At 37.3% G+C, this 72,089-nt stretch overlaps 1 protein-coding gene across 5 annotated transcripts; it reads right to left on the bottom strand.

The window, feature by feature from the left end:
* Positions 1 to 15,476: 15,476 nt before the first annotated feature.
* On the bottom strand, positions 15,477 to 66,957 carry LOC136754999 (casein kinase I). 5 transcript variants are annotated; one of them, XM_066711335.1, is made up of 14 exons: positions 66,757 to 66,957; positions 52,021 to 52,522; positions 44,073 to 44,113; positions 43,909 to 43,978; positions 29,655 to 29,803; positions 28,640 to 28,874; positions 27,915 to 28,000; positions 27,721 to 27,805; positions 27,129 to 27,277; positions 25,615 to 25,713; positions 22,792 to 22,887; positions 21,046 to 21,152; positions 20,581 to 20,604; positions 15,477 to 18,269 (listed from the first exon to the last, which is right to left on the bottom strand). In XM_066711335.1, exons 2-14 carry the CDS (start codon positions 52,193 to 52,195, stop codon positions 18,215 to 18,217), a joined length of 1,371 nt encoding a protein of 456 aa, XP_066567432.1. In that variant the 5' UTR covers positions 52,196 to 52,522; positions 66,757 to 66,957; the 3' UTR covers positions 15,477 to 18,214. The 5 variants fall into 5 exon arrangements, with proteins under 5 accessions (XP_066567432.1, XP_066567431.1, XP_066567433.1 ...); XM_066711334.1 differs by lacking the exon at positions 66,757 to 66,957 and adding an exon at positions 55,498 to 55,661; XM_066711336.1 differs by lacking the exons at positions 20,581 to 20,604; positions 66,757 to 66,957 and adding an exon at positions 55,498 to 55,662.
* Between the last annotated feature and the right edge of the window lie 5,132 nt (positions 66,958 to 72,089).

The raw sequence follows: 72,089 nt of genomic DNA, 5'->3' as shown, positions 1-72,089 counted from the left end.
AACATTTGAATTTCAATATGGTTTCCAGAAAGTCATGTTTTTTTATTATAGCAACTGGGCAAAGTTGATGTCCAAAACATCAAGTATATTCCATCATGTAACGTGTATGTATATGACTGTAGAATAGGGAAAAAATACGTTTATGTCTAGGTTTTTTTGTAATCGTTGCCAGTGAGAACTTATTAGCCACAAAATATCCAAGTGTTTTGCTTAAACCTAAAGCAAAAGATAAGACTAAACAAATAGCAATAATTAATTTTGAAGAGTGCTTCCAATCCGTCTGTCAACATATGCATAAATCTGTCTATTAGTGATAGTTTTTCATTTCGAAATGGCTGCACTCAGATAGTACCAGTGCTGCATAAAAACATCTCTTTCTGAGAGAGAGGAGCCGTAGAAAAGTTACCTTTTCACTCATCTCAAATGAATTAGAAAAATCTCACTGCCAGCTGCTCTTTTTCACAGCAAGCCGTGTCTGCTGGACTGCAATAAAAAATATGAATATGAACTGAATATGAGGCCTTGTATAATATTCAATACTCCTTACATATCAACCTATATTAACACAGCAAGAAAACAAAATGGGTAATAAAAAATGAAACAAAAAAAACCCCACTAATGTTCACAAAGGCAATGCATATTGCAAAGTTAAAGCTGTAAAAAGGATTAAACCGCTCACTCTCCTTAATTTTATGCATCTTATATGTAATACATTTTAAGCTTTAAATCACTTAAGCTCATCTCATAAAAGCAGAAGTATGAAAACTAAATATAAATCACTTTTTAAAAGAATGCTCAAGTTATTCTGCGGAACACGACACCACACACAGAGAGAGAAAAATACTAACCACATGCATTAATTATTTATAAGTATGTATTTTAGTGGGAATAAAAGTAAATTATATGTTTTTTCAGACTGAAGTTGTAAAATAATTGCCTCCGGGTACATTAGGAAACTTGGCTATGTCTTCAACCACCAGTAATTTCAGTCTTCATACTCATTTCACAAAAGTTGTAATAATGATTGACATGAAATGCATATTCTCGTACTGTGCCATAAACCACAAACCCATTTCTATTCCAAATTCAGCTGCAGAATTTGTGACTCAAGCAACGCAATGAATAAGTGCTAAAGTTCGTTAAAATCCCAACTGGCAGCATTATTGACTGTCTCCAGGGTTTCGATTCTGTTATATTGTTCCTAACATTACGTTAACGTGGGGATGAAGTCCCAACTGATTATGCCTAGATGAAAACCTAAACCATCTGATCAGTTACAAAAGACAGCATAATGGTAAAGGAATTAAAACATCATAGAAGACGACATTCAGATACAAATTCCCATCTAAAATTAAACTCTCCAGTTACTTTTTTTTATTTCTTTTTCCCCATTCTTATAACAATGAAAACAAGCAACAGTCCATGTCCTGCCAAGACACTAACTTCCCAGTGGATTACATTCCTGTATTCAGTGCCCAGGCTGTGTCACAATAAACTCCAGTATATGAGCTGGACAGTTGCTTGGTAGCTTACAACAAATGCACTTCTACAATTACAGTTTACAGAAATAAAATCAAAATTAATTTCACATTTGTTTGTGTCTTTTTGAAAGCAGATGAAATTTCCCATTCTGTTGGCCTAATTTCCCCAAGTGGGAGAGCTGGGAATACAGCCAGGCTTGGGGTGGTTTTACTCCCGTGGCACAGCTGGCTAATAAATTACCAGACAGCTTGTTACCATGTTTCCTACTTGGAGCTGAAATCTGAAAATGTCTCTTTTCTTCTGACCTTGGAACACACGTAACTTTTTGCTTTTAATTGAAATTGCCTGTAAACCATTAATTACAAATTAAATGTTTAACCCACAGTTTCACTTGGTAATGGACTTCAATTAGTTAGAGGGGGTGTACAAAACAACAGATTTCCAAAACTGTGTTAATCCGTTGTGCGTTATACATGTGTGCGTGGGTGGGTGGGAGTTTGAAAGTTAATTGACAATAATTGTCATACGGGTCGCTCTTGACATTGACTTTGAAGAGTATTTTAGTCACCTGTGCTGAATGTTTATTGAAGTCCCTTACTTCTATAGAAGGGGGAATAAATGCTTGTAACTTCATACATCCTGCAGTCACATGATAATTCATCAACATATTTGGGTCAAAAGCTATTATCTCTCTCTCATTGCAGGGAAAGTGGTTTGATACTGCCACCCTCACTGATACAGTGTCAACACTGGTATAGGCAATTCACACAGCACACAAACTGACTCTTCATGTGTGTTGTATGTGAAAGGGGAATTAGTTCACATAAATGCTCACACACATTTACATGAGTGTGGTAAGTCATTGGGTAGAGTAAAACACTGTAATGCTTACTTTTACTAAAGTAAAGTCATGCTTATTCATAAACTATGCTCTTAACATGAGCTGAACAATGGCAGCAGTGGCCTGGTTGACTATGTGATGGGTGAAAAAGGAAACTATCCTCAAAAACTCACAACGTTTACAGCCTCAGAAGAAGCTAATACTTATTACTGTGCTGGAAATGAAGCAATGACATTTATTTTTTTGTTAAACACATCTATAAAAAGTTGATTTATGTTTAATACAGCTCAAAATGGGATATAGGCAGTTGCTTATCTGCTCTGAACTTGCCTCAACTGAACGTATGTGAAAATAATAACGTATTGTTTTTGTAATTGTCCAGCCATTGGGTGTAAATCTGAGCTTGGAGGTGTGACTGAGAGATGGGGATTTGAATCCAAGCGGGGGCTCTGACCACTCATGCTAGACATATTATTGCATAGTTTTTCTATGTGAAGTTGCTAATATATCTACACAATAGGAATCAAAACAAACTTGCATAGATTTGGATATGACATGAGCGAGTCTCCAGTTCAGAGGAGAATTAAAAAGGTTACACAGCAAGAGAAGAAGAAAATATTCACAGACTCAAGATATAAAGATATCAGCATAGACCACATAAGACCATGTAATATTTTTACATAAAACAAATCCTAACTAAGGTTTCATAAGAACTTCCCTATTTCCCTCTTTCAAAAGCTATTATCAATTCCACAGACTGGTTCTCAGAGCCGCAATGAAACGCCACCCAAGCTACATTTGTGATTATCTAAAAATAAAAAAGACCACAAAAACACAAAAAAAGACACCTCTCTCTGCTGTACTGCAGGTGTACAATTGAACTGACAAGTGAAAATAGAATAAAACTTCAGAGCAAGCAATAGTGTCATTTGCATTCAGGATGCCTCCACAAAGAATCCTAATTATGTTAAGAATTGATGCAGAAGGAAATGCAGTCTACAGCAGCAGCAGAGAATATGAGGGAAGAAAGCATAACATCTTTAATTCTCTTGCTTGCCAAATGCTGACAGGTGTGTGGTTCCTCATTGTTCTGAAAGTCAGCCAAATAAAATGGTTTAATATTCATAGTCTTTATTGGGGGGAAAAACAGCTGTCTTTTTGGCTGAAGATGGAAGCGAACATTAATATCTATACTTCTTCTTTCATATGTTGCATTTGCAGGATGTTGTTTGATTTAACACCAGCACATGTGGCTTGGGAAATCCCATGTGTCAAATCTCAAATGGGTCTTTTTCTTACTGTGGTTCTCCAGCCTTAATATAAGCAGTTAAATGTAACTTTAAGGCACAAGCATGATAACACGAAACAATGATCATGTTATTTGAGATACACAAGCAGTAGGCATAGTGAATGCATAGTTTTCTCTAAGGGGTCAGAGATGTTAGTGATTAATGCATTCTTTGAACAAATTACTTCCTCGCTTGGAATAGCTAAGCATGTCTGTACAAATACTGACAACATATAAATGTGTATCAGATGTTGTCATTCGCTGTCAGCATTGCATCCATAGCTTTCCTGATTGCTTGTTCATTAATTCTCTAAGGAAACTTGGTATTTTTCTTATTTTGTTAACAGATATAGTACCTTTTGTTGCCTTATAGCCATGTATTACACATCCTACTCCACAACTTGTGAAAAACAATGTTCTACATATTTCTAGAATATACTGAATAACTGAAATAGCTTGGATGGATAAGTGTCCATCCCCCTTGTTATAGCAAATCCTAAATTAGCTCAAGTGTAACCAATCGCCTTCGCCTGTGTTAAATATCAGGATAAAACCAGTGGTTCCTGTAGGTTCTCTCTGCTGGGTAGTGCATTTCAAGAAAAGCCACCTTGTAGCCCGTTTGAATTATTACTACAAAATACACTCACCTAAAGGATTATTAGGAACACCATACTAATACTGTGTTTGACCCCCTTTTGCCTTCAGAACTGCCTTAATTCTACGTGGCATTGATTCAACAAGGTGCTGAAAGCATTCTTTAGAAATGTTGGCCCATATTGATAGGATAGCATCGTGCAGTTGATGTAGATTTGTGGGATGCACATCCAGGGCACGAAGCTCCCGTTCCACCACATCCCAAAGATGCTCTATTGGGTTGAGATCTGGTGACTGTGGGGGCCAGTTTAGTACAGTGAACTCATTGTCATGTTCAAGAAACCAATTTGAAATGATTTGAACTTTGTGACATGGTGCATTATCCTGCTGGAAGTAGCCATCAGAGGATGGGTACATGGTGGTCATAAAGGGATGGACATGGTCAGAAACAATGCTCAGATAGGCCGTGGCATTTAAACGATGCCCAATTGGCACTAAGGGGCCTAAAGTGTGCCAAGAAAACATCCCCCACACCATTACACCACCACCACCAGCCTGCACAGTGGTAACAAGGCATGATGGATCCATGTTCTCATTCTGTTTACGCCAAATTCTGACTCTACCATCTGAATGTCTCAACAGAAATCGAGACTCATCAGACCAGGCAACATTTTTCCAGTCTTCAACTGTCCAATTGTGGTGAGCTTGTGCAAATTGTAGCCTCTTTTTCCTATTTGTAGTGGAGATGAATGGTACCCGGTGGGGTCTTCTGCTGTTGTAGCCCATCCGCCTCAAGGTTGTACGTGTTGTATCTTCACAAATGCTTTGCTGCATACCTCGGTTGTAACGAGTGGTTATTTCAGTCAAAGTTGCTCTTCTATCAGCTTGAATCAGTGGGCCCATTCTCCTCTGACCTCTAGCATCAACAAGGCATTTTCGCCCACAGGACTGCCGCATACTGGATGTTTTTCCCTTTTCACACCAATCTTTGTAAACCCTCGAAATGGTTGTGCATGAAAATCCCAGTAACTGAGCAGATTGTGAAATACTCAGACCGGCCCGTCTGGCACCAACAACCATGCCACGCTCAAAATTGCTTAAATCACCTTTCTTTCCCATTCAGACATTCAGTTTGGAGGTCAGGAGATTGTCTTGACCAGGACCACACCCCTAAATGCATTGAAGCAACTGCCATGTGATTGGTTGGTTAGATAATTGCATTAATGAGAAATTGAACAGGTGTTCCTAATAATCCTTTAGGTGAGTGTAATTTCAGTATGGTTTGGACCCATAATTCAATATTCATTATGTTCAACATGGACCCATAAAATAAGGGAAAAGTACGTAAATTGCAGCTTGTATAAAAGGAGTTTCTATGATATGCCAATATTCTGGGTCCTGGTCTCAGTCATCAGGGGAATGTGACCTCAGTACTAAACAAACCTGGTTTAAAGACTTAGTTTTCAATAGACAATCTGATATTCTTTAGTAATGATTATCCTTGTGACGTATTATGCATTTGATTGAAAGGAAATTTCGTCACAGAAGGATATACATTGGATTTAACTTGGGTTACAGACTTAAATTCAGTTATTGCATTGGGTTCCATCTGCATGATTTATTTTCTGTCTGCTCATTAACAGGGAAACTATACTGGCAATACACCCAAGAGAGCATGGGATTTATTCAGATAATTCACCTAAAGGCTTTGCAATAAAAACAAACTAAAACTGACTTGTTTACAAAGAAATTCAGGGGAGTTCTGTTTCCCATTTATTATCCACTTATTTGCTCTGCACTGCACAATGATACTGACCATTTTAAGCCCTGATAGTAGGGATGCCAAGAAGTCCAGCTCAACATTTTAATAACAATAAAGTAAACGAAGCGTTACAGCAGTTTTCCCTTGATTTTCAACCCCCGTGCACTGCATTTAATTTGTCCACCACACTGACATTTAAATTTTGAATCTCTGATAAGTCTTCACGGCCTGAGACTAGTGTTGTGTCCTTTTATAGTAAATGTCATCTAATTTGTTCACGGAAATACTTACTCAATCAAATTAACCTTCAGCGCAGGATTGGTAAACACGTTATTACTAAATCAAGCCACAGCGGAGAGCCCAATTACTTCAATCAATATCACGAAAGAACACAAAGGTCAGCTTTGAAAATGTATCACACAAAATACTGCATTTAGAGATGTATTTAATGCCATCTTCAATCCACGCATTGATTTTTGAAAGATAACCCAGTATTACAATCTGTTATAGGTTTTAGTTGTTTTTGTTTGGAGACTGTTTCCCCTTAATAACAATGACCTGGTCACCATTTTGATTAAACGCAGTGTCTTTACCAACGAAATAATACTGTGTAATATCATGCTGATGTGGTGCAAATCCACATTTCAGTCATCAGAGCTGTCTAGAATGATGTTAAGGGTATTTCTGAAGTAGTGTAGCAGTACAGTGTGATTAGAAAATGTAACTGATCCCTGAGACACTACTTTGTTATTTTATACATGACTTCAAACTACATTTCCAAGGATATCCCTCTGTAGCACGTTCTGCCACCTTTGATGCTATATTCAAAGCACTTCAGTTTGCTATCGAGATCATCCTAGTTTGCTGACTGCAGTGCAACAAAAGATCCCAAGAGAACTTAAGAGATACAAATCGGTAATACATAAGTTCCTGCTAGCACAGTCATACCCTACAGACTGCCATATGTAGGCACAAAAGTAGTAACAGAAGAGGACGGAAATTAAAATACTGATGCATTGAGATTTCATTGAGCTGGGGTGTAAGCATATTGCAGATAGTACAGTCTCAGGTATATCATACATTATTATGTTGTTGACCTTTATTTTGTTCTTTAAGTTGTAACTTCCTTAAATTAAATGGACTTATTGTCACTGACTGTGATTTATAATTTTATTTATTTTATCATAGACATTGCAAAATACATTGTTACAGGTTTAAAACACGTTACAACCACAGAACAGATGCAGATGGGATTTAGTTATACAAAGAGATGTGAAATTTGGAAACAAAACAGCCACAGGCGTTCAACGATACTAATAACAAAAAGGCCAACATGTCTATACCAGTCTATTCTTGACAGCTTAAGCAATATAATAAATTTAATTGTGTAGAAACTTCATTTGACTATGACAGCTCTGGCTACAATATGATGATGTAAATCCCACAGACAAAAATCCAGAAATGACAGAAGCAATTGCAACAGCACAGAGGACAGGCCCATACAATGCAGTTGTTTGCGTGATGTGTGATACTGCATATGTCAACAGCCAGATTGAATGTAGTTTTCGGAAACTAGGTGGTCTTTGATTTTAATTCTTCAGTTTTTTCTATAAAATACACTAGAATATTTTTTTTCATATTTCTAATTATGTATATGTGCTTACTAGTTATATCACACCTATACTTTTATTCTCAAACTTTTAAAATATTCTGCTCCTTGCATACTGGTGGGGATTTTTATTTATTTACACACACACACATACATCTTATTTGCAAAATAAGAGCAGGAAGGAGGAACTGTAAGCGCCTTCCTGGCTGACTGAACGATATGCTGAACTTTGCAATGACACAGAATGAACAGATACAGAGCTCTGTTCCTGATGGTTGATTTTATTATGAGTTTTTTTTTTTTCTCTCCCCTTCAGTTCTTCAGTTTCCAAAACAGTTCTGTTTATTAAGTGTGCAAATTGATTGCCAAGGTACTGTGGTTTTTTTTAATGCACCATCTGCAGGACGATCAGATGACATTGAAAATACGAATAAAGGGCGGTTACATAAAAAAGAAATGAAACATAGTAAGTTCCACATGCCTCAGTGAAGAAACACAGCAAGCTTTAGCACTATGAAACCAGAATACATATAAGTTCCTTGCTTGCGGGAGGAGGCTTCTAATACTCATCAGCCAGAAGGTTACATTTTTTCTTGTCTGCCCTGCAGTTAGCTCTTTCACGCTACACTGAAGAAAGGTCGGCCACAGTCCTGAGCTCAAAGAAGAAGGTCATGAATGACTACACCACATGAAGACTAATATTTAAAGGTTGCTCCCCTTTGAAATCAGAGGTGGAACCATGCATTTGGCAAAGCCCTACAGTATTTTCCAGCCATGCCAAGAATTTTCAATGTGTTTGTCTTCTTGGAGCGTATAGAGAAAAGTGAAAAAGAAGCCTTGTAAAAGATTCATGCTTCAAATGAGTTTTCAGTCAAAGGCATACCACAGCTGTCTTCCACTTCGACAATTACAAATAATTTTTCTTTGTTTGTTTTTCAAGATATTGTTCAGGCATGAAGGACATTACCCTTCTAAGAAACATTCTCCTCAGCTCCTTTGAATAATGTTAAAAAAAAAAAAAAAGCTGCAAACTGCATGTGTGTTTGAATTCAATTCTTCAAAGAGCTACTCTGTTACACAATAACATGAGCTGTTGTCCAACAACTGGTAAGTGACTTATTTTCATTATGAAATGTCAAGGTCTGTTTTAATCAGGTTGACAAGTAAATCCAAAAAACGAAAGTCAACACACACTGGTATATAGTTTTTTTAGAATCTAATGGTTTAACAAGAGTAATATATATAATTATATCGATCGATCTTTACTGTCGCAACCATAGGAATAGAAGCAGGAACAAGAAACGGTTCCTGATTTTCCACTTACAGCTTTTGATGACACAGCTGCATGATAGTTAATGCACACGGATCTTTATATTCCCTCAAGGCTTTTTTGTAATTAAAATTAAATTTGTCTTAGATGGATGGCTTATGCTTTTTTTATGCTACATTTTTTTTTCTTTCTCGGGCATATCAACTAAGAAGATGCTGATAGTATTATTATTAATTGGTTTATTAAGGATAAAAATACAATCAATCTTTTACAATCACCACCAGCAAGGAGAAAGGAAGAAAATCCAGACATAAGCAAAATGGATTCTGCGATTAAAAATACGGTGGACAATGGTTCCCTCTGGTGTCGATCAGAAGCATTGATGAGTTCAGTCCTCATACTGTGTACAGCAGTCATGAAAAGGTAATATAAATAATGTACTTCTATAGGAACAATACTATCAATGGTTAAAAAAAAAAAAAAAAAAACGTTTCTATTACAAGCTTTTCAGATACAGGTGAGAGCAGTAGGGTCTAAACTGATGTTCGAACAAAAGAAATGACAAAATGACAACTCTTGAAATGACATTTTATCAATTTTGTTTACATACATTAATGTTGAACAATTCCAAAACATAGATCAACTTTTTTTTCCCCCTCTCATTGAAATTCGTCACTACATTGACGTGAAGGAAGAAATAAACAAGCACTAAATCTTGGCTCGATACAGTCAGAAAGACGTCCTTGACGCAACATGGCGGAGGTCCGACTCCAATAACGCGGGCTTCTCCATAACAAAACCTTTAAGTGTGTGTATAATTTATTATAAAGGTACTCAGTGTGTGTTCCAGTGCCCATGTCTAAAAGCCACTTGACTGATGCTTTAAAATCGCTTGAAGGCCCATTTCCATTTTTAGTTGTGAGGAGGCTATTGCATTTTAAGTGGTCTCATGGTGGGGGGTGGAAGTGCTTTAGAAGTGATTTAAAATAAAAAAAAATCTTGCACTGTGCTTTAATCCATTATAAAATAACTGTCCATATGGCTTTACATATTAAAGTCAGATCTTAAGTAACCGACTCAACAAAAAACAAGGGCCTTGCTGAGCCCTAATGTAATTAAAATGGAACAGTGTTCTTTGTGATCTTAATCCTGTGGGTATTTGTAAAGCAGTCTAGCCGAGCTGTATAATTGGAGCTTTTTCATAACACATTGTTATTGTCCATTACATAAGAGGGAGAGAGAGACTGACTGACAGACAGACACCTACAGTAAGGATATTTTGCGCCGTGTATCTATAAGGTTCAGAGAAGACTTCACCTTATGTCACTTCCACAGAATCAATTTTATAAAGACGAAGGGAAACTGAGCCACAGACCAATATAAAATGTATAAACAAATACATAAAACGTAGTTTTTTTAGAGAATCGTAAAGCATTAACCCTTTTAAATTGCAGTATGCAAAAAAAAAAAAAACCTACCAATGAAGTTTTCAGTCCCTGACTTCCACTCATGGGGTGGTAGCACTTGGATGGTAGGTTTGGATCCTTCTTCCTGACAGATGTCTGAGAACAACTGAGAAATAATACAGAAAGTGAGTCACCAACTTTCCCTTTGCACATGTAGATAGTGCAAACAAATGAAAATATATGTTTGCGTGTTTTAATTTAACATCAGATTAAAAAAAAAAAAAAACCTCAGCAGTTTACTTTTCAATCACTTTGTACTTTGACTGCTTGGTATTATAAATAGAAGACGGAAGCATTTCAAAGAGGGTGATGAAATAAAAGGAAAGTGAGCACACAGCACCACCTGCTGCCAGAACAACACAGATTTAGCAAGGGATTTTTTAAGTTTTTAAATGAAGTGTCAAAATCTTAAACTATAATATTGCAAGGGGGGTTGTATTATATATAACACAGGACTGATAACACCATTCTCCCTGTCCATTACACTACCACATTCGGCAACACATCTGGCCAGTGGGCTGAAATCAAGGCCACCTTCTTAGGTCATGAGCAAAGGTGACTCAAAACTGAATCCTTACACAGGAGAAAATACGTGTGATTGAAATAGCATGTGATTGTCATTCTCTAGTCTATTGTGTGTCTTATTTTCTTTTATGTTGCTTCTGGAAAAATAATTGTTAACCCGTTACATCACACAAAAAGGAATACATGAAAAATTGATTTAAGGACAGTTTAATGGCAATGACTTACCACTTCCATTTCAGTGTGAGTTGTCCTCGTTTTCTCGAACAATACACCAATAGCACGGTTAACGAATGCTGCCACCTAGAAGAATATATAAAATTAATTAATGGAAGATGAATATGAATCACATTTCCATTTTCAACATGAACAATAACCACATTATTTTTCTATCGGTTCTTACTATACTGGTGTGCATTCCAGTCAAACAAAGTTTGGGATCAACTTTCTTTACGTATGAAACAAAGCACCAGGGTAATGTTGTGTCACATTCAAATTCCCACTTAATTTAAAACCTACAAATTGAGTGTAAATGGATTTTATTTTTTGTGACCAATGTGAAATTGTCTAAACCCACCACAGCTTTATGCAATATTATAACAGCTGCTAATATATAATAAAGTGTGTTTGGTACCTAACAGCAATGTGATTTCGAAGTGTGAAAGTGTCTGCTTCTTATTAAAGCCTGATAAGCCAGGTCCCTTTGGGTGGAAGTGACATATTTTAATATCCCAAAAATAAATGTGTGCTAAAACGGTTACACCAGAGTGAGGTATAGCACACAACCAAGGAGAATAAAGATCCTACAGTTGCCAGCATTTCATAAATAGAAATGTAATATACTGTACATCACAAACTACAACTTCTGCTACCAATACTAATAACAACAACAACAATTTGTTAGTTAGAATACATCTTTAATTCTAAGTTTCAAGAAGATAACACCTTGCAAAAGCAAAATATATACTAGTTCACTCAGGAATATAAACACGTAATGTTTGATTTGAGCATGGTTACAGCAGGATATTGGATACTTACTTTTGCTCCTGGCCTCATTGTGCATGATAAAATATGGACAATAAAAACAATACCCTCTTCATCTCCTTCTGCTCAATAGGTGCACTATGATTTTATGCATTCATTGCAGCATTAATTCAATAGCCAGCTGAGATTGCTGCAGACTGTTCACACAGGTGCAGTTTGTCCCAACAGCTGCTTTGTGAATTCTGTGCGCTCCTCCCCAGTCCTGTTTTGGCTGAATGGGACAGTTTGTCTGGGTGTGATTGTTATAAATTTGAATATGATTCACTCATACAAAAAGCCCTTTGTCGCAGCACCATTCTTTTAAATGAAAGCCATCACGAAACAAAACCGCGTCTGTCCATGTTTAATGTTAACATTAGACTTACAGAATGGTATGACACATGCCCTTCATACTGTGTTGAGAATATTTTAAATCCTGCAGGACATGGCAAGCAAAATAAAACATCAATCCTATTCCAAACCTAGGTGGGATTGTGGTTACCCATTGACTTTTAAAGATCACATATGTGAAAACAGATGCTGGAAAATACTGTTCATGTCCCAGAATGCATCTTGAACAAACCTAGTGGAACAAAGAGAACAATGAGACATGTATGCATGCAAAATTGCAAGATATTTTTTTCTCCTCTCTAGGAACATAATTCTCAATTCTTTATTTAATTATCTTCCTAAACAACTATTGTACTTGTTTCCTATTTGACACAGCGTAACAATTTACAGTTTTAATTCACAGCAACCAGATACAATAATAAAAAAAAAAAAGTGAATTGCAGGCTGAGATGTACAGTGTCATATCACAGAAAAATTCACTTAGTTTCCTTTTGGTAAACATTAACCATTTCAAATGCAATTTACTGTAAAGTCATGATAATACACCTTCATCTCACACAGACCTTATTAAATCAGACTATTTGCACTTTACTTTTTTTGGACAATTTTAAAAGTACAAGTAAATTAATAAATAAAATGTATTCTGTCTTCAGTTTGTCTCAACAAGCAGAAAAAATGGACTTTTCATATTCCGAAGAAACACACACACAGTGTTCTTGTATACACGCTAACCAGTGCAACAATACAAACATAATGGAGCATGATTCAAAGCCCCTCAAGAAAACAAGACTGCAATTATTCCCATTAGTGAACAGAATTGTGTGCTGTATCTCTTATGCCACTTAAACCCTTTCAACCTCAGTGCAGAAAAAAATCTGCTCAAGAATTGTATCCAATTATGTTTGTGAGTGACTGTGCTATATTTACAAGTGTGGCAGATCAACAAATACTGAATGCAAATAAAACGAAAGAATCTGGAACCAACTAAATTATGTTAAAGAGGCAGAAAATGTCTACATAAATAAAGTCACAGCTAAATTAGTTTGTAGAATACAAGTACTGTTTACAACATAAACCAAGGTATAGACAATGCCTTTTTAAACAGTAACAGATCCATTAATTGCAGGCAACATTTTATAATAAAAAGCAGGTTAAAACATTAAAAATAAGTGCCTTTTTGCTAATTAACCTTAATAACACATGACAGTTTGTTAAAAGCGGGGGAGAAGAATATCTGATCCACTGTACCAAACAAGCCTCAAGTGTATATTGTTGAGCCAATGTCATGAATCATGTAACATACAAGATAACTTGTGACTGTAAAAGTCTTTGAGGCATTTACATATAAATCTAAATATAAAACACCCTTCAGAAGGTAAGCTTTCAATATAAATATTTGTTTAGTTCATGGTTGGCTGGGCATGCTTATTGCTCATTTACTTTAAAAAATAATTTTAGGGATTTGTAATCTAAAGATGCTGGACAGAGATCAATGCTGCGTGGGACACTTAATCCGCCTGATCGGTTATTATTGAAAGGGCTGTAATTGAATGCAGCGCACGGTGGATTTATAGTTTCAGACAGGTTTAACATGACTGGTAGTAAAAATAAAATGAATTAATTATTAATTTAACATGCCTCTGTTTCCTTGTTGTTTGAAATTTTGTACATTTAAGGTCCACCACACTTTTTCAATATGGCAACTGACATGGAGCAGGAGTTTGATGAAGTTTGACAACCTTAGTTTTGCCCAGATGCCAAGACTCTTGACACAGAGGCTGACAAATCCAGGACCTTTTCTGCAGTAGTGTGATTTCCTTTAACCAACTACTACTACAGACAGGTTCAGGTTTGGGGGGGGGGAATAAAACAAAGGTTGTGACAAGTAGCTGCAGCAACACAGAAGGATACATAACATTTGATCTTTAACCTCTGTGTTCACTTCAGAGACGTCATACTAATTTTCCATTTATATGGATACCTGATAGATGACGCACAAGCCGGGCTTGGAATCCTCCTACTGTGTCATAGATGTCTACAAATATCAAAGGCTTTTCTTCACCCCTGTGACACATAATACATCTAACCACTATTCCATATCCAATGATGCAAAACAATCGCAATGTGAAAACCACAGGAATAGTCTGAAAATGATTAAAACATCTAATTCACAAAATGAAAGTGCCTTCTGCAACAGACTTGCAACTCTGAAGAACTTCTGAAATATAAAAAAAAGGAAAACTGTACAATATCTCACTACAGCTATACTGCTATAGTTTAGCAGAAAACAGCAGGTAAAGAAACTGAAGATTACATTCAATGTCTTTGTTACGCATTCTCTGTAAATGTGCAGCCAGCAAGCATGATGTTGTTGATTTTCAATAAAATAACCCTACCACTCTGCATCCATAAACTGCGAGTTGTTAATGAAAACAAACAGCTTGTGCAAAGGAACATTTTAGTCATTTAAGTGACGTTAATAATTAAAGAATGCAGTTTCAAGTTAAACAAATCCATTTAAATCTCTGGCAAACAAATGTATGTACCATTATTGCATTTCAAGCAGCATACATAAACCTAGATTTATTCATCTTCCTGAAACCTGCTGTATGAATAAATGAAGATACACTTTTAAAAGGCTTCTATAACACACACTTCCTTTAAAAGAAAGAAAATACTGTTTAATTTTGGATTATCTTCATGAAGTATCTTCATTTTAGAAAAACTATTTTTTCATTTTTGACAGGCTTCTAGAATCTTTGTCTTTTTAACAGGTGGAGGTCTTTAGTCTTTGTGAAGTTAATGCACTACTATCAGATCATCCATTATTAATTGTTCTCATAGTTGAGTAGGCAGCTTCCTGCCCTTTCTGGCTTCCCCGAGGACATATTCGCTGCCAACAATGCAAAGTGCATTTTTCCAAGACCACCACCAACTCCATCATCTCTCCATGAGACAAGAAAATATTGGTCACTGTCATACATAGTTGATTGATCAGCTATACTGACTGTCATCTTTCCAAGACTTCAATACTAAATAACAACTTGGTCAGATACATTTTTAGATTTGTTTGAAAATAATCTTTGGCATTATGCGTTGTGATACTTGTGCAATAATCTTAGCAACTTTTGATGCAGTTAATTTCTAGCCCCAAGTCTGTTACCTGCTGTGCAGTCATGTATATTCTTAAAATAATTACAGCTAAGAGTACCCCCCCACAACCCCATTTACCATGTTTTACATTTCCTCATTAAATAGGCACAACAAGTTTAAAAAAACTACTTTTATTAATTTTTCCTCAGTTACATATTCTTAAACAGGGATGTATTACATTACTCAGACAGTCAGGCAAAGTTGACTTCATTAGTATGAACAGGAAAGCAATGAATGCACAATATTCTTGGCCTAAACCAAACATGGCTGCAATACCCCATCAGGACCAGTATGAAATGCCAGAAAAAAAAAAAAAAGAAAAAGAAAAAGAAAAAGAAAAGAAAATCCAGGGCATGAATGCATTACTTAAATATTGGTAACAAGCAAGTGTATATGCACTGGCCTGCACTGCAGCAAAATGAAAAGATTGACTTCCTTAAGGTTACAGTCTGTAAGTGGATTAATTATACAAACGCACACACCTCGGTACCTGTGACGGGTCCAGACTGTATAAACACTGTACAGGCAAAAAGGAGGACCTACTAAAAAGTGAATTGAAATCTATGTATGGTTTTAGGAATACAGAAATTATACTCCACATATTTACACACAAATAGAGGTTAAAATAAAGATTTGGTCAAATACTACAGAGACTGAGGTGGTTTAAGTGCAGTCTGACACGCTCCCCTGACCTCTTCGGTTTTGTTTCATGTTTTTTTTGTGTAAGCCCATATACTGGAATTCTCTAGAATAACTGCTCTCTCGTTTAAGACATTTGTCAACATTGAATGAGCTGGCTGTGACGATTTGGATCGAAGTATACAAGAGAGCACTCCGGACAGGACAGAAAACAAAGCAACGTAAGCTTGAGTAAATGGTACAGAGAATGCAAAGTACTAGATTACAGGTTAATACACAAAAGTGGATGTGGACTATTAAGCCATGAAATTACACGGCCCAGTTAAAAACAAAAACAAACAAAACAAAAAAATAAATAAATAAAACAAACTGCCATCGAAACACAATAATGAATTCAAAAGGTGTGCGTGCGTGAAGTTGTATCCATCTTCTTCGCTTTCATTTAATGGCCCAGTGCAGCAACACTGACTGAAGAGAATCCACTGTTGCGTCAGTGCTGTACTAAAAATATTGTACAGGTATTCTTTTCCAGTAGATTTTCATACTCCCTGTGGTATCCTCTATTCCCTATCAGCTGTCCTTTGTTTTTCGTTTAATCAAGCAAATTAAGACCTTCCTTGCACACCTTTTCCATTATTGTCGGAGCCAAAGCACAAAATTAACAGTGGAATGAATGGCCTTTTATGGTACAAGAGCTGGTTTGTTCGTAATGCAGGCACTTCTAGGGACTGTGGGGGGGGACAGGGGGAGGGGACGTAACCAGGCTGTCTCTTACGTAACACCTCTGACAGTCATGGGAAATCTCTACCTGGCAGCATCAAAGGGTAAAGAGTAGAGCACTGGCACCACACCTACTGTATGCAGAAGGCAGTATTGTCTGACCTATTTCCAATACTCTTCTTGATATACCATAAACCAAAGCGCAAATAATTGTACAGGCAGATTCAAACACCATTTCATGGCACATCCAGGCTGTCATCTATAATGGAGGGTAATCATTGTTGTCCAGCAACAGGTATAAACTCCAGTTTTAAAAGAAATTTTGGTCTATACACTACCCCAATATTGTCCAGATATACATTCATCAATGAATCCAAATGTCCCTTTTTTACTCCGTATCTGAACTTCCCTAAAACACACACATGTATTTAGTATATATTTAAATTGTTTCAGATTTAGTTTTCTCTTTTCTATTCCTTCCACTCTCAAGCACACTGCTTTCCAATAACATACTGTATCTGTCCCGACAAATTCTCCTCAGGAAGCACAAGTTACATAATACAAACACTTTGTAATATTGTACAAGCACATGCTGCTGTTTCTACTACGCTGTATCCCCAGGTGAGGTACTTCAGAAGCAGGAGTTGAGTCCATGGCCATTGGATGTTGTATGTACTCCAGAAAACGCATCCCGATCCGCCGTCTGCTAAACAAAAAATACGCTAAATCATAGTATCTGTTCACTCCTTCATAGGTACCTCTGGACAGTGACTGTACCAACTGTATGTTGAAAATAATGGATGTACTGCCGCACTAAAACACATGTACAGTACCATTAATACTGCGTAAAGAAATCAAAAATATGAATTAAAAAAAGAAAAATCTCAGTGCATTTTTCGAGGACAATATAGATTACCTTTAAAGTAGGAGGGAGAGGGGTAACTTTTAAACTGGACTACATTACAGAGCCTTTTTTTATTATTTATTTTTTAATCTTTTCATGGGGAGGTCCTCTGACGTAAAACATCCAATCTTGTAGCTAATGCAAAATCCACGTCCATTGCAATACGAATTGTGAAATGCACTATTCCAACTCAGGACTTCCTGTATCATTCCACATACGACTGGGGAAAAGAAAAACATCCGCTTAAACTTAAAGAAAAACAAAACTATAATAATAATGATTTGGCAAATGCCAGGGACACAGGATGACCCTTGGTCTTTGTTTCGAATTTCAAAATAAATAGCTATAGTTCGAAGAATCTTTTAAAGCTTCCACATGACTGGGTAGAATATTTTTTTTTTTTTTTTTTTTTTTTTTTTAAAGAAAACAGCTGTAGATGACTAAACCAAAGGATACACCAGGTCATGTCTAAGGAGGAACTCTTTAAGAATGCTTTCTTGGTTGCTTTGTCACTGCCGAGATGATTTCTGTGATCAGGAGGCTACAGATGAGCATGTCAGTAATTCCCCATGGTCTGTCCGCCTCCAGAGTCATTTATGGCGTTGAATTGTTTTCCTTTTTCTTCGCTTGAAAAAGCAGCAGCACCTGGAACCATGAACACAGAAATTCAGTGTACAGATAGATTTTTGGGTGTTGCTTCTCATTGGTTCTTCATCATCTTAACTACTGCATCCTTCAGCCTTCTCCATCACGTCTTAGAAAAGACAGCAGCTGTCTCTCATGCATCAGAATTATTGTGTGAAAATTATTGGTCTAAATGTATATGCTTACGTTATCTTCAAAATGAAAAAAATTATAAAAAAAGAAAGACTGAGATATGTGAAACTGCTTTATATCAACCTTGACCTAAGTTCATCCTCATTCGTTTATATACAGTATTATTACTAAATGCTCAAAAAATCCATCAAACGTGTGTCAATTCTTGCATGCTTGTATGTGGAGTAGAATTGAAAAGCTGACACCGACAACACAGACACTGCTATAAAATAAAATGCTAACTAGCTACTGGCGTTGTGAAGTGCACTTTTCTCTAACAAACGTTGGATGGGTCAGGCTTTGCAATCAGCAGTATGACTTAATACGAAGCCATTTACATTCACCCCTCAATGAAGCATTGCTAGCGTAGGATTTTGAACAAATTCATGATCCTTTTATAATGTTAGGGCTAAACAGATGAAATTTGAATTAAACTAAATCACAAGGTGACCTTCAACACAAAATAACAAAATTAAACAGCCTTTACTAAACTATACCATTTTGTAAATTCTTTAAATAAATAAATCCACACATAATATAACCTACTGTATGACTATGAATTGAATGGCACATTTACAATGCTATTTAAACCAGATTACATAACAAGTTATTACTTTCACAACAAAAGGATTTCTTGATTTACAAAACTTGAGCTACTGAGCAAACCCTTTATCATGTTCAGCAGATGGTTAGCTCAGTTAAAGAAGAGTTAACTGGTGCCAGTAGTAGACTGTACTGGATTACACAACTTGCTTTCCCAACGTCATTAATGAATGAGGTGTAATCTGATTTATATTATATTTATTTTCTGTTTGAAACCCATGCTAGCAATGTCACTGGTCACTTACAAGAGCACATACATGCACACATAAGCAGTTAAATTGCCACAAAATACACATCTTCCAGATAACTACTTTGCAATTAAATTTCAACCCAGTCAAAGGCTTCATGGAATTCTCCAAGCACTGAATCAGAGAGGCAAATTGAAGTCAATATGATTCAAGTTAGGTGATTTATGGCCTTTAACTGTCAAATCTCCTTATGACAAGCTTTACTAAGCACACATTTCAGAACATCTGTTTTGTATATACACATTGGCAGCAAAAATGATGGGGACACCTGGACATTCAACAAGAGGATAAGAAACGGCATCAATCTGAGTGATTAAGATCATTATGATGTTTGATCAACTCCTCACCTTCAGGTTTCCCAAGGGGTGGGATTGTTTGTTTGCACTATGAACTTTCAAGCCACTACTCTCTCTACTGTAGAGATACTTTACTGCAGGTACAGCACAGGAGTCTGACAAGCGGACACTGACAAAGCACAAGCCTCATTTCACTGCTTCGAAATACAATGAATAAACACTCCACTGCTCTGAACAGGTTAGTGCCCACTATAGGCTTATGATTTTTTGTTTTTTCTGCTTGAACAAAGGCTTTCCAAAAGCATCATACTGGCTTCATGAAGAGGTTTCTTTAGCAACAAGGTGAGTACTTGTTAGATATAAATTAGCCTGAGACTTCAAATAAATCCACCAAAAATAAAACATCTTTTTTTTTTTTTTTTCCTTGATAGCTCCTTTTTCTTGCACATTTGTCAAGTTGTCTCCATCTGGTCTGTAATTAATGGCCTTTTCTTGGACTTCTCTCCTCCACAGAATAACCTTAATTGTAATTGGTAATGACTGATGCATGAGAAGTCTATTTTATCTTAGTCATTGGATCCTTGGTGACTCACTTATACCTTTTCTCTACCCTCTGACTGACTCTTCCCGACTTGTTCCACGTTTTAACATGGCTCCGTTAGCACCGGCTCTAAAATGTATCTGTAGCCTGAGACGGGAATGTACCCTCCATTACGACAGTTAACATTAGCCTGGCAGTGAGGTAAAAGGCCAGCAGAAACAGGTTATATTTCCAAATAGAAAATGACATTCTGCACAGAGCAAGGACTACTGTATCTTGTTTTTACGAAGCAGTAGGTCAGCAAGGAATGCGTGTCCCCACAATGTCAACCGTCAATGTGCGTGTCATATATATGTATACATTTACTTAATTTAATATGTGAAAAAGGCCAACTATACAACGCCTCTTGTCCTGGAGATAGGCATGCCTGTAGATAGACTAGAGCAACTCACCACATGTTCAACACTTTCTGGCAGCTATACAAAAGAAAAAACATGGGAGAAAAAAATAGAATGAGAAAAAGCTTGAGAGAGAAAACAGATGACTGACTTTACTGCCCTAAGTACAGGGTTCAATTAAAAAAATAAATTAATTAAACTATAGCTAGCAGCAATAGCGGCAGCAGTAGCAAAAAGTTAAACATAACATGAGACAAAGAACACAACATATTAAAGAAAAGTTTATTTGAAGCGGTGTGTGTCTTTTGGGGGGTGGGGGGGACAGGTATAGTAAAATACCTTCTTAAAAAACTGAATGTCACTGCTGGGGCCCACTTTCCAATGTAAATATTGTGATATTCCACTTTTTTTTCTAAGTTTTCCAACATATCTGACAAAAGTGTCTCATCTGGCCCAGTATCACATCCTTTACTCACATATATCAAATTCAATAGCGCGGCAGAGTGAAAAGGCACATACTTTGTCTCATCCATTACTTCTACTTCCGGGGGCGCAGTGATGGGCGCGTTCGAGTGTCCCGCCGTCGGATCATCCGTGTTCAGCTCCCCGTTGGTTGAACTCACCACCTGCAGACGGCAAAAGAAGAGCACACCTGATTTAAAGCCAATGCTTCTGTTCACGCCCATGGATCTATATCTTTAAACAAAGCAAACCAGATGGTGGAAGTTAAGAGAGAGAACGACTCCCCCCCGGGAAATGCGATACCCCACCCCACACAACTTTAGGAACTGGCAAGGAATTCAAAACTATACAAACACGATCACAGATTAGTTATTAATGAAACTCGAGTATAAACACACAAGAAAGGATCAATGATTAATGAGCATAAAAGACAGACTTAATACTGGGATACGGTTCAGGTAATGGACTTTGGGTTTATAGAGAGAAGAACAAACTTAAGTGTCTATGAAGGTGATCATTTTAGAGGCCGGTTCTACCATTTAAAATTAAAACTTTACAATCACTCAACTGGACCTCAAATTCACCACACAAATTGTCCAAGACCTCAGAAAGGTGATTAGACATCATTGTTGTAGATGCTGTTTTGTCGCTTACAAAGGTATTGAGCCCATGAAAAGGACAGTAACTTTACAAACCACACCATTGATGGTACATTTTACAAACCTACAGTGGCGGGAGTTTACAGATGCTCAGAGGAGGCAGGTCAAACAAATAAAGTGCATTTTTTAGGTTTCCGTTTAAACGTCATAAGATTGGTATCTCCCAATAAAACGTTTATGGGGATAAATTGAAACCATCACCCTACAAAAATGACTGGTTGAATTATATTGAATCACACGGTCTCTCACAGCCTTACCCTTCTTCCAATCCATTAAAGAGACCCATGCAATAATAATGAGAGGTATGCACACAACACTTCTGCTGATGTCATTTCTACTCAGCAGGTTCTCTACAGTGTAGTTCACAACCGAGTAAGGTAGGAACAGGAGAGCTGATGTACAGTATGTCTGCAGTATTTTACTTCAGTTAAGTGCCAGGCTGTTTGGGCAATTGCACAGAATTTCTTGCAACTTACTGTTAGTTGCAAACCTTCTCAGAAAACAGCCTGTACTGTACCCATCACCTGTGACTGTACATGAAATAACTTAAGTTATATTGTCATCAATTTAACTTATCTTGATTGGTCTGCTTTCTATTACTCTTGTGTAGGTAACAAAACAGGCACTTTAGCAGTTTAAGAAAGTACTGCAGACAATGTCAGGAAGTGCTGTGCAACTGAAATAAACGTATTTCATCAGGACAACAATATTAACGGGAAGTCATTAGCACAGTCATTAAAAAGAAAAAAAAAAAAAACATTTAAAGAGAAACATTTTTTCCTTCAATGAAATAGTCAGCTGAGGGAAAAAAACAAAAACATTTAAGTGTACCACATTCCTGTGAAGTATCACATTGTGTTTCAACCTTTTCATAGTACACTCGTATGGCAGAAGTGTCGGTGTACCTTGAATCAAACATCGCTTTGCTAATGAGCAATGTGTGTTGAGGAAGTAGCCGAGAAGAGGTCTTAAAACAAAAGGCAATCTAGGTGGAGAGACGCACACACACACAGTGCAGGCAGGGAGAGCGTGAGAGGCTGAGCTCTGCATACTCGCATGCTAGGAAGCAGGTGGCGGTGGTATTGAAAGACGGACTGAGGATGCAGAGGGGTATAAACCGGTCATGCGAATAAGCGGGAAATACCTGCACCGAGCCACCATGTCTGTCAGCTGCTAGGTGAGCTCTCAATTGGTGGGGATTGGCCTGCTGGGGCTCCCAAGCTGCCCTGTGGTCGGTCGACTGCCCATTTTAATATGCATAACGCATGCATGAGAGAGGAGGAAGAGAAAACCCAGAAGAGCATTAAAACAGGCATGCTTGAGGCCAGCTGATCGAAAAGAACACAGGGGGAAAAAAAAGACTTGAGACGAACTACGACACAAGCAAAGGAACTGAAAGAACAGCAAAAAAAAACTAAAGATATATACATGTGTACAGAAAAAGAAAGGGGAATAAACATAGCAAAATATATAGCTACAGTGCTCTGAGTGACAGCTGATGAAGACCCTCAGTGCTCGGACGTATTGGATCTCATGCAGGTCGTGACAAAAGCAATCATGAACTCGAGACTAATGCATGTATCCCTCTGGAAATCGTTTTTTTAGTGAAACCGAAGATCTTCGTGGGATTCAGCAGGGGTCATAGATGTAGAGATTGCATTTTGTTTCCAGCTATGACCACCAGGGAATATTTTCCCCATGACTGCACTATTGAGAGGCCGGACACCAAGCTCTGCCTTTTTTATTTCCATGACAAGTTTAATTTTAGAACATTATCTTGAACATCATAAAAATGTATCTTGATTTAGACATCTCCTCTGGACTATACAAAGCTTATAGGTCAGTCGGGAGCACTCTCTTTAAACTGAATTGGTCCTCTTGCGGTTACTGGATTGCTCCTGTAAGGTTTACAAAATATTTGCATTTGACTCTACCATTACTCCTGCTTGCATGGCATACACAAAGTAAAACCACTGTATGATAGTGGCCCTTGGAAACTAGTGTAGTACCAGTTTCATACAAATTAAGCTTTCACAAAACAAAGCAAGAAAAGGGATCCCATTCAGTAGCAAGCAGAGGCAACGTCAGATAAGATTTTCCAACAAGGTGTTGCAGTATGCTTTGTTATCCATTTACATTTGGGAAAAATCATTAAATTAATGGGGGCTTAGTGCAATGGTGCGAACACTTAAATGTAACCATTCGTTTACTAATTTAAAAGCGAAAGAGCAAAGCTCAAATTATGTTAGCAGAAGGGGGTGCCTGGTGACAAAAAAAAAAAAAAAAAAGAAACATGCCCTGATGGAATAAGCTGGTAAAGCTGAATATACAGTAGACCAAACCCTGCCATATTCAAATTAGCAGCCTTGACGCATAGATAAAGTGTGTGCAACTCAGCCACATCTTGTGGTTTGGCCGTGTGCATCACGCAGGGCTGACACAGGTGCTCTCGGAGGAGGCTGAAACTTAAACCAAGGGCACAGTGTTGTGGGAAAACTGAGCAATTTCAATTTCTCTGAGGTCACATTACTTTGAGGTTGTGTGTGTATTTTGAGTGAGTGTGTGACATTACATTAAATTCTGTTAAATTAAAGTCTGAGCTTCAAAAAGCAAACAAAGTTCAATTAAAGTGAACAAATGACCTGTATGTAAATAAACATGACTTTGAACATGTAGCCATGGCTTATACTTTGTCATAATATGTCTTTAGAGGCCTGATTTAAAATCTACATTAAAGAAAAAAAATATATATATATATTTACACCTGTGTATTATTTTGGGAAGACTTAGAAATAAACAAACATGGCTCTACCTACACAAACACTTTTGTTCAGCATACACATAGTGTTTTCCACAAATATCATCAGAGGTGCTGAAAGACCTTCACACAAAGGAAATGCACCACATAAAAACACAACAACAGATAAACATCAACTAGGCCTACACATTAGGCCTACTTGAGATCAGCATGTTTACTTATATATACACTCTTCTTCATTGATTCCTGCAATTACGTGAATTGATCAAAGGTACATATTCAGCTTAGTTGGCACTATCATGGATTCACATCATGGGGGGTTGAAAATATACCTGAACTGTCTTTCAATGTCAGAGTGATGTACTATGCCAGTCATAGGTTAACAATGTTAAACCTTTATATCAGATTAACAAGATTTTTTTATTTTTTTAACTTGATTTTTAATAAATATTATTGATGAAACAGTTTAGCTTTGCAGTTATTAACATTTAAAGTAGATGAAGTCTGTAATTAATTACAGGAAAGTACATAGGCAGCTGGCAGGTAATCATAAGTGTTCAGACCTGTGGTTGATGGAATATTTCATTACCAGAAAGCACTGAGAAAACGTATTATGAACAGTCAATCTAGAGACCGAATAAAACGATTATCTCTTCTGAAATATACAGCAAACGGGGACAAATATACCTGTAGTGGATTTGACTGCAATACCACTTTTGAATACACTGCATTCTCTGTTAGAAGATTTAAAAAAGTGAATAATTAATATAACAACCACTTTCACTAATGTGCATAGTTAAGTGGCCAAAGCCTGTTTCATTAGGAGTCATGTTCCAAAAAGTGTTCTTGATTCACTGATGTCTTGAAGTTCTACCTTCTTCAGTCAGTATACTGATTTCACAAAACATTATGTTTTTTTATACTACATATTAATGATAAATATAATCATCTTATGATACCACTCCTAGAATGTGCACCTTTCACTTTGCACATTTACATTTACAAAAAATACCCACTTAGTGATTTCGTTTTTAGTTTTTTCTAGGTTAAAGAATATGAGGTTGTAATTTTGTTAACAATTAAGAGAAATTAGGGAGTACAGAATATTTCAGGATATCCATTCCTGATGTTGATGGTCACTGCAGATGACAATGTACAATGAGCCTGATCTGATTCCAGTAAGTAAGTACTCCCCTGCCTTGTGCATACCTGATTTTTGGCTTGCTGAGTTTTCTCCCTGTGTGGGTGTGCATCTCTGTTTGAAGACGACAACGCTGCATCCGTGTGAACGGGACCCACTGGAGTTGGCTGAAATTTAAAGACAATTATGTTGAATAATAGGCTATTCAATACTGAACAGGTAACATTTTTGCAACACACAGTGGACTCAAATAATAGTTTGTGACAATACATTACAAACCAGCTGACAGTGGTTGAACATTTAGATTTTAAAGAAACTATTGATAAATTGCCTGTAATTTGATGATTTAAAAAACAGGGAGAGATATTCATTGTTGTAGCAACACACTCATGTCTACAGATGTTCTAAAGAGGTCTTAAAGAAATGTATGCGTTTCAGAAAATGCAGAAAAGGCAGTACGTGAGCTTAAATAATTTGCCTCTATGTGCTGCTTCAATTATTTTAGAAAGAACAGGTTGGGATTAAGAAACTAAACATCACATTTATCTGAACTCAAACAAGCATCGGTGGTGGGGCGTCGTGAACTTGAAACAATGACAACAATGTTTGAACAATCCTCGACACCAAGAGATTCTCTCTCACAGTCGGCCAAGTGTGGGTTTCTGAACATAGGATTCCTGGAATTCTCCCAGTGAATTTCCCAGAGGTTCAAAGATGTCTTTGTCTGAAATTAACATTTTGTACTTTGGTAAATTAAGAAAAGACAACAATTTAACCATCTGATGCAAGAGTGCTATGAATCGTTAGCACAGATAGTTGAAAGAGGAGCAATCTGGAAGCCTCATAAATCTAAAATGCATGATTAGATTCACTATAGGCACCATAATAGCCAGACTTTCTATTTTTACATGACCTGGATAACTGGGAGTAAGGAGAATTTTAAAAGTAAAAGTACCAGAAGTATTTTTTTTTTTTAAATTTCAAATGTCAGATGTACCATTTTCTTTAATAATTTTAACTTTCAACTAAATATACAGACCAATCCAATACATTTGTTAGAAAAAAAAAAATATTATATTAAATCAAATACGCAATCTTATTTCCTATTATGTGGTCAACAAACTAAAGCAAAAGAATTTGAAGTATCATTATACTTTCTTCTTGCTCCTGTTGGCATTACAAGTGACAGATGTGGGCTTAATTTTAATTGAAAATTGCTGACTATCTGAAAGTGAAAGAGGAAAAAAAAAAAATCTGATCTGTAAAATACCTCAAGCAGCATATTTCAAATTACATCCATTTGCTTTGTGAGGCATAAGAATCTCATCCATATCCCAAAACACTTAAATCGCAAAATCTGTGGAATACTAAAAGAAGCTTTCAGATATCCCTGAATACAAAGTGATATGTTTTAATCTGAGGTGAAAGTGTCAGGCCTAATCGAATTGAAGCAGGTGCTAAACAGACTTTAAGAGCTATGCCACTGTTGGGCCAGATTTTTTTGTGTTGAGTCTATTATGCATGTGATACAAAAATTTTAATCTATAAAAGAGTGACAAAATAACAAAAACATAATACTCACAAGTTGTTTGCCAACCCAGTCATACTCATAGTCGAACATAAACCCCTTTCGATCAAACAAGTCTGTGAAGAGCTTCCGCAAGTAGTCGTAGTCGGGTTTTTCAAAAAAGTCCAATCTTCTCACATAGCGTAGGTAGGTAGCCATCTCCTCTGAAAAGAAGGATTTCAAACATAATGTGAATAACTTTACAATATATTTTATGCAGACATTTAATTAAATAACTGAATGACAGTAAGAATTAAAGAGCATCATTCCAACTTTTATACAGAAATATTAAACTGAAATGTACATAAGTCACTGGTCTACACTGGTATACTGTTTTTTTTTTACTTTCTGTAAAGGTCCCCATAAAGGTATGCACTACACTATACAATCTTCATTAGACAAAATCATAACACTATATTGCAAAAGCTTGACAGACGTCTCAACAGCAAAAACTGACAAAACTGTACAACTCCAGGTGTGTGTTAGGGAAAAAAATTGCATTCTCCAAGAAAAGGCTTGAGGATGTTCATAGATCAATAAGGTACTAAAAAGCATGCAAGCAAGAAGGGCTGAACAGCCTCCTCTCATTCATAACTAAGAGGCTTACCTGGAAAACTTTCACACAGGACTTCTATTGGTGTTGCTCTCTTTGTGTCCCCAATTTTCTGATACCTTTCTTTTAAAGTGTCTGCCTAGGAAACACACACACACAAAAACTAATTTAACAAGGACCCAATCAAAGGGTTAAGAGTTACCTCTGTTATCTTGACCAGTAACGCATTCATAACTATTACTATTTACCTTTAGGCCTTGCCAAGGTAGGCTTCCTCTGAGAAAATACATAAACATGTGGCCTAAGGCTTCCAGGTCATCTCTCCTACTTTGTTCTGAAAAAGAGAATAGAATTTTGCATATCAATGAATCATGATACGAAACAATCTGAATTCTAGAATGAAAAAATAAAAAAAATAAAGTGGAACTGGATTAGCAACGTCTTACTGAGAGTTAAATGAACGTCTATAAAAACACAGATGGACAAGATCAACTTTCCAATTATCACCACTGAAGGTGGTGTAGGCTTAAGCCTTTATAATAGTATACAAAATGAAAAAGGAAACACGCATTCAAGAATTCATTTGAAAACCTGCAGAGGATTAACAGGCCTTCCTCAATTGTCATATCTCAGACTACTACAAACACAGCATGATTCATATCTGGATTATTTATTTAATGCGTAACCTAGCATTTAACAAGCAGAACAATTTTATTCTTTTTTTATGTAGCGGCTCATGTATCTAGGGCAGCCGCCGTTTCACATTTTATAATTCCACATGTGCATGCTTTCCCAAGGTCAACTGTAGTATGTTGCTTCTCTCTAATTCACTGGGTAAAAACGGTCATTTGTTGTTCTGTTTTCTGATTGATTGATTGATTTAACCTTTCCTTGCCCACATTTGATTTCACATCCAGGGGAACTGCACATAAAGCATCTTATGTTTGCAAAGGTTATTAAAGCAAATCCCTACCTTTCCCTAGATGTGTATTTATACTCATGTATCTTGCCGTCCCCGTAAGGCTCTTGTGTTCTCTGTAAGGGATGTGCTTCTTGGTCTCAGGATCTATATACTCTTTTGCAAGGCCAAAATCTATGATGTGAATAATGTGCTGGTTTTTGCTACCAGGCCGCCCTATTAAGAAGTTCTCTGGTTTTACATCTCTGTATATCAAGTTCTTTGAGTGGACATACTCCATTCTGGTGATCTGTGGGGAGGAGGGAATAAAAGAGAAAAAGATAGTCCAAAGGTTCGTGCTCATCAGGGTCAATCAAACCAAACCATTTTGTGATTCAACAGAAATGTAAATAAAAATAAAAATACAAATAAAACTAAAAAAAACATACAGCAAGACATGGTTGTAAAAATAGCTCTCAAATTTATATATTATTTAAATCATTGCCTTTGACAGTTTTTTTCCTACTTCTAATTTATTAATCACTTCCTTGTGTGCTCCACAAGAGGTGGAGGTTTTCACACATTTAATTGGTTAAATTAACCTAACCTAAGACTTTAGTGTGAGTTACGTGTACAAAGACCCCAGTTTCACTCTGTGCTCAGTACATACAGTATATTTCAGTAATGAACGCTGTGTCTTATAAACAGCTTGAAGCTGTGAATATCAGAGTTTTGCCTTTTCACATTTATTCTGCATGGCATTTTAAGTTTCTGCTGCTAAACTGAGAACGGAAAACCAGCATCAGTTATCTACAACCACACATCAGTACAAAAGCATTTTAAAAGTACACATTAATAATTTATAAAGAATACTTGTAAGGTAATAGGATCTTCAATCACTTAACCAGCTTCCAATGGACACCAGTACATTATGATAATGTCTAGTGAAGGTTCAAACCTTCCTTTCTGGAAGTCCAAATGTACCCTTTGTTAAAGCCTAATCACTTATTACAATGGTTTCTTCTCTCAAATTAGGTTGAAAAGTAGAAACAACTTTTTCCATTTAAAGTTTTAAAGCTTATGTACTTACCAGCTGAATTGCAATCATGAGAACAGTTTTAAGTGAGAAGGTCCTGTCACAGATGTCAAACAGGTCCTCCAGACTAGGTCCCAACAACTCCAGCACCATTGCATTATATTTCCCACAAGGCCCAAAATAATAAACCTGAGGTATTCCATCTATGAAGACAAAACGGAGACATTATGCATTATGACAGTGATTGGTTTTAAATGGCTCTTTCCAATACCTTAAAACCAACATTATTGTCCCTCGTGTTCATCAGATTCCCTTCACACTAAGCACTTATATTATTTTAACTGCTACTATCTTTTTTTTTTTTTATCAAACAAACCATCTGTTTTTATTTCTCCTGAATCCAAGTTGGCACTTCAGTAAGGATGATATGAAATATGTATTTTCAATCATGTTTTTTATGGAATTGCAATACACATGATATATAGACCTTTAAGATCATTTTCACACCTTTGGTAGAAACATCAAATAAAACCGAATAAAAAAAATATAAAAAGAGTAGTGGTGCAGTACGGTACCTTTTATATTCTCAACTAAGGGATTTCTATTAACAGCAACACATTTTAATTTACAGCATAAGCTTTCTACATGTCATTAATATGCTTGTTACTGTATTTAAGATGCACGGCTCTGTTTCAGGACTTCGAGGAGTCACATCCCATTGAAGATTAAATTGCTTGCACTGCACGGTGGGTGTTCATTTTCATGCTGGTGTTGTCTTTAAAATCCTGTAGTTGTGATATTGCAAATTAAAAGCAGAAGGGGCAGCCAGCTCATCTCAATGCAGAACAGCACTGTGATTACCTTATAGTACCTGGGTAAACTCTCTTGCCATACAGCAGTTTCACTCTTGCAAGTGTGTCTGACAGGTCAGAAATGAGGTTTCAGTTATCACACAGCGATCTTAATCCCAATGCTGTGAGCATCCTTAGACCTCACTCTGTCTATCCGCAGAAGGACGCGCTCACCACACTGCAAGGCCCACACTCATACATGCTGTAATCGGTGTATGAGGTTGCATAAAATACGAGGGAAATGGGTCACTAACTTGAGTCGCTTTCGAGTCACTAAAGGTACCCATAACAATGCTAAATAGAACAAGGAATACTGAACACAGGCTTAAACATTTTTGCCATGTTAAGGCCTCTTCAGAGTCTGAAATTGAATTAGCATTATTAAATGTACTTATAGAAAGAATGTACTTTAAGACCACACCAACCAAAACAAATGTTTCCTGGTTTGGCACAATGAGCTACAGCTCTGAAAACGTATTTCATAGGATTATATATAATAGGTCTCTCTTGTACCAATTATCACGTCTCTCAATTTCTCCCACTGTGGCCAAAGGTCTTTACAATCAGTGTAAATATTTTTGTATATTCAGTTTACAAATGTAACTGATAACTAGAGTATTCAATCGACAAGATGACTGTCAACTCTACATGTGACCAAGGGCTTGGGACAAAAGTCCTTTAATCACAGCGTGTGGTCTGAACTCAACACTTTCGGTCAAGGACTATAAGCCACACCACAGATTTGAGTCACGACTATTAAAAGCAACAACAACAAACTTGAATAACTCATGACATATTGCAGTAGGGTCCTGTCGGCAAAGCAGACTATGCATGCCTACACAGTGTGTAAATGGCAGCTTGTTCATTGACATTGATTTTCACTCAGATTCCAACTGGGAATGTTATTCGCTGAAATAAAAAGCTCAGAAAACTCCTCCCAGCTGTCAACAAATCTGCTCAGTGCATATTAGAGTACGTTCTCAAATACAGAGCAAGGAACTGTGTCATTATTTGTGATCATAATTACAGTTATCGCAAAAACAAAACTGCAAATTAGGAAGGCTTTAAAAAGACCTGGATCCAGAGTGTTATACTGAGGATATACAATTGTTAGTTTCTTAAATATATATTTTAAAAAATGAGGGAATGACAGGACCCCATAATTTCTCCCTTAGCAAACACTATAAAGAGTTATATTTTTTCTTAATCCTGTGACAAAATTAATACATTAAACAAAAGCACAGAAGCAATGGGTTCTGCAGTCAGAAAGGAGTTTGAGTTTATCTGTTAAACAATCAGTCTTGATAGTATTTTTTGACACACATATTTTTATATTGTAACGTCTGCAGATTCTCTTGGTAATAGTAACAAGTTGCCATGTTTACAGTTCTCGAATGCTCCTGTGTATTGAACACAGTGTGCAGATTTATTGCAGCAGCTTAAAACACTACATATAGACACATCAGGAATGGCAGTAGACCCTACTTCAATGCACACCACAGCAAACCGCAAATCGTTGGCTGGGCAACCCATAGCCTCTAGCTGGGCTATCCCGCCTTTGTCTCTGTGCCCACCAGCCCTGGGCATGCACAGCCAGTTAGCGCTGCATGCAAGCCTCAGATAGGGCGACCCCAGTTATGGTTGACATTGACACATTTGGTGCCCCCAAACTTATGGAAAATTCCCAAACTAGCACAGTCATACTTATATACAGGGTAATAAGCTATAATAACACCCTGTCACACCATAGCTTAAATATAGGCAAGTCTTTTAGGGAAAAATATGGTCTCCTTCTGAGACCCAATTCCTAAACCCCATGATGGTCTTCACTACATTAAACAAAAAAACAAAAACAGCTGAGCAATGATACATTTTCAGTTCTGTGTTTTCTGGAACTTACAAGTGAAAACAAGAGAGATTTTTTTTAGACCCTTTCTCACTCATTTTAGGTCAAATCTTTCCATAGCTTGCTTGCGGAAACAAAACATCTTCAAAGTGTCAGAGTCTATATCGTGAAAATGCAACTGCCTCTGGTGAGAACACCACCCCCGAGCCCACCTTGAGTTTTGCATTGAACGATTCAAAACTTGCAAGGGTTTGAATTATTTCAGTTTAATAGATTTACCAATTCTGTTCTGTGGAGAAGTAAGGAAGTGAAAAAAATAAAAACGAATTGTTAATAATGAGTAGCAAATGCCGGACTGTTTGTCTAGACATTCGACAATGACACAATTTCCTGTTTCAACCAGGGTGAGGGTACTGTACATTAACTTCATTGGGCACTAGTTGAAAGGAAAATTAAGAGTCTAGTTTCACTTTCTCATGTAATTCACGGTTGGAATGGATAAACCAACTCCAGCTTTCAAAAACATGTTTCATAGACTGGAATTGTAAATCTATATTATTTTATTGTAATATTACTCAAAGCATCATTTCATTTTACACCACAGTTTGCACTCTCAATCTCCGCATTGTCAAAACTTGCCTCCCCCCTGCTGTGGTGCCTTTTCAATCATGTAATACATACAAAGGAGACAGGAATGCTGGGTGTATTCCAGTACCATTTCCTTTATTTACTGTGCTATCTATGGGCACTTATCTGAGCTGTGGAGCAAATTCAATGTACTGAATCGGTGGTATTATTATTAAGACTGTACTTTGTTTTCTACAGTGTGTAGTTTATCCATACTGTAAGTCTTTGTATATTATTTCTGCTGGAAAATAAAAACGTATTTTCCTTTGAGAGCATTTGTTTTTTTTTTAAGGGGCCAGATGCTATATAACAGCTACTGAGAACAATGTTTCTAGTTTGCTAGTTTTTATCTAATTATTATTTGTCATCTCTTGTTAAATTTCTATTGGCTGGTTATTTGTAACTAGACATTCTTTTAACAACAACAACAACAACAACAGCACTTCAGATATACTTATGAGAAAAGGTGGCAGGGACACAAATGAGTGATACACTTCACTAACCAATTTCTCTCACTTAAGCTTTCAGAGTACTCTGGGCTGTTTTTGTCTGGAAATATGAATCAAGGTGGCAGATTATACAGGCAGAAACTGAATCACACATAAAACACAGCGTGGTAATAAAACTAAGAAGAACTGAAACAGGAAATGACAGGTTTTTTAAACTGTTCTTTTATATTTTAGTTGATGTTATCCCCAGTGCTTAATTAGATTAAACAGCTAGCTCTTGCAGACTATAACATGCATTTTAGACAACTAAAACAAATTAAATGTTGAACTTTGCCACCTCGCAAAGAATGAAATGAAGAGTAATAACCAAACTCATGATCGTAGGCGTACCTATTCACATTCTCTTACTGTACATTTTTAGCATTACTGTTTATAACTTAAAGAACATGGTCTGAAAAAAAAAAAAAAACGAAATTCATGAATTCTATCAGTCATATATTCTAACACTTATATTCATCATTCAGTGCAGTAGTGTAAGCGCTAGAAAAAGCTCAAGCAAGCCCAAGCAACAAGGAAATGAAAAAAACAAACATGTTTCAAACACACTGTCAGAAAGAAAATGACCTTTGGGGAGTTCCTTTAACAAACAATAGGTTATTCTCACCCGCAAGTACATCCTGTTGGCTTTACAAGCAAACTTCAGTTCTGTTCATGCTTAAATGATTTGTGAGCTCTGAAAGACACCAGCTTTTACCCAGCTGGCCTAGAATAAATCGGCTAACTGCAGAGTTATCAATTTGCTGTACCGTAAATCATTACAGCAGAGAAAAAGGGCGATGAGTTTATTTTATAACATATCTCTCATTAGGTCAAGCATACAGTCCTCTGCTATGCTGTAAGTCCATGTCAGCCGAGGATAACAACACTGTCACTTTGCATTGCTCTCATTGATCGTCCACAATGGAGAACATCAGTGGAAAAAATATTAAATTCGGGGATTTGTTTAAATGAAATAATACTGTTCAATAACTCTACTAATGACAAACTGTTTTGTTTGAAGGCTGTGGATAAGCCAGTTCTGGAAATCGCACGTAGTTGGAAGTGTATGCCAAGACAGAAAAAGGACATCGGAATAAAGAGGGAAAGTCTGAGGATGGGTCAATGTTGCCCATATCATTATATTATCTTATTAATAGCATGCAAAGCACCCCAGGCCTCAACTCACACCAGTCCTCTTAAACTATCAACCGTAAAACACTAATTTACAGACACATGCACACACTTCCTGTGATAAAACAAATGACAAACTACATGTATAATATCTTCAGTACAAAAAGCAGCACATATGGTGGGCATATGCCTTTTTTTCCAAAACAACTGTTCAAACAGGGTTAAAATGGGTTTATTTTCCCCCCAACCATATACTTCCTTCCTTCCTTGTGGTTTATGTCCTTGTCAGCCTATTACAGGAGCTTGGGTGGAATTCACTGATTGCATATTCTAAGAGCTTTAAAGTATGCTGAAAGAGAACCCATTTGAAATGCTATGCAAATATATACATTACATTTATAGAATATAATATTATATCTTGTAACATAGTTTTGTTACTATAGTCCATTCTAAAAGAAAACATTAGCATATTACCCTAAACCATGCTGCCAAGTTAAAAAGTTACCCATTTGTTTTCTAAATATACCTAATTTAAAGGCGAGAAGATTGTTATGGTTCTGTACATTGTATGCATTCAAGTAACAATGCACTGGTCATTTATGTTTCATTGAACCTGCTGCCATGTAGAAGTTTTTTTTAATATTCAATGCATTCACTATGTGAAAATGAGGATGTTTCTTGTTGGTGCAAGCTGAGAACAAAGAGAAGGAAATCAAGTCCAGCATAAAAACCAAATCGTCTTGAACAGTGTGGGTGGCGAGGCTGCAGAAACTTGAATTTGGTTTCCTCTAGATTATTTTCTTTTGTCTGAGGTTGTAAACAATTGCTTGCTACAGATGATACATGTGCACAAGACAGTACAAAATAATTCCAGTACAATTTATGTGAGAAAACCGACTAATAGGCTCCATTGCAGAAAATTATGTTGTTCCCAATTTGAAAAATTCAGAGCTCAAAGCATGCTGGGAGATAATGTAGAATAACATGTATAATATATGCAGTTTTCGAAGTTCAGTTAATTCCTCTTTTGTTTGTAGTTTCTGCTAACATGTTTAGTGCTCATCTATAAATATCATGCATTATTTTATCACACTCATTTTCTGGTAAAGAAAGTTTTTTTTGGCTTACAAGTAGCTTCAATTCAACTAAAACCATGTAGGAATACATTTTAGTAATTACATGTTTACTATAACATGCTTTCATGTTGCAATCCAATCAGAAAATAGCCTAATTGGTATTGTAATTTGAACACATCGATACTTGCTAAATCATCTGAAACGTAGGATGACCTTCAACATGAGCAATTAGTTTATCATTGCCTTACCTCCATTTATAAATGCTGCAGGCATTCTGTTTAACTATCAGATGTGTCTAATAAAGACATAATTAATGCATGCAACCGACAAGAAATTCACACATCATGCATTCAAAATAAAATTACGAATGTGTGATCATGATTGTCTCAGATGTCTCAAGCAATGAACTACAATGAAAGCAGGGTGACATTCACGAGAAAGTGCATTACTCTACTTCTAAAAGGGTGTTCAGTTTCTGAAAACCCAGACTCCCAGGAAGCTGTACTGTAGCTAAATATAATTATAGTTATTGAAAATAAGTTACATGTTCACTTTATTCAAGATTAAAATAAATAAAACACATTCTTATTGCTTCTACATTGTGCTATCAAATAGTCACATTATAGTATATGGAACTCTGTAATAGTCTTTATACCAGTATTTCTGGTTTCTCCCTAAAATAATGTAAAACAATAGGTTACCCAAGGTAAGCAGTAGTCATTCTGGTCAGACCAGAATTTACATTCCTGTTTTACCCAGGTGATGTAGTTGGACACAACTTACTATTACTAACTTACTTACTATTACTGTATGTATGTACATGGACATTGGGTTAGCCAAGCTCATGTACTAATGTTAATCTGATGTATTCGAAGGAAAGAATAATATAAAATGAACACACAGTTAGAACATTAAGGCAGTATATATTTCCTTTTCAATATAAAACCAACACACCCTTAAGTTTTTAACAGAAACAATTTGCCGAACAAAAATCTAAGTATTTATGCCTTAAAATTGCCTTATCCATTATGAAAATGGGAAGTTCCCTGTACTACCGGTTGATACTAATAACTCTTCAAAGGCGAAATTGTCTCTTTCACATCCTGACAATGAATTAAAACTGACATTTTCTTATTCAAAAGAATACTTAAACTGATATTATATTTTTTCTATTTTCACTAGGAGCATAACGAAAATGGCTAAGCATGAACTGTCATCAGTCCTGCTGCAGAGTGGAGGTAAACAGAAGTATACATCCTTCAACACGGAGAGAGAAAAACAACACAATAGACGGGGTGTCACGGCAGCCCCTTTGCACGGATCATATTGCACTGAAGCCAGGACTTGAAATAACTGAAGGCTGCACAGTCAGCAATACTACAGAACACCCTGAGGGACAAACAAGCCTGCCAGACAGTGCTTAAACCCTATAGTTTTAATCCAAGTGTGTTATTTAGGAAGACGATCAGAGATGAGTGGGTACCAATTCCAAGAAAATTACAGCATGAAACTTCAGATCATGCACGGTACAAAATATCCCTTGCTACTGCAGCATTGACTGAAAAAATAAAGGGAAATGGTTAGTTAAGCATTACATCACTTGAGCTAATGTGTACTTAAGGGCGGGGACTGGAATTATAGTGTCACAGAATCGGAGGAGATATTCTTAGATGCTGTGATTGATGATCTGTTTGCAGATCATGTTCTGTTCGTATGTGACCTCGCCCACTTGATAAATGACTGTCCTCTGTGTGGTCCTGTAATTTGAGAAACAGAAAATTGTTGGAATGATTGACAATTTTCTTCTGAAAGACCACATGAAGAAAATCTTAAAGATTGATTTATAAGTACAGTCTGAAGTTGTTGTTTATTATTTATTTTGTGACTTTTTGCATGTTCCCTTGCATATAGACTGCATGCATAACTGTTGCTAATGCTTATATTGCCAGTCAAGTAGAAAATAAGCTCCTATGAAGGATATGTTATAGTGAAGTATATCAGGTAAACACACTGCAGCTTTTCTGGTTAAAACAGATTTAAAAAATGGCATTTGGCAGAAACAGTAGCAGAGATTCACTTAACAGCAGCACGTCATAGAATATGACAAATTACAATTCACATAATATAACACAACAAATGGTATGGATTACGCGAGTACAATTTGATCAGTGTGAACATATTACCAGATTGGGTGATTACCATGGTTACAGATTACATGGTTATTTAAAAAAAATATATATATATATATATATATTCAAAAATTCACCGTATTCACACTACCTAGGTGACCTGTGACATTGTAATTAATTGAAACTAGATCACTGCTATGCAAAATAATGTGTGTGTGTGTGTATTTGTTAATAAATGACACTTCCTTTCTTGCTAATTGTAAGCAAGTTTAACAAGGTCTGCACATGGCTTCTGAGTGGATTTATTCCTTGTATCATAATTTACATAACTCCCTGAAACTTAATTCTATACAAGATAATGACGAGCATGGGTTTTGTAAAAAGATTTCAATAACCGAACAATCTAAATCTGAGAGAAAAAGGTTATAAAGCATCAGACATTCAAAGACCTCTCTCAAAACGATAAGCAATTTGTTGTAATTCACTTAATCGAGTTACAAGAGAATGTTGGAAAAATCAGAGGTTGAATCAAAGACGAATACATCAAAACATTAATGTCGAACATCATTGCACATGATAAATGTGGGCATCTCTTCCTTAATGAAACTGAAATAAAATCATAAAATTTTAGCACGTGTGTATTAACTTCACCTTGGGAAAACCTTTTTACCTTGGGTTTCAGTAAGATTGTACTGTTTTTAGTCTTTAAGGTATACTTTTGTCCTTAATTTGCCCTTTCAGTTTTTTTACTCAAATGGCAGATATCAGATGACAACGTCATTTGCTATTATTGAAGCGTTTTACAGCTTAGAGGCTACCAAGGTAATGCACTGTTTTACAGCTCCCTTCATCCCCCCTCTAACAAATGAACTCAGTGAAGATTAAGGTCTGACATTTAGTGGTGCTCCAGGCAATCTCCAGGGAGCAACAGCTGCTTTTACTACAGCAGACCTGCGTCAGAGGATCCCTTGTGCACAGAGGGAAAGCAGAGGGGACAAAATTACACAATCAGTCGCCTTAGTGTTCAGTAACGTAGTAAGCAAGCTCCAGGGATAAGCCCAGCCTACAAACGAGCTGGGGAAGCACATTTCTTTACACAATGGACAGAGAGCCTTCCCATCATGCAACACAAACATGCCACTAGCTGCACTCTCCTGACCTGTCTTGAATAAACAGTTACGAAACTCTCATCTGAGGGCACAGCCACCAGAGAAGTGTGACGGCACAAGTTTTTGCTTTTGTCCTCCTCACATTTCCGACATGTAGGCTGTAAAACAAACATGTAGACTTCAAACCAACTCTGAAAGGCTCACCGCACTGATTTCTGATATACCTATTCCTTTCCTGACACATCTGCATTTTCTATAAGACAATATAAAAAATATGTATTCATTACCTAAACATTCAATAAAAATAAATAAATATTTACGAAGAATAAAGAACATGCAGCATTTTCAATTCAAATGAATAACATCAATAGGTCACCTGCCCCATTTAAAGCCAGAGCAACAGTCCAAACCCTAACCCTAGTCAACACCAAATCAAGTCAACTCAGTAGTACCACAATCCTCACCTACATAGAAGTCTACGTTTACTGGAGAGTCTAACCCTAACCCTAGCCCAGAACACATGTAAAGCAACTCTAATTACTACATTTAAATTAGCAAAATTACTCAAATCAATACTGTAGAAACAACCTACATGTAAACATCAGACCATCTCTTCTGTCGTCTCAGTCTGTCGCCAAATTTCCCAGAATCTTCAGTACAAAGTCTTAGGCTATACAAATAAATAATTAGCCCAACACCTCCATAATATTCAGATTCTTTATTAAGAACTGTGATAACGACATTACAGTGCCACATACAATTAAACATATACTGTAATGTGTCACTAATGAGATGCAAACTCAGGTAAAGCCACTAATGAAAAAGGCCATAAAAACAGGAAGTTATTCCAAAAGATATCTGTGGGGAGCATTAAAAAAATGGATTTTTATATATACTCTAGAGATATTCTACCTTTTTAAAATTGATTGTTTCAGATTGTCTTTGTAAGCTAATAAATCATGTTTTATTTCTTGGCAATTTCTTCATGATAACTACATCTTTCTAATAGTAGGCCTTCATTTTGTTCTGATGATTTATTTTCTAATTGTTTTTCCATAATATTAGAGTGATTCTAGATTGGTTGTGCACACTATACAAACATCAAAAGTAAACTTGGTTATACTGCAATAAAAACATGTAATGTACATTCATTTCGGAGTGAGAAAATATTTTAATAGTGAGAAGCTTGAAAAGTCAAAGGTCTATAGCCAGATTGAGAGTAAAAATAATAATGCACTGCTTTTATTGAACATATTTGTAGCGTTTTAGTTAAAGCAATTATAGTAGGCTAATCTAAGCTCTTGCTCTGTGCTCACTAGGAAAAGGCATTTAATTTTTAATGTTAATATTAAATTGAAAAATTGCTTACTTTGCAGACTTTACCAGTAAACGTTTCCCCATGTAATCCAGTAAAGTGATTACTACAGATATTTTACTGAAAATATTCCAAATAAATAAGCAGTAATATAATAATGGACTATATAATATAATATAATCACTCTGGACTGTTTAACAACTGTAATATTCACCTATGACTTGCAGGTTTTTATAGTTTATTTTATTTTGGTTTGGCCACTTTAAAATGTGTCTCTTAAATTGGCATTACCCACTTTCAAGTTAATCATCCATAACACTTTGAAGAGAGGCCAGTATGGAAGAGTGTGATCTTATAAATATCTTAGTTCTGTGAAAGTCTACAACACAGAGTTGTCCAAACGCAGAGCGGGTGAAAAGCCTTGCGTACATTACTCTCAGGGTTTGAATCCCCCCACTTTGATTAATGGACAGTAGTTCTGCATTTATTGCCAACACAGTGCAATCAGGAATGGGGGGGTAAAATAAATAAACTTTTGTCAGTCTTTGGCTACAATCTGGATCCATTACTACAGGAGAGGTGTAGAGTAATAAGGCTCTACAAATCAGAGCTCCTGGGAAGCTGACAGCATTCTACAGACACTGATTTGCAGGCAAAGGAAAAATTTAATGTTTAGAGGATAGGCAATCTGTAAGAGCATGCTGGTAATTTATTTAGAAAAGTCACATACATTTGCTGGAAAGATGCATTAAGTGAGGTGATGCGTGGATGTGTAGAGGCTATGAATGACATTCTGGATATAAATGATTTCTTGGAAATAAATAAAAGTGACCTCAGAAACTAACAGGACAATTGTGATTTATTTGAAGTTTAGGTTTATATTGGTATAATAACTATGCAGCAGAAGATAAGTGGCATGTAAAACAGACAGGATGCACAGTACTGTAGATATCAGGTAGAGGACAAAACGTCATTAATCATATGAAAAAAACAAAACAAACAAGTCTGTTTTGGCAGACAAAAAGTATCCCTCTACAAAAACTATTACTTTACATTCCATCACTGCCAGCCACAGGGAAGTCAAAAGAGGCCTCCCAAAGAGATCTGAAGCCCTCTATGGTTTAAGGCAAAAAAAAAAAAAAAAATCAATATTCACTGAAGCAAATTCATTAAAAAGGCCACTTGACACAGCAGTAAAACACTGTCAAAATCTTTCAAAAATAATTATCTACACAAGACTTTGAACTTAATTTAATTGCTTGATGGAACATGAATACATTTAAACGCACATCTAATGTAACTTGAGTGCCATTCTGCAGTAAAATAAAAAAAATAGACATCAATGTGGGGGACAGGGACATTAAAAAAAGAAACATTTTTACACACACTAAAAAGTATAACACTGCATTTTAACAACCCACTTATGCCATTAAGATACTTTACAAGCAGTGACTCTAGTTTGCAATTCACATTTCAGTAATGCACGTTTCCAACAGTACAGTTTTACACCCATTTCAAGTAATTCTCTTGGCTGTAAAATGACAAATGTTGCAGAGATGTGTATGGCAGCCTATGGTGTTTAGTAGTCAAGGCTCTACAAAGTTCACTGGTAAAAATTATAAAACCGCTTGAATCAACAACAGTTCAAAAATGGTAAAAGCTTCTTAAAATAAGACCCTGGGTTATGCAAAGGCTTCCAATATTTAAAAAGTCAAACTTTTCATTACCATCAGTCATGCACGATACACTTTCTATTTGAATAAAGTCCTTATTAATCATATCAATAAGGTGCCAATGTAAATAAACTCCATATATTCATTAGCTGCGCTGCACCTGCTTTACTGAAATTATTAATGAAACAGAAAGTGCTTCTAAAAGCCACATCAAGCCATGCATCGCTTTTCCACGGGAGCAATTTGCTGCATCTCAAAGAGTGTGCCAAACATCCCATGATGATGATAGTAGTATGAAAGAATGCTAAAGAAACCACTAAGGATCATTCAAATATAGATATAAGACTGAAACACTAAAATATACTTAATTCATATCCCCATATTTGAGTCAATCTATAGCTCTAACCAAAAGGCACATTATACTATGTTCTCTTGATATGATGGGCTGAAAGATTATTATAATTATTGTTGTTATTATTATTAATAGGTCACTTAAACTGAACATGCAACTGTCACCAGAGAGTGAAATGAAAATAAGGATCAATTGTCCAGAGAGTTCAATTTAAATTGCAACTTCCCCAAAATAAATGAGATGTGCCTTCTCTTCAAACCCCAGAATAAACCAAATCAAGATGTAGAACAGCGATGTCTGGAAGCAAACGAAAATGCTTTTTGCACTGATTGAATACCTTCTGCAATACACAGGAAAGTGTCAGAAACTATGATTGCATCCTTTCAATTAACAACTTGTTCGCTCAGCCTAGATATGCTTTTCTGCTTGTAATTCTGGTTATACATACACAGGCCAGGCAAACGTGGAAGGCTGGCTTCTGGCATTTTAACAACATTTTTACAGCAGATATGAATGAATCCAGGCTCCCTACTATGTATTTTTGGAGTCCCTGACCAAACTCTAAGAACAAATTCTTATGCGATTCCATAAATAAAAAAGATGGCGTTACATCTACATATACATACATGTTGTTGATGCGGTTTTTTCAACCTTATACACACATTTGGTACAGCTGAGGATTTATATTTTTTGAGGCTGTTCTTGAAAGGAAGGTAAAATCCCTGGTGTTGGATTCGAGGGCCTGTCTGTGGAAGGTCACCAGTGCTCCCATTGTACACGCTGGGCTGTACTTGTTGCAGCGGCAGGCAGCAGAATCAATCCATGCCAGAGTTTTAATTTAGTTTAAGTCCTCAAGGGACAGATCTACATCTGAGATTGCTGCTTTATTAACAGGACCACAAAAAGACCATGTCCCCCAAGCTCCTGTCCAGCATCTGTGAGGACCCTTAATACATTATTGATCGACAAGGTCAAAGTGAAGGAGATTTTTTTTCCCCCAATTGATTAATTTGTACGTTCTACTGCTGCTCTCTAAATTAAATCCTAAACTGTTCACAGTTATCATGATGATACCTGGCTATTAGATTAAGGACAATTCTATTAAAAACTGATGGCCTCAGACAATTAACAGTCTCGAGATAATACGGTGTATAGAATTTTGTGTGTGTTTTAGTCAGCTTTGAATTGAAGGTGTATTCTCTGTTGTGACACAACTGTGACATTTAAAGAACATTTAAAAGTCATACAAATCTAAATTCAATTGAGTTGTAATAAATAAGGGGTTCTCAGACGATCATTGAACTAACGATTACAAGTCAGAAACAAATATTACCATTAAGCAATTAATGATAAACTCATGAGGTGGTTTTAGTTTACAATAAAAACTATATATTTGTATTAAGACCTGGACAGTGTAATGTCAGGTAAAACAAATTAATTGGCTTGGATATTTTGCAAATTGAAAGTTTCAGTGTGTGTAACACTAATAGACAAACACTAGCAATTCCTTCTTCCAATCTCTTAGTTTTGTAAAGCCGTAGAAGCATTTTTGTATGCAATACAACTTAAAAATAATCTAAGAACAAAAAGCAAAGGAAACAGGTATGAAATAAGAAGGAATACTAACATTAAAATGATATTAACTCCTACTACAGAGTGGCAAAGAAACCCCCCATTTTGAGCATTTGAGAAATATAACCACAATTCTTACCTCCCGATCCTAGCTGCTTGTAGAATCTATATTCCAAGTGCAATTGTGGTGCCCTGGACTTCATTGGTTCCTGTTTTTAAAAATAAAAAGTAAAAACTAAATTTTTAAAAGCTTAGGTGAAATCTATAAATTGCTGAACTAACTGAATAGAAAAAGATACTTACCAGCTTAATTGCAACATACTCGTTTGTATACAAATTTTTACCTGCAAAGTAGAAACAAAATTGACAAATTAAGAGTTTTGACCTTTAGTACTTTTAAAAAAGAATGTAAAAAATCAATCATAAATTTACTATCAGCCTGGCAAGCTCAATTTGTCCATTACAAATGGGCAAGACAATCTAACAAACATGACTAATTATGTTCTTTTATTCCTAGCAGTCAGACAGACAACACAGATTACTGTACAGGCACAAGTGACAACTCACACATCACAGAAAAATAGCACTTCAGCCATGACATCTTCCCATATTTAAAGGACAACAATGTTACATTAAGTACGATGACAGCTAAAGAGAGTTTACAAATTGCAAACTTCCTTCTGCAAACGCTGGTTTAACATGTTTATCAGCAATCTTATGATATCCGTAAGTAGCACCATATTCTTGCAGTTTATATGTTCCTCAAAGAAAAAAACGTGTTAATGAAATGGTTGCACTGCCAGCAAATGTATTCTTGTGAATTGAGGCATCTCTACATTTCTGACACTAACTCAGCCTTCAAGACTCTGGTAAGTTACTGCACGTACTGTGGGTTGGTTCGTTACTGTGGACCACTTCTGTGCGGCAGTAATGTGTGACTGACGAATCTGCACATTTCATGTTATCAACAAAAGCAACTGATATCCTAAAATCCCATACAATTAGTGTCACAGTTTGGCCCCACCTTTATCTCCAATTACACAACCTTGTACAAACTGCAAAATATCACACAAAGCACTTGTTCTCTGAATTTTTTTTTTAATGACAAAACATAGATTAAATCAAAACCTTCATACATTTAGCTTCCAAGGAAAATGAGTAAAACCATTAATTCTGCTATATTTTGCAATGTTCATTACATTCTAGCATGACACCTCTCTCAATGAAAAAAGAAAAGCTACAGCTAGATTCTAATCCATACCACATTTTCAGATCTGGGAAATGTAAATTTGAAACTGACTGCAGATCACCTACTATACACAAGGGCTTTCCAGAACCATGTTGGACCACTTTGCTATTGGGCTTTGGGATTTTCCTGGTAGTCATGTGTAGCCAAACTAAAGCTTTGATCACTGTGATACCAATAAGTAGGAGCATGAATCCAATTGAAAATGATTAGACATAGTTTAATCAGAGCTCAGTGCGCTTCAGACAATGCTGTCGTATTGAGCGTGTGTTCATTGCACTGTACCGGGAACTCTTTTAAGTTGTAGCAGGTTGTTTTTACCATCAGCCCAGAGACACTGAAAGACAGCAGGGACAAAGCTAAAGATGGCTTTTGTTAATATGCATGCCATTTATAGCACATTATTATAAAATCGTTGCTGGTTTTGTCAGCTAATGCTTTGCACTGAACATTTAAGCAAGTTTAGTTCAAGACCAACATTAAATAAATGTATATGTATATACACACATACATATAAAGTAAATATACAGAAACTGTAAAAAAGTATTTGTCCCCTGTCTGATTTTCTGCATTCTTGCTTATGTTTGACACTGAATGTTAACAGATCTTCAGGCAAACCCTAATATTAGATACAAGCGAGCCTGAGTGAAAAAAATAAGTATCAACATTATGTTGTTATTTCTTTTATTTATTAAAGTAAGTTATGTAACACCCAATGTCACGTGTGAACAAGGCATTTCCCCTCCTATAATTGGTTACACCACCTTAAGCAGCAATAACTGCAACAAAATGCTTCCTGTAGTTATTGAGAAGTCTCTCGCAGCATTATGGAGGAGTTTTGGCCCACTCCTCTATGCAGAACTGCTTCAATTCAGTGACATGTGTGGGTTTTCGAGCATGAACTGATTAATTTAATTATGGTAAGGGATCTAGGTCCTGATGCAGTAAAGCATCCCCAAACCCTGACTCTACCAACACCATACTTGACCGTTGGTATGAGGTTCTTACTGTGGAATACAGTGTTTGGTTTTTAACAGGCATAACAGGGTACATATCGGCCAAAAAGTTCCACTTTTGACTCATCTGTCCATAGAAAGTTGTTCCAGAACTCTTGAGGATCATCCAGGTGCTTTTTGGCAAATCTTAAGATGAGCATCCATGTTCTTACTGAGCAGTGGTTTCCGCCTTGCCTTGAATCCCATTTTTGGGGGCAGAGAGGTCTGCAGGTCTCGGGATGTTGTTCTCAGGCTCTTTGTGACTTCCTGGATGATTGTACGCCTTGCTTTAGGTGAGATTTTGGCAAGACGGCCACATCTGGAAAGATTCACTACTGTCCCAAATTGTTTCCATTTGGACAATATGGCTCTGACTGTGGATCAGAGGAGCACCAGAACCTTGGAAAGGGCTTTGCAACCCTTTCCCAGCTGTTCAACATCAACTACTTTTTTCCAGAGGTCTTCAGGAATGTATTTTGCTCGTGGCATGATGTTCCTCTGGAACTTGTGTGCCAACAACTTCACTCTGATGGTAAAGGCCAAAGATTTAAATGGGCATGGCTGGCCCAAATCAGGAATAAAGTTCTCTCACCTGAAGATTGCATGTTTGATTACATTACACTCTGGTGTAATATGTTCTCTCAGACTACCTCTATATTTTACTACAACCCACAAAAAGACCACACTCATTGTAAAAACTGTAGAAAATCAGACATGGGGCAAATACTTTAACCAGTACTGTGTGAATATATATTATATACATGTACACACACACACATTGTATTACACTAAACGTCAGTAAATGATCAGTGGAAATTATGCACATTCATTTGAAAGAACTGCAAAAATAATGTTTAAAATAATTACATTCAATTTCAAAGCATCTTGTGGCACAATTCAAGCCCCAAAGTCTTAATCACGTTCAAATAAGACTTCACAACTACAGACAACATCTTCCTTCAAACTGAAAATGTTAAACAAACACAATGACATGGCACGTAAGTGGAGTGATTTACAGGAGTGAAGCGTTTTCATTTCAGAGACATTTTCATCCAGCTGAGATGCTAAATCTTGGCAGCAAAGGTTCTTTTCGTTGCTGACAGATGAGACTTGCTAATTAGAAATACGGTACTTGCCTTTCTGTAGGCTAATTAGTTTCACCAGCTTACTATCACTAACATACACATACACAGTACAATTTCAGGACAGTTCATAGCAAATTTACACCTTCATACAAGTATTAACTTTTAAATAAGCACTGCTTTTAAATAATAATCTGTAAGATATTGGTCAAATTACACAAGAATTTATTAAACTGAAGCTAATGTTGAAATGAATATCTGTACCATCAGCACTGTGCTGTAGTGTACACAGGAAGTCAACATCTGCATGCGTGTACAGATCCTTGCTGAGCCATGTTGTGTCAGCAACAAAGATACCTGTAAATCTCGACTCACTGACAAAAGCGTTCAAAAGCCAGTCTTTGCAGTGAAAGGATTAGGAATTAATGGGTATGTTGTTTCCAAGTGTGTCAACAGTTGCCATATTCCAGTCTTTTCTACTGACACATACTGACCATAACCTGTCTAGAAACATCCTATTTCATGCAGGTAAAAGATATCACAATGACTGAGCATTTTCACACCCTCCCACTGCTCATGAAAGGCCGACAATTGTATATTTTAAAACATAGTGAGGGAAAAAAGTATTTGATCCCCTGCTGATTTTGTACGTTTGCCCACTGACAAAGAAATGATCAGTCTATAATTTTAATGATAGGTGTATTTTAACAGTGAGAGACAGAATAACAAGAAAAAAATCCAGAAAAACGTATTTCAAAAAAGTTATAAATTGATTTGCATGTTAATGAGGGAAATAAGTATTTGGCCCCTTCGACTTAGTACTTGGTGGCAAAACCCTTGTTGGCAATCACAGAGGTCAGACATTTCTTGTAGGTGGCCACCAGGTTTGCACACATCTCAGGAGGGATTCTGTCCCACTCCTCTTTGCAGATCCTCTCCAAGTCATTAAGGTTTCGAGGCTGACGTTTGGCAACTCGAACCTTCAGCTCCCTCCACAGATTTTCTATGGGATTAAGGTCTGGAGACTGGCTAGGCCACTCCAGGACGTTAATGTGCTTCTTCTTGAGCCACTCCTTTGTTGCCTTGGCTGTGTGTTTTGGGTCATTGTCATGCTGGAATACCCATCCACGACCCACTTTCAATGCCCTGGCTGAGGGAAGGAGGTTCTCACCCAAGATTTGACGGTACATGGCCCCGTCCATCGTCCCTTTGATGCGGTGCAGTTGTCCTGTCCCCTTAGCAGAAAAACACCCCCAAAGCATAATGTTTCCACCTCCATGTTTGACGGTGGGGATGGTGTTCTTGGGGTCATTCCTCCTCCTCCAAACACGAGTTGAGTTGATGCCAAAGAGCTCGATTTTGGTCTCATCTGACCACAACACTTTCACCCAGTTCTCTGAATCATTCAGATGTTCATTGGCAAACTTCAGACGGGCCTGTACATGTGCTTTCTTGAGCAGGGGGACCTTGCGGGCGCTGCAGGATTTCAGTCCTTCACGGCGTAGTGTGTTACCAATTGTTTTCTTGGTGACTATGGTCCCAGCTGCCTTGAGATCATTAACAAGATCCTCCCGTGTAGTTCTGGGCTGATTCCTCACCGTTCTCATGATCATTGAAACTCCATGAGGTGAGATCTTGCATGGAACCCCAGACCGAGGGAGACTGACAGTTATTTTGTGTTTCTTCCATTTGCGAATAATCGCACCAACTGTTGTCACCTTCTCACCAAGCTGCTTGGCGATGGTCTTGTAGCCCATTCCAGCCTTGTGTAGGTCTACAATCTTGTCTCTGACATCCTTGGACAGCTCTTTGGTCTTGGCCATGGTGGAGAGTTTGGAATCTGATTGATTGATTGTTTCTGTGGACAGGTGTCGTTTATACAGGTAACGAGCTGAGATTAGGAGCAATCCCTTTAAGAGAGTGCCCCTAATCTCAGCTCATTACCTGTATAAAAGACACCAGGGAGCCAGAAATCTTGCTGATTGATAGGGGATCAAATACTTATTTCCCTCATTAACATGCAAATCAATTTATAACTTTTTTGAAATGCGTTTTTCTGGATTTTTTTGTTGTTATTCTGTCTCTCACTGTTAAAATACACCTACCATTAAAATTATAGACTGATCATTTCTTTGTAAGTGGGCAAATCATCAGGGGATCAAAAACTTTTTTCCCCTCACTGTACAAGCTGCTTATCATGATCACAATGCTTTCCACTTCAAAACACTTTACCTTAATCGGCGCTCTAGATCAGTGCTTCCCAACCCGCCGCCACAGATTTTATTTTGAGTCACGCATGAGAAAAACGAAATGCATAAATAAGAAAACAACTTCTCATTAATGTAAATTAAATGTTTCTGACAGAATTAAACTGATCATGGTGTGCCACAAAGTTAAGTAGGTGTGTGTCTTTAATGTATTAGATCATGTAAGAAGAAAAAATATTTACCTTTTGGAGAAAATAATAACTGGCTGTTATTATTTTGTGATATTCTGTGCACATTTCAAGGTAGGAAACACTCCTTTATAGAATAGTTTCAGTTTATTATACCATATGCTGCCTGAAAAAGAATCAGTGTTTCTAAAAAAGGTTTTATAAAAAATGAAAAGAATACAAGGATATAGTATCTAATCTAATCCCCCCAGCTGATCTCATGGTGATTCTGAATCCTTTATTTTCATCTTAAATGAATGCCTGAAAATAGTTTGCAGCCCGTAGAGTATTACAATTGTCATTGGATCAGAAGGAGCGCTGAGCCCTTTGTAATAATGACTGAGGCACTTCAGAGATGAGGGTCGGCTCTGAGGAGATCATCAATAGCAGGTTGCTCAAAATATCCGCAGTGTGACAAAGGAAATGATTAGTCTCCTCTTTAAATGGGACTGTACTGCTGGGACCTCCAACGTCAGTTCTAATATATGGGTAAACAGTACTGTCATATTACCTAACACTTGGGGAACAAAATGATGAGTTTCAATGTTAAGGCAGGTTTTTATTTCAATACATCTGAACTGTTCCTGCACTATATGCCTTTATAGTCAGGAAGAAAGATCCAATAACAGCAGTGCCCATTTTCACTATATATAACAGGTATTTACACACGTGCTACGGTGGGAGCAACAGCATGATCCAAACCTGAAACGGGTCAGGATATTTTAAGTGATAACTTATGATCTTCAAAGACAAATACGACAACAGTAGAGCGTAATCTCCAATGGGAAAGACTGGCTGGTCCAGCCGCTCGCTTCAATGTCACCTTGAACAGCCTCACCTTGTTCCGTCTCTCTACCCAAGCAGCACACAAGCTATGGGATCTCATTCTTCCCCTGCTCTGCAAGCTGAACAAGCTTCTTCTAGCAGCAATACTTGTTTGGTAGAGTTTAGAAAGTACATCAACATCAGCAAACCCAGAAAAAACTAAACTATACATCTGTTTTGCCCACCCAGGTTTCTCAATTTTTTTTCTATGGTTTTACTGTAAGTGTTGGGGACCCGGGTGAGAGTTGCCATCCACTCTCGCAGGTCTGGCCATGAAGATCCAGAATTCCTTTGAATGAGAGGTTTTTTTAAAATGTCGAAGGGACACAAGAGTAACAGGGTTCACTCCACATATTCCTGGTGTATAGAAGAAAAACTAACGTGCTGATGAATGCCATCTGCTACAGAAGAAAAATAGGATGTAAAGGTATCAATTACAAAATCCAACAAAACAGCCAAATCTCCCAAGACAGCCATTTTTGTTTGACTAAAATGGTGTGTGATGGTCCTATTCAGATTCACATGTGGTACAATAAGTCACATCACGACAGACAGACAGACAGACATAAAACTCCTCAGTACTCCGGCCTAAGAATGTACGAATATCCATTCACAGAAAGCAGTAAGCAATTTTTGCTCTCTGAAGGAAATAAAACCGAGCTGCAAATAACAATCGCTAGACTATACCACGACACACAAAAATGAAGAACAACAGTAACCCAATTTGCTGAAGAATATTCTCTTACTAACAAGCTAAAAAGACATGAGGGAATGGCCAATGTCTCCATGAGACAAAAGAACACATACAGTTTGATCCCCATGCCATTGTGTGATTGGGCCACATGTTATTTCTCGGACACTTCAGCAACTGTAGCATTTTACATGTTTGTCTGGTTACACAGCATTTAATCATATCTTAATGACCTTCCACATGCTGACCTTGACCACGTTATTCCATTATAAGAGTGCTCCTGCACATGATTACTTTCATGTTCAATCTTTGTCAGATACATTTCCAGGACGAAAGATAAGTAAAGATCATCCTGTTGCATGGCTTCCAGGCTTAGCAGACCTTACATCTCCAGAACTCCGACCCAATCCCTCAGGGAACACCAGCAGACCAGGATTTGAGAATGCAAATCTTACATCTTATACAAGTTACGGCAATCAGCTCCGAGTAATACATTAACACTGCAGAATGACAAGATCCACTGGTGGCAACAGAACAATAGAAAACAGATGTTATTTTAAAAAGGTTTTAGCAATTTAAATATCTATCCTGCAGTTTGGTATAAAATAAAAAAGGAAGCAACAAAGAAAATATTAAATACAGGTCTGTTCTACCAATGTAACAACCTTTAAACTCTATCGATTATTAGGGATTATTACTACACAACTTATTTATCTTGCAGGCAACAGTAATTGCGTATTACTGAAAAATGCAGGGTCAAGATTATGGGCAGGGATTTTGCCAGAATTTATATTTATTAAGCAGGTCAACGAACTCAAGTAGATACACTAATGAACATATAATATATTATGCTGTCAGGTTCAAAGTAAAAAAAAATAATAATAATACTTAATTAGAAACAAATTAAATGACACAATAATGATCACATTCGGAAAGCTTGGCCGCATTACGCAGCAGTCGGGTGACTTGTATTCTTACCTAATCTAAGTTCCCCAAAGTTCCCACATCCTATCTTCTTGCCCACACGGAAGTTGGGTCCCACCATGAGCACCCCTGAGCTGGAGCCCGTGCCACGGGGAGTGTGTCCGGACCGGCCGCTCGGCCTCGCCATCCTTTCATCGGGTTTGTCCTTGTCCTTCTTTTTGCTGTCCATATCAAGTTTACGGTACTCCACTTTGAAGAATATTTTTTTAACTGTCAGGCCACCCCCCACCCCAGGAAATAAAAAAGGGAAACCCCCCCCAAAGATCAAGCTGTGGAAAGGGGCATCAGATGAGTTCCCTGGGTCCACAGCAGTACAAGGGGTTCAATTGCTGGAGCACGGCAGCCTGTTTGCCCACAGCAACATATTCATCCCATTCGCAGAACCTTGCCTGACGGTCCTTCTCCAGAGCCTGTGGAGAGGTGCGGCCAGACTGTGTCACCTGAGACGGGGCTCGGGTCCAGACTGCTGGCTGACAGTGTCCACAGTTGCCGGTATCTAGAAGACAAGCAACATTTCAGAGTGAGAATAAATATTGAAATGTACTCAGGTTTAAAACACACTGCGTGATTGAGATACTGTAGACATGGAGGTGGTGATGCACAACAACTCAAACAGTTAACTATAATAAAACAGCAGTTTAAAAACAATAATAAAGATGGCTTTGGGGAAATGAATTCAATTGCTCATTTAAATAAAACTGTCAACGTTGTTTTGAAAGCATGAAGTTTTAGCATCCATAAAACTTTAAATCGTCACCTTTTGTTACACTTGCATAGCTTTAATATCAAGTCAGTTCTTGAGAGCCTATTATATTACAATTATTTGACTATAGATGTAACTGTACAACATTAACCAAACATATGGTCTACAAAAACACACTTTTTTTTTTTTTTTTTTCCTGCTATATACAGGATGTGCAAGAGATGAAAATCTTAAAATCCAAATAGTGGAAATGCGGGAAGCTTTTTCAGAATACTTGTATGTTTTTTGTGAAGTTAAAACATTGCAAATACTATAACACTCAAACGTGTGTTTAAAAGGTTTGTTTCAAGGTGTGCCCCAGACATTTCTATTGAATTAGTGCTTCAAATATAACAGTTGTAGTGAAATGCATGAACAAGCCAACCCAGGAAGCTTCTACTAAGAACTATTTATAAAGAGATTCTTCAATGAAACCCAATGCAAAATGTATGTCACTCAAAACCAAAGACACTTTTCTCAATTCTCAAGACAGTGAGATATTAAAAAAGGGCTAAAACTAAAATAAATAATGTTAATAGCAGATTCTGGATGTAACTGAAGATATATGCTTTCTTTCAAACGGGACATATTTCTATGCAAAGTACCACATATCAAAGTATTTGTCTCTATGATCTTACCATATGGATTACAGATCTGTTCTTTAGAAACCAACTATAAGCACTAGGCCTATATTTACATAGCATTATACATGCACATTATTAAATCCATTTGTTTTTCAATGGAAGTTGATGAAGCACATATGAAATGGATCTTACATGCTATAATTATGCTCATGTTAGTTTCTAGGGTTCCACAAAGACAACTGGGTTATTTTATTTCATTGTACATTACAGCTGACATATCTACTCAAAAAATAAACACCACAGATGTTGAGAAAATTGATTTCAATGCATTACATTCAAGTTCTCCACAGAAAACAAAAGCAAAGGACAGAATCATTCCCGTCTCCCATTTCTGCGCTGGTTCTATTTTAAGCACTCTGACATTCCACAGATCCTGTAATAGGAAGTCACACCTACAGAGATTCAGCTACCAGGCCCATCTGTATAGCTTACTACTGCCTTGAAGGAAGCCAACCATTTAATGGCCTAGGGGGTAATTTCTTCTGAAGAAAATAAATAGGAAAAGACAAAGGGGGTCTTTAACACTAAAATGGCACTACAATACAATCTCTGAGTACACCAGTACCCTTTATCCGTGTAATGACAGAAAGCACAATTCATCAGATGCATCACAGACAAAGTTAATATTTAAATAATGGTTTAAGAGATCAATTAAACTTATTGTGTAAGACACTGGGTGAATTTTTAATCTTGCCTTCATAACTATACAAGGGAACAAAACTTACTGTACAGTGGGTCTGTCTGTGGTGGGCACATTTCTAAGTGTAGGAGGATCTTATGTAGGCAGACTGGTACCTTTAGAGCATGGAAAGCTTCATGAAGATTTTATTTAGATTATTATCAATAAAGTCACCATTCATTTTGCATCATTTGATCTAACAGAGCCATTTTCTTTCCTTATATATATAAATTAAATTGTACAATTGTTAGATACCCTTTCACAATATATATATATATTGTGAAAGGGTATCTAACAATTGTACACTACTTGCAAGTACCATTGTCAGCATGTCATTTTTATTTTTTACAATAGATGGATCTATTCTCGAGTTACAAATTGTAAAGACGACTATTTACAGAACATAGACAATTGACCAAACTGCATTAAAAGACTATTATGCATTAGCATGCGTACAGTAGCAATGACAATGTGAAATACTTCAAATTCTGTTATTTATATTAATTTGTACCTATAATTTAATGAAAACTTTAAAATGATGGTTTCTCACACAAAATATATATTTCAGAAGCATTACAAAATGGGTCTCATTATTATTAACATTACATTGCAGTAGTCGTCCCTAAGTATATCATGAACAGCGCAAAACCAAAAATTGGTCATTTATAAATATATAACTCCTGAGAAAAAAAGGCTGTTCATAACATGCTCTTCACAACCAAGTCATCGCCCTCATTCTGTACAGTTTTCCTTCAGCCTGCAACACACATGCATCACACTACACCAACTGCAGTGCTGTGCAACCCCGTGCCATGCCCAGGGGTGAAAAGTCATGTTCACAAAAAGTACATGCAATTGCAAAATACGTACACGACCCTGCGAGTCCTCCATACCTTGTTATTATTATCTACATCAACATAGTCATTAACAGGAATCAACCACCAGTTGATACATCACCAGCTTAGCGATACTAGGAAACTTGAAAGCTAAACGATGGCGGTGTAAAATGCCGAAGTACTGCCATCAAACCAGCAACAACTGTCTCTTCAATGAGCAGCAGCATCCTGCACAACCTGCATCCCTCCTGCACCGCCAGTGCAGGGAATGGCCGGCTCGCCATTGATTGTGCTTCACTTGATAACAGAGCAAAAAGATCACATTTCAAACTTATCGACAGGTGGCACAACAAAACAAAGTCTTCATATAATCAGGATCAAACACGACATCCACAACGAGCTTCTCTACAAGACTGTACAATTGAAATGTCCGATCAGAAGTGCTTTGGATTTTTTTAACCCTCGTTTCTACATGCATTTACTGCATAATAATATAATGCAGTGCTGCTGCTGTTGATCTTCGCAGCAAAAGAGACCAAAACACAGAAGAGAAATGATATTGAATTTTACCGTTATAGTTTTGAAGGAAGCAATCTGCAGATGATCATTTTCCTTAGACAGAGAGAGGGGGGTAGGGAAAACAAGCCTCTATTTTGGTGTGAGTGTAAAAGCTACGGTAACGGAGGACCAATCTGAGGCGGTTTGAAAGGAAAATGTTCCGAGTCAAGACGGAACCCAAAGCGGAAATCAGCCAGCGGACGGCGAGCGGGGAGGGACAAACCGGGGGGAGACTGACAGAGGCGAGGGCGAATGAGCGCCGAGGAAAGGGAAGCCACGCCCAGTTTCGAGGGGCGGGAGGAATATAGAAACAGTTAAACAAAGACAATGAGCGCCGGAGAGGAGGCGGGGCAAGAGCATGACTGACAGAACAGGGGACCAATTAGAAGACGATGATTGTGAGAATACTAGTGTATATCAAAAAATAAACTAACAGCTGGAGACCAAAACCACAAACTACAGCCAAGTCTAGTATATGTAATGTGCCTTCAAAGCATATTACCAGTAACTCAAATACGAACGATGCAAATAAAAGTGTACCTAATCAATTTCCCCCAGTTTCTGTGAAAACAAAGGTTACTGATTTATTAAGTGTTATTTAGTGTACATTCAGTATATTAAAAAGAGTTAGTAGAGTTTAGTATAAGTTACTATTACTGGCAAGCATTCAGTAAAATGTTCTCTGCCTTTTATTAAATGTACAAAAAAAGTAAATGACTACACATTTTAATTCCTCTACATTTCATTTATCATGTCATTTTCAACATTAAAATCTGCATTCAGAATGATTCAATTCTTGCAGTAAAAATATTGAGACAATTGTTTTTTTCCACATTTTTATCATTTTGTTACTTCTGAATGTTTCTTATAAGCCCATTTTTTGCAAAGCCTTCTGGTGTCCCATATGGAATCGCTCTATAGTACAGTATTTTCAGCCTCTTTTTCCCCATGAAATGGATTGAATGTAAATGTAAAATAAATATGTATTTATACATTAGTGTATTTATCAATAATCAACTGTAGTGGCACAATTTAAAATCTGCTTTGCTACCCTATACCTTGACATCAAAGAAAGACTCAGCACACAAAACATTTGTAAATGTAACCTTTATTTTTTTATTAATAAAATGTATATCATAATAGTTCTTATTTTCACCTCTCTTGCATATTCTATTAAATGAAGACACCTGCTCTTTGGGGCAACATTTGCTTTCCATCCAGAGTTTTGTTTTTGGGCAGCCCGCTGTCCAGACACCAGAATGTCAACACAGGACTCCAGCCTCCTTTTAAGGGTCTGGCTCCGGGTTAATGGACCTTCCCTGTAGTGGGTCTACATCCGTGTTGCCCCCTCAACCGCCTCGACCACTCGTCCTCCTTCTTGCTCTGATGGACTTGCCCTCACTCTCGATGGAAGAAAGGTTCAGGGTCTCCATCACACCGTTTGTGCTTGAAGCCACGATGGACGATTATTTCACTCTCTGGCATTTCAAACCGGGTCTGACAGAGGAATTTGAAAACACACCTGCCATAGACTTCCCAAAAAGCATCTTGGCTATTCTGAAAAGGGAGGAGGGCAAGATAATGGGGAGAAAGGAACTCTGGGTCTTCACTGAAGGAAACACTGGGCAGGGAGTGGTTTGTAGACTCAGTCAGAGTCAGAGTCAAAGAGTTGCCAGTAAAATGAAGATTCATTCCAGCTGAAAGTGGGGGAGCTGGGAGAGCTGGTTGAAATAGTGGCATCTGCCAAAACACAAAGAACAGCATACACGATCACATGAGTATCACTGCCAAAGAGCATACTTCCTGTTTTTTTTTTCTTCATGTAATGGAAGACAACATAATAAAACAAAGAGTCCTTAGAGTAAGAAAAATAAGATCTTACTACCTTGACTTTAAATTAAACTCAAATTAACATTACAAAGGGTTTGAATACTTATTTAAATATTAATAAACTTTGCAAATAACAGGAAAAAAATCCTCACCCAAGTCAGTGTCTCCATCCTTCCGATTCACAGATAATGCCGGCTTTTCTTGTTCCGTTATCTTGTGTATCCAGTGTCTCACGATGTGTGAAGTGTAAGTTTCAATATTATTTAAGTTTGAGAATGTTGATGCTCTGTTTCCATGGAGACAGGAGTTCCACAAGTCCGGGATGACGAGTAGTGACAAAATGCGATACCTCATCTGTAGTCAGTCATCCGAAAAGTTGTCCCTCAAGGACATTGCCCATTGGATCAGTTAAAACTGCACCAGCTACACAGCATTTCCCTTCTTGCGCTGGTGTGTGTCCCGTAAGCTGTGCCTCCATTTCTTTACCTCCGCAACTACTGATACAAATTATCTCCAATGATTCTTAAATAGTTAAGTTTAATTTTTCAGAAACACTATATGTCCTAAAGTAGCGTTTTAAAAGGCACAGACTCTAGGACCTAGACATTAAACATAATTCAATAAGAGTAATACCAGAAACAATTACGTTTTATACAATCACAGTGACTGCAGGCCTTGATTTCTTCAGATAATTGTAATCCTTAAGAGATTGCTCACATTCTATTGATACGACAACCCACGACTTTTTTTCAATGTAGAAACATGTTATTGGTGAAGTTAAACAAGTTTAAAAAAGGAAATCTTTTGTAAACACACATATTGTATATACATATATCATTAACATATTTTCTAGCATAATCTAATTAATCTGTATTTAGACATTCTATTTAATGTCTTAATAGCAGAAAAACAAAGCATATCCTAAAGGTATCATTAATGTGCGTCATTTCAGTCTACTACTGAAACAAACATTTTATTTTATTTTATTTACCTTTAGTCATGATGCTAACAATTGAAACAATATACTTTTTATGGCTTATTTTTTCTGATTATTAAATACAAAGTATGAATGCACCCACCTAACATGTAAAATGTAAAAGTATCACGTCTTAATATTCAGTCAGATCTCTTTTAAACTTATTTTTCTGAAGCAAGCATTTTATAAAACCTTAAGATGCAATTTGAATGATAGGTTTTCTTTCTTATGTTTTCTAATAATGGAGATGGCACTAGGTTTGGTGTCAGCGTAGGTTTATGCTTAGTTCTAGCTATTTTTATTATGGTTTTATTATAGGTCATGTATTGCCAAAATATATAGTGTAGACGTTGACCATACAAAGTTGTCACCTGTGCTTGATGGAAATTATTACAAAAATATGTATAAGTGAAGAGGTATCCACACAGGTGTAACTAGTCTCTGGGGATTTCCTGTCCCAGTTCTTAGTAGCTGGTGTACAATTCTCTAGGAGTTCTGTATTTGAGCAGACTAATCTCAGAGGCTGTTTCAAAATGAGGTCCCCAGTGACAGCATCAAATTATCTGAACCTTGACATTCTCCAAAAAGCAGATGAAAGGGAATCCATACACTTTACCTATCAGGTCCTTAGCTCTGGAATGTGAAGCCTAAGGGACTGGAGGAAATTGAGTTCTTGCTCGGATGGAAACGGAACTTAAAAACTCATCAATTTTTAATGTTTACTATCTGAGCTTTCAAAATGTTCTAATAACTGCTGTGTGATCTCATAAGAACTATCTTTCACTAACATACTGTTACTTTTATTGCTGTGGTTGCAAAAAACTGTTTATAAAATACCAGTTTAAAGTCCTTAAATGATGGTATCATGACAGACAAGTGTCACTTTAAGTACTTTTTTTAGAATTTTAGGCAACTTAATTAACTCTTCCTTAGATGCAGTTTTGAATCACTAATATTCTCCCGAAGCCGACATTTAAACATCACGATCTTTCTGATAAGAGAATCACAATCATAAGATACATATACACATCCTATACATCGATTAAAAGAGTAGCCCTACACCTATAAATATAAACTTACAAACAATCGCCAAAGCACACAACCATAAACTATGTTTCACTAGTAAAACACAAATCCCCTTTTCTTAAAGTTGATTTTTCTCTGGAGAATTCGGATTTCCTGTATGCTGTTGTTACATTGATGTGTCTCTTTGGAAGAAGATAAACTGTTGAGTGTGGAATTAATCAAGAAAACAGACAATTCAAGTGAAAGCTGTTAATTCAAAACTTAATTTTGTTAGTTTGTTTTTAAATACACATTATCAATATAAAATACATTTTATCCCTTTTTAAAAATGAAAAATGTTACTTTCAAAAGATTAATTAAATTGATAAAATTACTGACTTTGACATTTATATTATGCAACAGTGGCTCCAGCCAAGTTTGTGTCAATTCTAGGCAGAAATAAATTACCAATAGAACCAGGAACAGAGTTTACTGTGCAGTGCCAGGAAAAGTCAAAGATCAATGCAAATCCTCTCCAGACATTTACTGTATGCATTTTTTTTTAACTGTAAATGAAATGCTTCCTAAACATTATATGGTTTATACCATATCTACCTTGCAGGAATAACTTACATAATATACCATGAAGTACATGTTAGCATAATCCTGAATTCTGAATTTATTTGATGAAAGAATGGTATGCTGGCTCCAGTAAACTCCTGGAACAGTGATTAAGTGAAGAATATACTGTTGCAAATAAACTGTGGAAAAGTGTGCAGTACCAAGCAATATAGGTAAGCCAGACGTTACTTAGTAGCTCTGTACTGAATATGAACTACTGCACTGTTTTGCGAGTAGTCCGTGGCTCATTTAAAATGAAACGGTTCGAATGCAGTGAGTGTGTGCTCCCTATAGTAGACAGTAATGATATAAAAATATATACTTTTACAGCAATCGTCCAATCCACTGACAGTATTTGCTAGTTTCAAAGACAGGCCTCCGTTTCTGTAAATAGAAACAAAGTGGCACATGTTCCAGCTCTTAGCAACCTCACTGTAAAAGCAACTATAAAGAACTTAGATTTCATAAAACACAAGAGACTTCCTGTATTTGGGTGACTATCTCAGAATAACCAAGTAATTAAGAATACAACAGCTGCTCACATACTTTGTAGTCAGTTTCTTATTTTTCATCTGTTTTTAGGCATCAAGCACACAGCAATAATTGCAGAACTCTTGCGTTGAGGTTTCTTTTATGAAAGTACAATGGCAGATTTGTGCATCAGATTGAGACGTAGTTCACCTGAGATGTTTTTATGTTTGAATTTCCAACGCACTTGGTGTTAGGATGACAGGTTATGAAATAACAAGCGGAGAGCAAATTATCATTAACATTTGAACTGGTGTGCTTGTATTTTGAAGCAGCGCAAACACACTCAGTTGACCTTAGATGAGCTAATCTGTTTTTCAGTGGATTGGAATACAGCTAAAAAAAGAACACTGTTAAAATGCATCCCATTTTAAATTGCCACCCAACGTAATTCTAATGCAAAATACATCAATGGATTGATGCCAATGATTGAACTGAATATTATTGTATATTAACAGAAGTAACCATGTGTGGGTGGGGGGGACCAATCCTCATGCCTGGATAACAATTTTACGAAACTGAAATTATGTAGTGTCCACCTCGAACACAAGACTGCTGTATTTCATCTCAGAATTACAGTTACAAGACAATCAATTACAAATAAAAACTAAATTTGTATATATATATATACACACATATATATATATATACACTCACCTAAAGGATTATTAGGAACACCTGTTCAATTTCTCATTAATGCAATTATCTAACCAACCAATCACATGGCAGTTGCTTCAATGCATTTAGGGGTGTGGTCCTGGTCAAGACAATCTCCTGAACTCCAAACTGAATGTCTGAATGGGAAACAAAGGTGATTAAGCAATTTTGAGCCTGGCATGGTTGTTGGTGCCAGACGGGCCGGTCTGAGTATTTCACAATCTGCTCAGTTACTGGGATGTTCACGCACAACCATTTCGAGGGTTTACAAAGATTGGTGTGAAAAGGGAAAAACATCCAGTATGCGGCAGTCCTGTGGGCGAAAATGCCTTGTTGATGCTAGAGGTCAGAGGAGAATGGGCCGACTGATTCAAGCTGATAGAAGAGCAACTTTGACTGAAATAACCACTCGTTACAACTGAGGTATGCAGCAAAGTATTTGTGAAGCCACAACACGTACAACCTTGAGGCGGATGGGCTACAACAGCAGAAGACCCCACCGGGTACCACTCATCTCCACTACAAATAGGAAAAAGAGGCTACAATTTGCACAAGCTCACCACAATTGGACAGTTGAAGACTGGAAAAATGTTGCCTGGTCTGATGAGTCTCGATTTCTGTTGAGACATTCAGATGGTAGAGTCAGAATTTGGCGTAAACAGAATGAGAACATGGATCCATCATGCCTTGTTACCACTGTGCAGGCTGGTGGTGGTGGTGTAATGGTGTGGGGGATGTTTTCTTGGCACACTTTAGGCCCCTTAGTGCCAATTGGGCATCGTTTAAATGCCACGGCCTACCTGAGCATTGTTTCTGACCATGTCCATCCCTTTATGACCACCATGTACCCATCCTCTGATGGCTACTTCCAGCAGAATAATGCACCATGTCACAAAGGTCGAATCATTTCAAATTGGTTTCTTGAACATGACAATGAGTTCACTGTACTAAACTGGCCCCCACAGTCACCAGATCTCAACCCAATAGAGCATCTTTGGGATGTGGTGGAACGGGAGCTTCGTGCCCTGGATGTGCATCCCACAAATCTCCATCAACTGCAAGATGCTATCCTATCAATATGGGCCAACATTTCTAAAGAATGCTTTCAGCACCTTGTTGAATCAATGCCACATAGAATTAAGGCAGTTCTGAAGGCGAAAGGGGGTCAAACACAGTATTAGTATGGTGTTCCTAATAATCCTTTAGGTGAGTATATATATATATAACAAATAACACATTTTAGGAAGCTGAGGAATGAAAAAATAGTTCTACGCAACCTCCCCAGATGTGATGTACACCCCTACATAATAATGTGTCATGAACAATGATCAGTCAAAAGCAGTAGGCTACATTATTAAGACTGTAAACATGTGGACGGAGACCCTTTGTGATGTGAAGTCTGTTACCATTCCTAAACTCAGATGTTTAATTCCCGTTTCATGCCAACAAAAATGCCAGGCAGCTAAATAATACTGCATATGTAGCATTTCTACATGGTTTGCTTTTTAAAATAAAATAGTGTAATTACATTAAAAGGCTTCATTTTTGGAGGAATCCAGAAGATCAATCATTTCATTATAAAATATGTCCGAGCTTCCCTAACCCCATGTAGGAGATTCAGAGTGAGACCAGCTCCCAAGACAATTTGGAGACTATTAAATCAAAACTTTGACCCACCCGCTAATAGAAAACTACAAATCTGTACATAGTAGTGGTTACATTTGTGATTAGAAGAAAGTGGCATCTTACTAAAACTGAAGCCGCAACGGAGTACAGTTTTGTAGTTTTCTATTAGCAGGTAGGTTAAAGTTTTGATTTAATCCGGCCCTATGTCAGCCTGGTACACCACAAGCACTTTTAAGCATTTTTAAACATCCGGTTGTTTTTAATTAGCCAGTTATCTCAACACTACCAGGGATAATGAAAAGTGAGCTTCTATCAGAGATTTCACTACTTCTTCTGAATGATGACTATAATTCTCTCTGTCCCAAAGAAGGATTTGGCTAGCAGGTCTTCCACCACATTCATTATGTTGGCAATACTGGTTTCTTTCATTCTTAGACATTATTCTACTGGGGCTCCCTACTGCCAGGGTCAACGTTTGGCGTTTGGAATTAATCTAGGCCTACTTATTGTACGCATGTTTTTATTTATTTGATCCAAGGAGTGGGTTGGGGGCAGGTTGTTTGGATTTTGATAATCATTTTATTTCCATCATTGTTATTTTGTCTGGGTTCTTTAAAACAAAACATATTACTAATCGCAAAAGATTCAACTTTTGATCTCAACAGGTTTGTGAAGCAGCATTTTGATCCACATTTAAAGAGTGTGGAGTATTAGCCTTACTCTTTCCTACTGTTGCATAACATAACATTAGAAAATAACATATGGGGAAACTAGCACAAAAGTATGTAGATTGCAATAGAAAAGAAGTAAAATTGGTGGACTTCTCATTTGCTACAAATCCTACTCAGTGACATTTTGTGTGTTCTATTCCTGACACCTCCGTGAATGGTACCACACATCTGAGCTGTGACTCATTTCAATAATATCGTGGGAAGACACAGTAGCATTTAGTGTAGGCTGAACTTCCTACACTCCTCATGTAAACTTAAGTGATGTCACACACTCCAGATGCATCCTGGGACATACAATTCAGACTCTAGGAAAAGCTGAAAGATAATATGATAATTATAAAGAAATTAAAAAAAAAAAAAAACAATCATGGCTCCAATGGGTCTTCTGTGCTACAAATTAGCACAATCTAGGTTTCCTCATCAATTCAAATAATTTGTTATAATTTGAAGTGCAGACCTTGACCTCACTACCCAGAATATCCTCAAATTACCTTGGATGTTCGCTGCCCCTTTACTATTTCAAATGAGCAATACTGAATTAATATTGGGTACATTTGCACTGATATCATTCAATAACAATATAAATAGAGGATGAAGCCATGAAGTACCGCCGAACTGTAACACATGAATATAACTATTCAGGACAATTATTAAATGAGGGCTTCCTTTAACCATATTTAGGCATTATATTTAAGAGGGAGAACATGTATCCTGAATCTGAAGACAATGAGAACTATTAGAACAGTTGACTTCTGCTTTCAGTGTTGTTGTAGAAGAAAAATGGGAAAAGGGAATTTCGATTTACCTTTCATCTGAGCATCTCATTGGAGCCCAGACTTTTATACCTGGGCAATGCAAATGCAACCAACATAAAATGTGTTGAAGGACTTTGAAGCAGACGAAAACATACAGGCATATGCAGTACTTTCAAACCGTGCAAGATACACAGCCAAGAAACGATCACTTTTGCAATAAAGACATTGTAATCTATACCCAGTTATCTTAAATTCAGCCACTGAAGCATACTTTGGAACTAAACTCTATAAGGGTTTATTCATTCAATGGTTTAATTGTTCGGTTTCTGAGGACACATGCTACTCTGCATGGTAAGGTAAGTTAAATAACCTGAGTTAAATAGGTGTGATCAAGAAATATTACAACAGCCAAATGCTGCAAGGACAGTATTGTACAAATCATTGCAGAAAACACATTCAGTGCATTATGAATAGAACTTCTTAATTGCAAACTGAAGTAATTAAACTAAAATTGTATAAACTTACTGTGATAGCAGTATTGTTTCACTGGCATCCATGTGTGGATTCAGTTCCTACTAATAACAATTCCTCAGAATGAAATGGGATATTACATACGTGTATAGGCAATATTAACTGAGGAACATGTCTGAACGTGTCTTGGAAAGCCCATTCTTGTACAGTTGCTTTTATATTTCCAGTCCTCAGAGTAGACGAGAGTCTTATTTGAGATTATGCTGAAATTGGGTTATGAATGTTACAAAATGTAAAGGATGATTAGAAAACAATGTATTGGCCGCTGTCACTGTGATGCCGATATCAATAAAAATTGATATACCAAGATGGTCTTTCCTTGAAATCTACATACAACATATCCCTATACACAATTTTTCAGTATACAATTACGTGTCAAGAAAAAAGAACTGAGGACATTGGTTTTTCCAACAACTCATTAACAACAGAGGCCTGAAAATAACATATCATCAGCAGTGATAGCAGGTCAAAGCATATACTCAATGATTCTACACGTCTTATTATTTTCCTTGGTCACCACCACTCGACACACCTTAACATTTTTTTTAAATGATGGCCATTTTATTACTTATTTTCAGTTAGGAAAATTATCACAGGTATCACCCAGGGATGCAGAGTTTGTATCTCAGATTAAATTGGCTGTTCAACATCAACTAATTTTCCTTTAAAATAACTAGTGTAATGTTGTGTTGCACATGAAAGAGATTGAAATATGATGTATAACCAACTAATGACTTACACTTATGTTGTAAGTCGCCGTGGATAAGGGCATCTGCCAAGAAAAAAAAAATAATAATAATAATAATAATAATGAATGGTGTCTCAGATCACACTACCAATGCATTATGGGCAAAAAAACTAAACAGAATACACACAACAAGGCCTTAACTTCCAAACCCCTTCAGTTGACCTAAAATCAACTGTCGAGACAACACAAACTGAAGGAAAAGTTTATTCATTACAGTAAACAGAAGGAACAGATCTTCTCACACCCGGTTGCCTTTAGTGCTGCACTGATGGTTTCTCAGCTGTGTAACTCTAATCCCTGACAGAGTGAACCGAGGTATTTACAAGCCAAGCCTAGTGATTTTAAAAGCAACTAAAATCCAATCAGTATTTGATTCATGTCGTGCTGCTGAAACAGTATACAGACATACTACATCAATTTAAAACACTACTAACGTCATCATGCTTTAACACATTTAGAGCAACCTTTCTATCCAAAACACAGCAGTGGCTTTTGTGTGCTTTGTCATTACAGGGACAATTTGCCATTCTAGCCCTTGGTAAATTAATTAATCCAGTACATCTACAGTATAGTGTACGGTATGGATGATCAACACTAAATAAAGGGAATTGGTGAAACAAAAGATATGCAAAGGGGTCAATCAAACTGCAATATTAAGACTTCAAGGGACTCAAAAGGAAGTTTAGGCTTTGCTATCAGCAAGTAGCTGTATAATAAGAAGCCAAGTGTGAGACAGTATGGGGTGGGATGCTGTCAAACACGTCACAGTCCCAGCAGAAACAATGTAGCAATTATAATCCTGGGGTTTCATTAATCCCATAAAAAATACAGGACACTAAATGGACGCGTAATTCTCGGGATCTGCGTGTTATAACTATAAGCTACCATCTGCCCACCCCTCTTAGCACAACGACAGCAGGCTACAGGTTATGTCATCCTCCTTTATTCTTTACTGTGCATTTCTTCGGGGCAGAAAAAGCCCTACTCCCCGAAGAACGACCTGAAACAATACACGTCCAACGCTGCGCCAATTAATCCGCGATATGGCCAATTCAATAGCGGTTGTTCAAGAGCAGTATCACTCGCGGGCATGCCTCTATACATCAAAATACAGCACGGCTTTTTAGATTTATTATACCCGGATATAATAGCCATCCCTTGTTCTCGCTCCCATCTGCACAAGGGTTACACTTTCCCACACACACACAAAAGCCAAACACGTTGCAGAAAGCGTCATTGCGCACAGTATTTTTTTTTCGTTACCGTGGTTGTGTTTCTTCTCCTCCGGTCAGTGATTTGCAATCCACTTTATCGCTGCAGGAGCCGGCCACTCATTTCTGGTGATCTACTCCGCTTTTCGGTGATGAAATAATAGATTTACAAATGCCTCGTTAGAGACCTCCTCTTGTGCCTGTAGTCTCCAGGAAGTGCTGTGATGTCAGCAGCTACAGAACATCTCGCCACCTCGTCCTGCCTCCACGTCCAGGAAGTCAGGGACGGATACAGTGGGAGAATTTGCTGCCGAGGGGACTGTCCTTTTGACAATGAAATCACAGCCAATCATAATGGGCCTCGGCTGAGGATGGTCTTGAATATGGAAATAGCCCGAAACACTGAAACGGATGCCTGCTGTCATGTTACTTTTGTTTTGTTGGTGCATTCATGCTCGGGTTCAGAAGTTAGCCAACATGTGGGTGATTTGCAGCTTTTGGGAGTTAAAAAGGTGGCCTTACACAATAAAGGAAATCAGGATTGTATTCTTTCTTTCTGCGTTTACTAGGAATATGTATGGAGTAACATTTATATATGTGTGTGTGTGTGTAAAATCATCACTATCAGCCTCCACTGATGGATCCACTGCTGAATGAAGGCCTCTCCAAGATGTTTCCACTTGCTTCCACTTGGTCGTCTTCTAGTTCTGTGTGTGTGTGTGTTTGTTTTTATGCCCATGAGAATATATAAAACATCCTGTAGGTTTGATATACTGATGCCTGTGGAATAAAATTACATATTTTACAGTCGTTTGACTCATGAGGTGTCCCTAAGTTTATAGACCATGAAATAAACAGCCATTTGTAGTCTGGTGGTAGTGAGTCAGACGAGCCGAATGCAGCTGCTAAACTCTGCAGTTGTTTTCTGCATGATAATGTAACGCATCATTTCAAAAACCCAGGGGAGTCAACAGGAAGCTTGCATGCAAGATAAGTGTGTGAATGTTTGTCACTGGCTTCTCAGCAAAGAAAAGGGAACACTTCAAAAATGGACATACCATTGCAAGTCACTTAACTGCGAAATGCTACTTTGAATATAAGCTACTACACTTTCCAAATTAGAGCAACACGTAAAAACAACACTCATTAATTACCTTTAAGTTAAAATAACAGCTGTTGGCAATTTGTCTGAATGCCCATTAGTACTCTGTATTCTGTAGTCTTCTGTGTCATTTAATTGGTGTGAAAGCACTGGGATATGACTTCTTACATTGTGCAGAGATTAAGAGCCAAGCACTCTACAGAATGAGCAAGTATGCATATTAGCTTTGTGCTCTGACATGTACCACACTGTAATACTGCACTTGGCTGTGGTTGGTGCACTCTGGGGATCAGCTGAGCCAATAGTGCAGTTTCATTGGTCAGTGGGTATGAATAGGATCAAATGTAGTGTGTGATACTATGTTAAAAACACTGTAATGTGTAGTGTGGTCTGCTCCAGATGTTCTACCTCTGCTTAAGCTAACCTAACTCATGCCTCAGCGTGTGACTACCCATTGAAGAAAATAAATGCATTTTAATTCCTCTCCACTCCCCTTCCTCCAGAGCCCGCTCCTTTTCAACCCTCGCCCATAAGTGGTGCAGTGACCTTCTCACCGAGGTCAGGACCGCACAGTTCCTGACCACCTTCGTGCGATTACCCAAGACACATCTGTTCCAACTTGACCTAGTCTCCTGGGCTGCTCAGGACTCTTTCTATTATGCACTTCTGCTCCTGTGTAGTTAAGTACTGTTAGCACTTCTGTTGTTTTAGTGGGATTTAACTGTATTATGTCTGCACTTGTTACCTCATTGTACTAGGGTGTGTGCTTAATGCATTTTGTATTGCATTTTTGTAATGCTTTAAAATGTTTATTTTGTAATTATTTTGTTTCTTCTGGATAAGGGCACCGGCTAATAAATAAATAATAATAATGATAATTTTGTTTGATATGATTTAAAGATAAACTTAGATTTACTTCCAGTGCATGTTTTTTAGTTTCTTTAAAGTTTGTTTGGCTGTATTATTGGTATCATTTTCCTTATGCTATGTTTGCAGAACCTTTACAATATAGAGCAGATAGCTTTAGCAACTGGGGAAATTAAGGTGATGCACAGAGTGAGTCTACCATAAACATATTTTTCTATCATTTAAGGGTAAACATTAGTAATGCATTGCATTTAGTCACTTACACTGAAAGTACCCTCTCAGACAAAATGGATAGGACATTGATTAAAGTTGAGTCCAATTAAAGACAGAGATATAATCTATAATTAACATATTAACAACAAAACAAAGACGACATGACAAAACCAAGGGATTTTAAGGAATGCAAAAGCTTCATGACTACTCCATGTAATTAGGCATTATTGGCATATCAGTGGTCCAGCAATGTTTCTGAAAGTGTTGCTTTGATCCCACTTACACTTTCAAGAAGCACAATTAAAACTGATTGCTATCTACAGAGATTGCAGATAGAGCAGAAATCCCTCACATGAAACCCTAAACACAATTGGAATATAATAATTGTCGTTATAATTCATTGCCAGTCTGTAAAACACATACATTTGCTGCCCTTTAACATGAACAAACATAAATACAGGTGTACATACGTACATGAAGTCTATTCATATATACTCAGCAAAGAAAGAAATGTCCTCTCACTTTCAACTGCTTTAATTTTCAGCAAACTTAACGTGTAAATATTTGTATGAACATAAAAAGATTCAACAACTAAGACAAGAACTGAACAAGTTTCACAGATATGTGACTAAGGCACGTTCACGCAGATGACCCTGGGCATCTTTCTTTTGGTGTTTTTCAGAGTCAGTACAAAGGTCTCTTTAGTGTCCTAAGTTTTTATAACTGTGACCTTAATTGCCTACCGTCTGTAAGCTGTTTGTGTCTTAACGACCGTGCCACAGGTGCATGTTCATTAATTGTTTATGGTTCATTGAACAAGCATGGAAAACATTGTTTAAACCCTTTACAATAAAGATCTGTAAAGTTATTTGAATTTTTACAAAATTATCTTTAAAATACAGTGTCCTGAAAAATTGACATTTCTGTTTTTGCTGAGTATATATACACACACATCAGTATTACACCAGTGCTTGTAAAGCTACACTGGTTACCTGTCAAGACTTGTAGTAGACAATAGCAGAATCTTTCTACTGGCATACAACTCAAACATGTAGGTTTATTGATTTATTGATTTATTCATTTTTTTTAAAAGCACATGACATTTTGGAGACATTGACTGAATTAATTTGTTATTAAGATGTTCAGTGCAATCCAAGTTAAGGGGATATATCCTGAAACAATTTGTAATTATACAGTTTAGGTAGTGTACCAGATTGATCAGAGACTCATTTGCGCAGTCAACATGACTAGATATTTCTATTTCCAATACTTTCAGTAAAAATCCCCATGGGCACTAAACAGGTACTAATGACGTTATAACTTAAATGAAAGTAAAAATGAACTTCAATTCAGCTACTGCACCGCACTTCTCTCCCAGACACACAGACGATTCACTTGCCGTTGATGGAGTCTCTGCTTCAGACCCAGACGCCTCCCTCTGCTCTTCCACTGATCTCTGGACCTCTTCCTTCCCCGCAGTCTCCTCCAGCTATGTCATAGTGGGGTCTTGGGGGGAATAATAAAAGAAAGTCTCAACCCAGGACACTTCAGGGAGTGGGACCTATAGGCCTGAGGGAGGAGGGGGGCTGGGATCAATGTGCAGTTTCTCTCTATCCTGCCTCCACCTTTCTTCTCTTTGGAGTCAGAATTCCTCCCTGGAGTCCTGAGTGAACTGCTTCCCAATCCACTTGCATATTCCAGTCTTCTTCCTCTCTTTTCCTCTAATCTCTTTCTCTTCACTCTTTTCCCCCTTCCCTTTATTATTCCCTTTCTCTTCTTGCCCCGTCTCCCCTTCAGCCTTCTGCTCCTCTGCCTTGGACTCTGGAGCCTGCAGCCCACAGGACTTTTCCACTGGTCTCTCCCTTTCCTTCTCTCTCTCCTCACTCCACTCTCTCTCCATCTCTTCCGTTCTCACACTGTTCTCCCACTCCTCTGCCTCCTCAACACTATCCACACTCTCCTCTGGCTCCTCTGCCTCCTCGGCACTGTCCTCCCACTCCTCTTCCTCATCGATACTATCCACACACTCCTCTTCCTCATCGGCACTGTCCTCCCACTCCTCTGCCGCCTCCTCCTCCTCCTCCTCGATACTATCCACACACTCTTCTGCCTTCTCTTCCTCAACAATGTCCACACTCTCCTCTTTCTCCTCCTCAGAGCAGCAGAATGGGAGGGGACAATCTGGGTCCTGTGCTGATGGGACCTCATCCATAGCACTCATATCAGGTGGACGTCATGCTGTGAGAAAGTACAGGGATGTTAAGCAGATGTGACGACAGAGCAGCTGCAGTGACAGTTTGTTTGAGAGCAGACACCATGTTGGGCCTGAGAAACTCTTTTCATGGGAGCTAACAGTGTTGGCCTGAGTTTCCATAAGTTGGAGATTATCTACTGAGGAGATCAGCTGACTGAATTAGTACAGTTTACAGGTTGTTATTCTTTAAGTTTATGGGGCTTTTTGACACCATTGTGAGTGAGAATATTAGCTTCATGTACAGTATCTTACTCTGACTCTCATAAACACACCTAACTCAGGCCCATAATGGAGAGTTAGCTGACCAGCAGGCAGACATCAGGAAACATGACTGGATGGATGGGACAGAGGCTGAACACAATGCTAATTGAGTAAAATAGCTACCAGCAATCCATGTCCACACTGGTCACAAACTACTGGCCCTTAAATGTTACCTAGTTCTCTGAAGATATAGGAGTCCATATGGTGCCTATATGTCTGAGTTGTCAGATGCAGGTTATGTGCATGCTCAGACAACAGGGAGTTGAACTTCTCCCACAGTGCGTTCCTCTGGATCTGGCTGGCAATCTGGAAAGAGGTGGGAGTTCAAATGTGCATGAACACAGATACACAAAAAGAGACGCCGTCCGGGCAGGGATAGAGATAGTGATCTAATGGATACACATAACTAATGGACACACTCACACAGATAGTGATCTAATGGATACACACACACAGACACGCAATTCATGGACACACACAAAAGCACAGAATGAACAGACACAAAAGCACATACATTGGCATCAAACAAACCAGCCCACACACAGACACTGAAGTACTGGAGACAAACACATTGGCACTGATGGACTAGACACTAACACTCACACAATGACACTGATAGTGGACATTCACCCACACAAACACAGAGACACTAACGCTGTTCAACAGAGTGAAAAAGACATAATGGTAC

This window comes from Amia ocellicauda, chromosome 8 (assembly GCF_036373705.1).
Source record: "Amia ocellicauda isolate fAmiCal2 chromosome 8, fAmiCal2.hap1, whole genome shotgun sequence".
In the NCBI taxonomy this organism is placed as follows: Eukaryota; Metazoa; Chordata; class Actinopteri; order Amiiformes; family Amiidae; genus Amia; species Amia ocellicauda.
This window is presented reverse-complemented; position numbering and strand designations above follow the sequence as displayed.

Coding starts and splice junctions, on each gene's coding strand:
- LOC136754999 (XM_066711335.1), bottom strand. CDS start 52,195: ATGGACAGCAAAAAGAAGGACAAGGACAAACCCGATGAAAGGATGGCG. Junction 22,888..25,614: donor CTCAGCAAGCCAAAAATCAG/GTATGCACAAGG, acceptor TAAAATGGGCAG/TCGACCGACCACAGGGCAGC. Junction 18,270..20,580: donor CAGAAAGTGTTGAACATGTG/GTGAGTTGCTCT, acceptor TCATGGTTCCAG/GTGCTGCTGCTTTTTCAAGC.